Source organism: Bufo gargarizans, chromosome 11 (assembly GCF_014858855.1).
Source record: "Bufo gargarizans isolate SCDJY-AF-19 chromosome 11, ASM1485885v1, whole genome shotgun sequence".
Classification (NCBI taxonomy): Eukaryota; Metazoa; Chordata; class Amphibia; order Anura; family Bufonidae; genus Bufo; species Bufo gargarizans.
Window position 1 is genome coordinate 100,104,377 of NC_058090.1, and position 72,089 is coordinate 100,176,465.

The 72,089-nt window shown below is 46.7% G+C and overlaps 2 protein-coding genes across 2 annotated transcripts; both read left to right on the plus strand.

Moving 5' to 3' along the window:
* The first annotated feature begins 5,478 nt into the window (after nt 1–5,478).
* Nucleotides 5,479–7,751, plus strand: LOC122921985 (protein S100-G-like). Its single transcript, XM_044272362.1, has 3 exons — nt 5,479–5,637; nt 7,314–7,451; nt 7,546–7,751. Exons 2-3 carry the CDS (start codon nt 7,320–7,322, stop codon nt 7,678–7,680), a joined length of 267 nt encoding a protein of 88 aa, XP_044128297.1. The 5' UTR covers nt 5,479–5,637; nt 7,314–7,319; the 3' UTR covers nt 7,681–7,751.
* An 18,652-nt stretch (nt 7,752–26,403) lies between these two features.
* LOC122921456 (trichohyalin-like) lies at nt 26,404–47,540 on the plus strand. The gene is made up of 3 exons (XM_044271434.1): nt 26,404–26,510; nt 44,277–44,429; nt 45,363–47,540. Exons 2-3 carry the CDS (start codon nt 44,292–44,294, stop codon nt 47,538–47,540), a joined length of 2,316 nt encoding a protein of 771 aa, XP_044127369.1. The 5' UTR covers nt 26,404–26,510; nt 44,277–44,291.
* The last annotated feature ends 24,549 nt before the right edge of the window (nt 47,541–72,089 follow it).

Genomic DNA, 72,089 nt, shown 5'->3' on the forward strand with positions numbered 1-72,089 from the left:
TACTCTGAGGGAGCACATATCTGGGTATAACTACTATGAAGGGGGGACATCTGGGCATAACTGCTCTGAGGCGGCACATATCTGGGTATAACTACTATGAAGGGGGGACATCTGAACATAACTACTCTGAGGCGGCACATATCTGGGTCTAGCTACTATGAAGGGGGAACATCTGGGCATAACTACTCTGAGGGAGCACATATCTGGGTATAACTACTATGAAGGGGGGACATCTGGGCATAACTACTCTGAGGGGGCACATATCTGGGTATAACTACTATGAAGGGGGGACATCTGGGCATAACTACTCTGAGGGGGCACATATCTGGGCATAACTACTCTGTGGGGGGCACATATCTGGGTATTACTACTAATAAGGGTGCACATCTGAACATAACTACTCTGTGGGGGTCACATATCTGTGTATTACTACCAAGAATGGGGCACAACTGGGCATAACTACTCTGAGAGGGCACATTTGAGCATAACTACTATGAAGGGGGGACATCTGGGCATAACTACTCTGAGGGAGCACATATCTGGGTATTACTACTATGAAGGGGGGACATCTGGGCATAACTACTCTGAGGGGGCACATATCTGGGTATAACTACTATGAAGGGGGGACATCTGGGCATAACTACTCTGAGGGGGCACATATCTGGGTATAACTACTATGAAGGGGGGGGGACATCTGGGCATAACTACTCTGTGGGGGGCACATATCTGGGTATTACTACTAATAAGGGTGCACATCTGAACATAACTACTCTGTGGGGGGCACATATCTGGGTATTACTACAAATAAGGGGGCACAGCTGGGCATAACTACTCTGAGGGGGCACATTTGAGCATAATGTATATGAAGGGGGCACAACTTGGCATAACTACTCTGAGGGGGCACATCTGGACATAACTACTTATGTATATGCAACTTCCCGTGTTTGCGTGGATTTCCTCCGGTTTCCTCCCATGCTTCAAAGACGTACTGATAGGGACCTTAGACTGTGACCCCATTGGGGACAGCCTGATGCTAATGTCTGTAACGCGCTATGGAATATGTCAGCGCTATATAAGTGCATAAAATAAGATGTTCCCGCCTGTGGGGTTTTCTCTGAGCCTCTAATTTGTAGATTTATTTAAATATGGCAACGTGTTGAGGTGCCTGAGAAGCCGTGTGGGGCTGTGATTTATGTCCAATCTATGGCCTGCATGGAGGGGCGTGCAAGATTGAGCGCGTGAAATAGATCAGTCCTTGACCATCACGCCCGGATCACGCGACAGGGCGGCCCCCATATGTGACAAAATGGCACTAACATACTGCATAGTGGAGCAGAACTGTAGAGTTTGTTGGTATTGCTGGTGGACTCTACAGAGCCCAGAAGATTTCTCAGCTCGTCCTTGTACTTTCATGACTCCATGGTGGAGCTCCGCGTAAAGCTGTAGTACCAGCCTCTGATTATTTGAGATCTGTGTCTTCATGGAGGAGATTACCTTGTGATCACAGCCATTGTCCTGTGTGAATAGAAGCCGATAATAACAGGAACACAGTACGTGTATAATATACGTATAATATGCGTAGTAATAATGTGAGCTCATCCAACTGCTGAAACCTCAGGACAGATGTCCACAACACCTAGAAGAGGATGTTATGTATCTGAGCCCGTGATGTGAGATACTTGTGCTGGGCTCTTATTTCGGGGTAAATGGCTCTTCTATCCTTCTGGTAGGCTCTTATTTTCTGGTTTATGGCTCTTATTTTCTGGTTTATGGCTCTTATTTTCTGGTGGTGGGCTCTCATATCCTGGTTGTGGGATCTTATATCCTAGTGATGGGCTCTTATGTTCTGGTGGCAAGCTCTTATGTCCTGGTGAATGGCTCTTATGTTCTGGTGGCAAGCTATTATGTCCTGGTGGTGGGCTCTCATATCCTGGTTGTGGGATCTTATATCCTGGCTGTGGGCTCTTGCGTCCTGGTGGTGGGCTCTTGTGTCCTGGTGGTGGGCTCCTATGCCCTAGTGGTGGGCTCTTATATCCTAGTGGTGGGATCTTATGTCCTGGTGGTGGGATCTTATATCCTAGTGGTGGGATCTTATGTTCTGGTGGTGGGCTCTTATGTCCTGCAGGTGGGCTCTAATGTCCTGGTGGTGGGCTCTTATGCCCTGGTGGTGGGCTCTAATGTCCTGGCGGTGGGCTCTTGTGGGCTCTTATGCCCTGGTGGTGGGCTCTAATGTCCTGGTGGTGGGCTCTAATGCCCTGGTGGTGGGCTCTAATGTCCTGGTGGTGGGCTCTAATGCCCTGGTGGTGGGCTCTTATGTCCTGGTGGTGGGCTCTAATGTCCTGCAGGTGGGATCTTATGTCCTGCAGGTGGGCTCTTATGCCCTGGTGGTGGGCTCTTATGTCCTGGTGGTGGGCTCTAATGTCCTGCAGGTGGGCTCTTATGCCCTGGTGGTGGGATCTTATGTCCTGGTGGTGGTATCTTATGTCCTGGTGGTGGGATCTTATGTCCTGCAGGTGGGCTCTTATGTCCTGGTGGTGGGCTCTTATGTCCTGGTGGTGGGATCTTATGTCCTGGTGGTGGGATCTTATGTCCTGGTGGTGGGCTCTTATGTCCTGGTGGTGGGCTCTTATGTCCTGGTGGTGGGCTCTAATGTCCTGCAGGTGGGCTCTAATGCCTTGGTGGTGGGCTCTAATGTCCTGGTGGTGGGCTCTTATGCCCTGGTGGTGGGCTCTTATGCCCTGGTGGTGGGCTCTAATGTCCTGGTGGTGGGCTCTTGTGTCCTGGCTGTGGGCTCTTATGGCCTGGTAGTGGGCTTTTATGCCCTGGTGCTGGGCTCTTATGTCCTGGTGAATGGCTCTTATGTCCTGCAGGTGGGATCTTATGTCCTGCAGATGGGCTTTTATGCCCTGGTGGTGGGCTCTTATGCCCTGGTGGTGGGCTCTAATGTCCTGGTGGTGGGCTCTAATGCCCTGGTGGTGGGCTCTAATGTCCTGGTGGTGGGCTCTTATGCCCTGGTGGTGGGCTCTTATGTCCTGGTGCTGGGCTCTTATGTCCTGGTGAATGGCTCTTATGTCCTGCAGGTGGGCTTTTATGCCCTGGTGGTGGGCTCTTATGCCCTGGTGGTGGGCTCTTATGTCCTGGTGGTGGGCTCTTATGCCCTGGTGGTGGGATCTTATGCCCTGATGGTGGGGGGATCTTATGTCCTGGTGAATGGCTCTTATGTCCTGCAGGTGGGCTCTTATGCCCTGGTGGTGGGCTCTTATGTCCTGCAGGTGGGCTCTTATGTCCTGGTGGTGGGCTCTAATGTCCTGCAGGTGGGATCTTATGTCCTGCAGGTGGGATCTTATGTCCTGGTGGTGGGCTCTTATGCCCTGGTGGTGGGATCTTATGTCCTGGTGGTGGGATCTTATGTCCTGGTGAATGGCTCTTATGTCCTGCAGGTGGGATCTTATGTCCTGCAGGTGGGCTCTTATGCCCTGGTGGTGGGCTCTTATGTACTGGTGGTGGGCTCTTATGTCCTGGTGGTGGGCTCTTATGCCCTGGTGGTGGGATCCTATGCCCTGATGGTGGGGGGATCTTATGTCCTGGTGAATGGCTCTTATGTCCTGCAGGTGGGCTCTTATGCCCTGGTGGTGGGCTCTTATGTCCTGGTGGTGGGCTCTTATGCCCTGGTGGTGGGATCTTATGCCCTGATGGTGGGGGGATCTTATGTCCTGGTGAATGGCTCTTATGTCCTGCAGGTGGGCTCTTATGCCCCGGTGGTGGGCTCTTATGTCCTGCAGGTGGGCTCTTATGTCCTGGTGGTGGGCTCTAATGTCCTGCAGGTGGGATCTTATGTCCTGCAGGTGGGATCTTATGTCCTGGTGGTGGGCTCTTATGCCCTGGTGGTGGGATCTTATGTCCTGGTGAATGGCTCTTATGTCCTGCAGGTGGGATCTTATGTCCTGCAGGTGGGCTCTTATGCCCTGGTGGTGGGCTCTTATGTCCTGGTGGTGGGCTCTTATGCCCTGGTGGTGGGATCCTATGCCCTGATGGTGGGGGGATCTTATGTCCTGGTGGTTGGCTCTTATGTCCTGCAGGTGGGCTCTTATGCCCTGGTGGTTGGCTCTTATGTCCTGCAGGTGGGCTCTTATCTCCTGGTGGTGGGCTCTAATGTCCTGCAGGTGGGATCTTATGTCCTGCAGGTGGGCTCTAATGTCCTGCAGGTGGGATCTTATATCCTGCAGGTGGGCTCTTATGTCCTGGTGGTGGGCTCTAATGTCCTGCAGGTGGGATCTTATGTCCTGCAGGTGGGATCTTATGTCCTGGTGGTGGGCTCTTATGCCCTGGTGGTGGGATCTTATGTCCTGGTGGTGGGATCTTATGTCCTGGTGAATGGCTCTTATGTCCTGCAGGTGGGATCTTATGTCCTGCAGGTGGGCTCTTATGCCCTGGTGGTGGGCTCTTATGTACTGGTGGTGGGCTCTTATGTCCTGGTGGTGGGCTCTTATGCCCTGGTGGTGGGATCCTATGCCCTGATGGTGGGGGGATCTTATGTCCTGGTGAATGGCTCTTATGTCCTGCAGGTGGGCTCTTATGCCCTGGTGGTGGGCTCTTATGTCCTGGTGGTGGGCTCTTATGCCCTGGTGGTGGGATCTTATGCCCTGATGGTGGGGGGATCTTATGTCCTGGTGAATGGCTCTTATGTCCTGCAGGTGGGCTCTTATGCCCCGGTGGTGGGCTCTTATGTCCTGCAGGTGGGCTCTTATGTCCTGGTGGTGGGCTCTAATGTCCTGCAGGTGGGATCTTATGTCCTGCAGGTGGGATCTTATGTCCTGGTGGTGGGCTCTTATGCCCTGGTGGTGGGATCTTATGTCCTGGTGAATGGCTCTTATGTCCTGCAGGTGGGATCTTATGTCCTGCAGGTGGGCTCTTATGCCCTGGTGGTGGGCTCTTATGTCCTGGTGGTGGGCTCTTATGCCCTGGTGGTGGGATCCTATGCCCTGATGGTGGGGGGATCTTATGTCCTGGTGGTTGGCTCTTATGTCCTGCAGGTGGGCTCTTATGCCCTGGTGGTTGGCTCTTATGTCCTGCAGGTGGGCTCTTATCTCCTGGTGGTGGGCTCTAATGTCCTGCAGGTGGGATCTTATGTCCTGCAGGTGGGCTCTTATGCCCTGGTGGTGGGCTCTTATATCCTGCAGGTGGGCTCTTATCTCCTGGTGGTGGGCTCTAATGTCCTGCAGGTGGGATCTTATGTTCTGGTGGTGGGCACTTATGTCCTGTCCTGGTAGTGGGATCTTATATCACTGATGACAAGCACTGGCTGTGAAAGTAGCCTACACTTTGGGCGTTGTCTCTGTGGATCTGTCCTCGGGCAGTTTACATGGAGCTGGTACAGGGTGTGGCATCCGGCAGGTCTCTCAGTCAGAAAGGGGTTAAGTAGGCAGTGGTCCCTCGCAGATTTGGAGAGTCTGTGATAGGACATCCCACAGCAATCATGGCCAATGAGGAGTGTGCGGGGGAAGGGCGCCCCCTCTGGGTCAGGGGATGCCCCGGCAGGAGCCGCCTGTCTATATAACAGCGAGGACTCTGCTCTGACTGACGCACTCTGAACACTGCTCTGCGCCCGAGTCTGAACACTGCTCTGCCTCCAAGCTGGTAGGTGCCTCATACCTCCCTCCAGATCTGTTAGATCTGTCTGCTCCCCTCCTGTATACCGTCTGTGCTCTCTGCTCCGCTCCTGTATACCGTCTGTGCTCTCTGCTCCGCTCCTGTATACCGTCTGTGCTCTCTGCTCCGGTCCTGTATACCGTCTGTGCTCTCTGCTCCGGTCCTGTATACCGTCTGTGCTCTCTGCTCCGCTCCTGTGTACCGTCTGTGCTCTCTGCTCCGGTCCTGTATACCGTCTGTACTCTGTGCTCCGGTCCTGTATACCGTCTGTACTCTCTGCTCCGGTCCTGTGTACCGTCTGTGCTCTCTGCTCCGCTCCTGTATATCGTCTGTGCTCTCTGCTCCGCTCCTGTATACCGTCTGTGCTCTCTGCTCCGCTCCTGTATACCGTCTGTACTCTCTGCTCCGCTCCTGTATACCGTCTGTGCTCTCTGCTCCGCTCCTGTATATCGTCTGTGCTCTCTGCTCCGCTCCTGTATACCGTCTGTGCTCTCTGCTCCGCTCCTGTATACCGTCTGTACTCTCTGCTCCGCTCCTGTATACCGTCTGTACTCTCTGCTCCGGTCCTGTATACCGTCTGTACTCTCTGCTCCGCTCCTGTATAGCGTCTGTGCTCTCTGCTCCGCTCCTGTGTACCGTCTGTGCTCTCTGCTCCGCTCCTGTATACCGTCTGTGCTCTCTGCTCCGCTCCTGTATACCGTCTGTGCTCTCTGCTCCGCTCCTGTATACCGTCTGTGCTCTCTGCTCCGCTCCTGTGTACCGGCTGTGCTCTCTGCTCCGCTCCTGTGTACCGGCTGTGCTCTCTGCTCCGCTCCTGTGTACCGGCTGTGCTCTCTGCTCCGCTCCTGTATACCGGCTGTGCTCTCTGCTCCGCTCCTGTATACCGGCTGTGCTCTCTGCTCCGCTCCTGTATACCGGCTGTGCTCTCTGCTCCGCTCCTGTCTACCGGCTGTGCTCTCTGCTCCGCTCCTGTGTACCGTCTGTGCTCTCTGCTCCGCTCCTGTATACCGTCTGTGCGCTCTCTGCTCCGCTCCTGTATACCGTCTGTGCTCTCTCTGCTCCGCTCCTGTGTACCGTCTGTGCTCTCTCTGCTCCGCTCCTGTGTACCGTCTGTGCTCTCTGCTCCGCTCCTGTGTACCGTCTGTGCCCTCTGCTCCGCTCCTGTGTACCGGCTGTGCTCTCGCTTAGCTGGAAGGTTTTATGGGGGCGCACATGCATGCGGTGGCCGTGGTCCAGGTGGGGTGCGCTCTGCAGTTTGTATTACCGATGCTCGTCCCCTATGATTTCTCTGTATAGCCCGGGCGCTGCTTGTATGCCGTCATTAAACCCTCCTTCACGGAGTGTCTGTCCATCGGCTCGGCCTCCCATCACTTGGGGCAAGATTCCATTTGCTGGCCTGGTCCTGTATCTTAACACCCTAGCCAAAGGAGAGGTGCTTGTTGGTGCCCCTGGCACTCAGCAACTGGTACATGCCCCACCCCCCCCCCCCTTCCAATTAAAGCGGTGCCATGTTGATACCTGGTTCCTTCGTTCTTGATAAATGCTTCCTGTTATGTAAGTAGAGACTCGGCATGGAAGATGACCGTTATACCGCCCCCTGCTGCGTGGCACAAGGCGCTGGTTGTGCTGGCGCCATTGACCGCGTGTCTGTGCTTTTTCCTTAGATAACAATGGCTCTCCAAAGTGTGATGGTCACTCTGATGAAAACTTTTGATAGTTATGCAAAGGGCGATGGAGACAGCGGCACCCTGAGCAAGAGCGAGCTCATCAGCCTGGTCCAAAAAGAGTTCCCAGCTCTGTGTGTAAGTATGTCCCTGGGCCCAGCCCCCACACTGGCTGCTCCACATAGTACTGGATACTGTGACACTGAGTAACACTCTACCCGTCTTACCACAGGAAAGTCAAAATAAGGATGAAATTCTCAAAGGAATTTTTGGACAGATGGACATGGACGGTGACAACAAAGTCAATTTCAAGGAATTCATCATCTTTCTGGCCTGTCTGACCATCTCCTTAAAGGAAAGCCTCTAAATGCGGAGGGCAACGAGCGGAGATGTGTTCTATCATTGTAATATCTGTCAATAAAATGTTCAGACTCGTTATCGGCTGATTCATTCTGTTTTATATGGGTCACCCCTCCGCACCCCCCCCCCCCCCAAAGGTCAAATGTAGATACAAGGTAGTCCCACAACCAGCAGTAACACGGCTCATATGTATTACAGAGGAGCGTGGTGGCTCAGGGCATAGGTGGTGGCTTGGGGGATGAATGATGGCTAGTGGTGGTGCAACGGGTGCCTCCCCCTCGGGCCCTCTGTCATGCATCCCAGGTGTAGGAAGTGCCGAGTGGTATAGCCTAATGTTTCTGTGTGTCACGCTGCTCCTACCTGGATATGGCTGAACCCCAGGCTTTGGCTCCGAAGCAATAAATAGGGGGAATAATTGAGGGATAAAAGAATAACTGGAGTCCAGACCTTGAGATGAATTTCAATGGCGGCTTTACTTTGCATTAACGTTATCCAAAACAGTTTACAGGCTTTGTCTTGGTTCCAGCAGGCTTTAGCATGAAACTGGCAGGCAAACTCCACTCTGCTACATCTGTTTCTCTCTGACTCTGCTGTACTGGCTGGCTGTATAACTCTTCTTTATGCTGTGCTTCACTTTTGTAGTCTGACTCTAGGTTCTGCCAGGGAACTTTCCTTTTGGCTCCTGAGGCGTCAAGCTTTGGCGTCCATGGCCAGCAGAGTTTATGGTGCTCTGGCTTGTGTGGGCACGTTCAGCAGAGACGTGCCCCTGCACACCTTCCCTTAGTAGGGGGTGAACTGAACTGGTCCCCACCCTTCCTGCAGGAAGTAGGACAAGCCCACGTCTCTCCAGAGGGGGGTTAGAGAGAATGGAACTTTTCATTTGATTCTAAGTATAGCTCTGCCGTGTTTGCTGCCACCTGCTGGTGAACCAGGCACATTACATGAACAGTTACATATCCTTACAAATGCAGAGTGTGGAGGACCTGGAATAAATGCATAGGTTAGCATGAGGTTAGACCAATAAAGACAGTAGCAAGGTGAAGGAGTGGTAACACCACTCTGGGGTGTTGTGGTGGCTTGGGAGTTGAAGGTGCTCCTGCTCTCCGGCTGCCCTCTCCTGTCTAGCCTAATATTGAATGTAGATTGTTAGCCCCAGTGGGGACAAGATTTATGGTGAGCGTTGATGGCCAACATTCAGGCCAGAGAAGTAATGTTTCTCCTTGTTGAGAACGGCAAGATGGCCATTATAAGCCAGGCAATGCTCCCTGGGGAAAAAAGTAAGCAAAATAAATTTCCAGGAAGACGGCTATTTTGTAGTGCCACCTACAACATTGAGGCTAGCCACTACCAATAGAAGGATCTAGGTAGACCATCTTCCAGGAGATCCTCCGGTTATCAGGACCTGAGGAATATAAGATCTGAGTGATCCCGAGCAGACAGGGACTTATTGTGCTACATGGCAGTAGATATGGAGCTCCTCGGCCCATGCACTGCATGCCATCGCTCCAATACGATAAAAAAGAAACCGAACCAGCGCTTGCCTCTGGTTGTGACCTACAACTAGAGGTACTGAGGAAAACTGCCCAAAAATTACATCATGTCCTACATAAGGATGACTAAACCAATCTTCCCAGATTCTCCCCTTACTAGCTTACCTACAACCTCCAAGTCTAAGGAACATTCTGATCATATCAAGTTCAAGGCCATAAAGGGACCCATCCCTGTAATTTAAGAAGATGCAAAACCTGTTTCCATATAAAGACAACAGATAAGATCCAGGTCCCCAACACACAGCAGGAATATAAGATCCCTGAGACATTCACATGTTCTACATCTAATGCGATTGATCTGATTCTCTAAACTAAATGTCCTGTTGGAGAAACAGGACAGAAACCCAATGCAAGGATGAGGTCCCACCACCGCAGAAGAAGCATTTCTGTAGCCCAGGACACATGAAAGTTCTCATATTAAAAGGTAACTTCAAATCCCAATGAGCTCGAAGAATTTTGGAATACAAATCTATAACACTGCTTGACACTTTGAATACTGGACTGAATTTGTTCCCGGGGTTTAAGACACTACAAGATCTAAAGAGTCTTCTATAGACATAGTTGGGGCACCAGGTCTCTGAGAGAACATCAATTTAGAGACCATAAAACTTTCACACCCCTCATCTGTAAGATAATTAAGGACTCGTTCTCCAGATCTTTGATATTCTGTTGTTTTTCAAATGTCCATTCATTCCCCCAGATCTCTGATCTTATTGTAGATATAGTGCTGTTTCTTCATACATCCTTGTAGTACGCCTGATGAAGGGACTGGTGATGTCTCGAAAGCTTGCTATCATCATTACTTCTTCACAATACTCTTGTCTGTGAAGGTTCTCATTTATCCAGCTCATGGTATATCTGTAAAGAATAAATCAAGGCAACTGGACGTCCTGTAGATTTCTTGAAAACGTTTCACTCGTTCTTCCAACGAGCTTTCTCAATTCTGAGTCACTGTACAAGAATTCTCTGTACAATACTCTTATTTTCTCTAAATGAGAGCACTAAACATCGCTTCCCATCGTACCATAACCCGAGGCCTACAGTGCCCTCTGCTGGAGGATCCTCACAATTACACTCCAGTATGAGACAGTGATTTCTGCCTCCAAATTATAGAAAGTGACTTGCTGATCAGTATGTGACAACCTAAACCCCCCGCTCCCCCCCCCGTTAATTTTTTTTATCTCCAGATGTCTACTGGTCTGCATGGTTCTGACCAACCTGCCAGGAGCAGACTCCATTAGGGTGTCACGAAGGCGGCCCAACATCTAGTAGTGGGACCCGCGCTTACAGCCCTGCACCATCCCGATTGATTGGCATACGCAAGAGAACACTACAACTGTAGGTCCACCATTGGAGCCCATTCTCTTCACAGGTGCACAGGTTTCGGACTGGGGTTTATTGGGTCCTCAAGAGAAACCTAAGAAAAGTCAGAACAAACACTGAACCTAAACTGAGTGGAACAAGGCCAATTACAATGTGCATTGGTTATAGTACAATGCGTAGGTACATTACGAAGTGCAAAAATTGAAGAAAACTCTTCAATGGGGATCAAACAAAGGAACAGGGAGAGCACCCAACAAGGAGAGCCTTAAATCCATAACAAATTAGAATTTCCTGTACATTTTCCAGGCCTCCCATTGTTTTTGAAACCTACTAATAGAGCGGTTTTCCCAGGCTCAAATCTAGAAAGGCTATCAACCTTCTGACGGAAGCTCAGTGGAGAGCCATTAACGTGGGATCAAAACAGAAACCTATTCTTGAGGACAACTCCCTTATCATCAATAAAGTCTAACAGGTTTTGAATCAAAGAAATTCATCTCCAAGGCCCATCATGGTATCAGGGCCTGGGCCCACTGAAGGTTCCTTTGGGACTCTGGTGGACCATCCAAAGATAAGCAATACGTCAAGCATCCAGAAATAAAAATGTCTTCTTTATTAGAAAAAACATAAAACATCCCAGATGTATCCTCACCACCATCGCCATGCTCAACAAACCTCCAACACCTTTCTGAGGCACATTATGGGGTAAGGTGCGCATCACACCCAAAGATTAAATATGTAGAAAGGCCTAATGATTGGGGTTTGGCCGGTTATGTGATATATATGTCATGCTGAGGTGTACTTCCACATACTTCTCAGGGAGATATGCAGCAGGAATATTAAAATTCAGATTAAAAATATTGGAGGAGATTTACTAAACTGGTGTAAAGTAGATCTGGTTTAGTTGCCCATAGCAACCGATCAGATTCCACCTTTCATTTTTGACAGATCCTTTGGAAAATTAAAGGTGGAATCTAATTGGTTGCTATGGGCGGCTAATCCAGTTTTACTTTACACCAGTTTGATAAATGACCCCATAGTATATAATAAACAGTATATAATATCCCCCACCTATTTACAGGTTACTCGGAATGATACCTTCATTTTGTTTTTTTGAGATTGAAACCAAACAGATATTTTATATATAAATTAAAGCTCCCACACGCCTCCCTCCCAGTGCAGTGCCATTATTCTGGCCACTTCTATGTCTGCAGTGCGTAGCTCATGAGGGAAGTCCGTGGGTTATGTAAGGTGTGGTAGGCTGTCTGCACACACATCCCTCACCGCTATCATGGGTAAAAGGGGTGATCTTGTGAGATGGAGAAGCAGTCACCATTGTCTGAATACTGTGTATAAGAATACTGATTCATTAGCACTGTCATTCTGTGTTTTGGCCACTAGATGCCGCTGTTTCTTAACACAGCTAACATTGTGCAAGTATTTGAATATTTAATTCTAGGTGGAGACTCTCTCGGTCTGGAGAGGAAGCAGAGCAGCAGACATCTTAGGAGAGAGTCAGAGGGGCTGGAGAACAGAATCTGGTCGCATCCAGGCGTCAAGGAGTCCTGGAGGGGCCGGTGTTGCAGCTCAAGGAGGCTGATTGCAGTCCAAGTCCCAGAGTCCGTCTGGAGAAAGATGATCTGTCTGCATCCAGGTCTGGAGCGTTCTTCAGCGAGCTGCAGTTGAGTGACCTCACCGTTTGTTCCAGAACCAGATTCTGTTCCGAGGAAAGAGCATCGATTTCAGGAAGCTGATGAGAACTGAGGAGCAAAGTTACAAACCCTGCAGGATCGCATGTTGTGGCAGGGACTTGTTCGTTCCAGAGCCACCAGCGGATACAGTACAGACCCGGGTCAGTAAATTTGTGCACGCACCTCATAGAAGTTTTGGCGCCTAGAGACTGAGTTATGGCCTGTAGTTAGCTAGTTAGGGGCTCTATCTTGTGTCAGGCCGAAAGTGTTGTTATCATTCATCCAAGGAACTCCAGACAGTTTAATGTGTTTGCCCAGGAGTGATTCTTAGGTACATGCTACGTTATCAGTTAAGGGAAAGGGGGGAATTCTGTGTAATGTAAGTTTGTAAGCTCTTGTGTTGCACCGCAGGCTAACCCGTCCTACGCACCCAAACAGTTATTCGCATTTTCTTTAGGGTAATAACAAGTATGGCGAGGCAGAGTTAGCTCTGCTCGCAGTAGGTAAATTGCTCAAGTGTTTTCCGGCTACCATCGGAGGGCGCCGTGCTGTGCGGCACAGGGGTCTCAGCCTCCGGGCTGAGTGTATGTAATCTAAACTTATGTTCACTTCATTTGGGGTTGTGTTTGATAACCTGTTACAGTAAAAAGTCTGTTTTACAAAAGCTGGTGTCAGAGTTGCTTTTCTCGTTCTTCGCTGTATCCTGGGGAGCCCACCCTGGTACACGACTTACAACTTATCAGATATTTCTTGTCTTTCGGGCCCCAAGTGGCGGTATTTCTGAACTTGCGCAGTGTGAACTGTTCTCTGCTGCTGTGGTGAAAGTGAATGGTGAGAGGACAAATTGAGCTATTGTGAATAGGAGACGTGGAGACTGCAGAGACCATGTGCCACTGATGTGAGAGGTGAACTGCAGCTATGAAGGTGCGTAGGACACGTTACAGTGGAGCAGATCACCCCCAAAATAATCCAGGGGGCACCAGACATGTGTATATCCCCACAGTTCAGCTAACCCTACTGTGTATGGGGCTTCGGAGAAGTTGGACAATCACCGCACCTCAAATAGTGAAGCTGCATCGGCAGAAACTACTTCAATGTTCGCGGCAGTATCGGAAGTGGACTGATCGGTAAAGAGTTGTCTTCTCTGATGAATCCCATTTTCTGCTTCATGGATCGGATGGACGTTGGGGTGTCAGGAGAGAAACATCAGAGAGGGAACATCCTGCAACCATTTCTGGAAGAACAGAAGCTGGTGGTGGCAGCATCATGGTCTGGGGAGGTATTTGTGGCATTCTCTGGGCCACTCATTCATGGGGAAGGCTCTCCACCGATTTCGGTCTGACTCCATCCTGGCAGATCATGTACACCCTAAATGCTGATTGTCTCCTCTGGGCAGATGGGATCTTCCAGGGAGATAATGTGAATGTGACATGTCATCCGTCTAGAAATGTCCAATATTGGTTGGAAGAACATGGCCAAGACTTCCAAGTCCTACCTTGTCCCCCAATTCCCCAGACTTAAACCCAATTGAGCATCTGTGGGACCACCTCGATGGCAGTGTTCACTCTATGGATCCTCTAGACCCCCTCTATCAGCTGTGGGACCACCTTTATGATTGTGTTCACTCTATGGAATCCCCCACGTCCCCTCCAGCATCTGTGGGACAACCTCAATGGTCATGTTCGCTGTATGGATCCTCCAGCAGCTGTGGGACCACCTCTATGGTCATGTTCGTTCTATGGATCCTCCCCCACATCCCCTTTAGCAGCTGTGGGATACCCTGCATAGTGCCCTGGAGCAGGCACACTCTGAAGTCTGGACATTTGTGGACATTTTTTCCTGTTTCCCCCATGCAAAGGTATAAACTTCTTACTTTATTTCTTTTTAAAGGGTTAACTTGTACTGTTTAATACTGTGTTACTGCATCCTATATGTATTAATGCTGAGAGACGTTTGGGACTTTAAAGAAGAAACTGGTAATTTTCCACAGCTACCATAGAGTTTAAAGAAGGCTTAACCCAGACTTGTTTACCACTAAAACCAGACAGACTGATCTTCTGACTGTCTGGTTTTAGCTCTGTTATTATGTCTGGAAACTTGCTTTTGTCTGGAAAAACTGTGGTGTCATTGCCATTGAGTATCATTGAAGCTCTAATGTAAGTCTATGACAGGCGGTAAGTGTAACATTGTATCTGTTTGTGCTGAGTTTCTTCACTCCACCCCTCCCACTAGAAGGTTCTAGTTCAGCCAGAATCTGTATATAAGGAGAGCAGTCAGAGCCCCTAGTATTCTGCAGTTAGGGACCAGTGCTTGGAGGGGAAGACTCAACCAGTCGGCATGAGTGACCAGAAGAAGATGCTGAGATGGGGACGCTGAGCCATAGACCATCGGTCACCTGCCCTGTGACTAAGATGCCACCCTGACTACTGAGCTACAGACCATAGGCCTCCAGCCTTTTGGCCTTATGATGCCAGAGAGCGTAGCCAGTTTCTGGATGATGAAAACCCTTCTCGAGACCTAAATCCAATTGAGAACCTCTGGGACATGATGTATCAGTGCATCCAATGCCACCTAGTAGCGTCACCGACTGTCCATGAGCTCACTGATGCCCCGATCCAGGTCTGTAAGACACCCCCCAGGACTCTATCTACCATCTCATCAGAAGCATGCCCTGAGATTGTCACGATTGCATACTAGCACATGGGGGCACATCTTGTCACAACCACCAGGTGGCAGCAGTGGCTCCATTATGGAAGGTTTGTTCACTGGAATATACACCAATCAGCCATAACATATGGCGGGTATTATGTAGCCCTCCTTTCTGACCGTTCATGGGCTCCTTAAGACCTCTGAGGTGTCCTGTGGTGTGATCTGGGCTCTCACCACAGGTCACACATGTATCTTCATCCATTCACCTCATGTCTTCACCTGTAATATTTGACATATTATCATATAGCACTAACATATTCCATAGCGGAGCAGAACTGTGGATTTTGGTGGTATTTCAGGTGGACTGTACAGAGCGAGCCCGGAAGATTTCTCAGCTCGTCCTTGCAATTTATGACTTTTTGGTGGCGCTCCGCATAAAGCCGTAGTACCAGCCCCTGATTATATCAGATCTGCGAGAAAGTTCTGATCTATATGTGTCATCATGGAGGAGATTACCATATGACAGCAGCCATTGTCCTGTGTGAATAGAAGCCGATAATAACAGGACGCAATCGTATAATACTCTGAGTAATAACGTGATCTCATCCCAACCCCCAAAACTGCAAGGCAAACGTCCTCAGCACCTAGAAGAGGATGTTATGGTGGGCTGATCTATCCTGGTGGTTGACTCTTATTTCTGGTAGTGGGCTCCTATATTCTGGTGGTTAGCTTCTATATTATGGTGGGCTGATCTATCCTGGTGGTAGTCTTGTCAATTCTATTGTTAGTTTCTTATTTCCTGGTGGTAGGCTCCTATGTCTTGGTGGTGGGCCCTTGTATCCTGGTGGTGGGGTTATATATCCTAGTGGTGGGCTCTTCGATTCCAGTGGTAGTCTCTTAGTTCCTGGTGGTGGGCTCCTATATCTTAGTAGTGGGCTCTTCTATCCTGGTGCTGGCCTCTTCTATACTGGTGGTGGCTTTTCCTCTCTTGGTGGTTACAAATTATATCCTGGCTCTTTATTTCCTGGTGCTGGAACCTTATTTCCTGGTGGGCTCCTGTATCCTGGTGGTGAGCTCTTCAGATGGTGGTCTCTTTTTTCCTAGTGGTGGGCTCCTATTTTCAAGTGGTGGCCTCATATCCTGGTGGTGGGCTCTTCTATCCTGCTGGTGAGACATAATGTTTATTATGTTTTCATAGATTATTACTACTATATGTGTTGAGGATGCTATGCTGTGCTGCTGCTGTCATTAGATGTTTGTTATATTTAATTGCTATACTGTTGGTTTTGACTCACACACAGACCTGGGAACTGCCTCCAGATACAGAATTTCCCAGAAAATGAGAGTGCAACAGCAAGTGTGAGGCAACCCTCTGCACCAGCTCATCTCCCTGGTGCTGAGTCCTAACTTTTGGGTTGAGCAATGTCTGCATGTCTGTATACCACTCAGGAACAGAGCAGTCATGTGCCATTTCAATAGCAGTGCATTCATGTGATATATCAAGAGCAGTACAGACATATCTAAGGAGCAGCGCAGTCATGTGACATCTCAGAAGCAGCGCAGTCATGTCTCAGGGGCAGTGCAGTCATGTCTCAGGGACAGTGCAGTCATGTCTCAGGGACAGTGCAGTCATGTCTCACTCAGGGGCAGTGCAGTCATGTCTCAGGGACAGTGCAGTCATGTCTCACTCAGGGGCAGTGCAGTCATGTCTCGGGGTCAGTGCAATCACGTCTCGGGAGCAGTGCAGTCATGTCTCGGGAGCAGTGCAGTCATGTCTCGGGAGCAGTGCAGTCATGTGAAATCTCAGAAGCAGCGCAGTCATGTCTCAGGGGCAGTGCAGTCATGTCTCAGGGACAGTGCAGTCATGTCTCACTCAGGGGCAGTGCAGTCATGTCTCGGGGTCAGTGCAATCACGTCTCGGGAGCAGTGCAGTCATGTCTCGGGAGCAGTGCAGTCATGTCTCAGGGACAGTGCAGTCATGTCTCAGGGACAGTACAGTCATGTCTCACTCAGGAACAGAGCAGTCATGTGCCATTTCAATAGCAGTGCATTCATGTGATATATCAAGAGCAGTACAGACATATCTAAGGAGCAGCGCAGTCATGTGACATCTCAGAAGCAGCACAGTCATGTGATATCTCAGGAGCAGCACAGTCGTGATATCTCAGGAGCAGTGCAGTCATGTCTCAGGGACAGTACAGTCTTGTCTCACTCAGGGGCAGTGCAGTCATGTCTCAGGGACAGTACAGTCTTGTCTCACTCAGGGGCAGTGCAGTCATGTCTCAGGGGCAGTGCAGTCATGTCTCAGGAGCAGTGCAGTCATGTCTCAGGGGCAGTGCAGTCATGTCTCAGGGGCAGTGCAGTCATGTCTCAGGAGCAGTGCAGTCATGTCTCAGGAGCAGTGCAGTCATGTCTCAGGGGCAGTGCAGTCATGTCTCAGGAACAGTACAGTCATGTCTCAGGGGCAGGGCAGTGATGTCTTGGGGGCAGCGCAATCATGTCTCAGGAGCAGTGCAGTCATGTCTCAGGGGCAGTGAAGTCATGTCTCAGGAGCAGTGCAGTCATGTCTCAGGGGCAGTGCAGTCATGTCTCAGGGGCAGTGAAGTCATGTCTCAGGAGCAGTGCAGTCATGTCTCAGGGGCAGTGCAGTCATGTCTAAGGGGAAGTGAAGTCATGTCTCAGGGGCAGTGCAGTCATGTCTCAGGGGCAGTGCAGTCATGTCTAAGGGGAAGTGAAGTCATGTCTCAGGGGCAGTGCAGTCATGTCTCAGGGACAGAACAGTCATGTCTCAGGGAAAGAACAGTCATGTCTCAGGGACAGTACAGTCATGTCTCAGAGGCAGTGCAGTCATGTCTCAGGGACAGTACAGTCATGTCTCACTCAGGGGCAGTGCAGTCATGTCTCAGGAGCAGTGCAGTCATGTCTCAGGGGCAGTGCAGTCATGTCTCACTCAGGGGCAGTGCAGTCATGTCTCAGGGACAGTACAGTCATGTCTCAATCAGGGGCAGTACAGTCATGTCTCACTCAGGGGCAGTGCAGTCATGTCTCAGGAGCAGTGCAGTCATGTCTCAGGGGCAGTGCAGTCATGTCTCAGGGACAGTACAGTCATGTCTCAATCAGGGGCAGTGCAGTCATGTCTCAATCAGGGGCAGTGCAGTCATGTCTCAATCAGGGGCAGTGCAGTCATGTCTCAGGGGCAGTGCAGTCATGTCTCAGGAGCAGTGCAGTCATGTCTCAGGGACAGTGCAGTCATGTCTCAGGAGCAGTGCAGTCATGTCTCAGGGGCAGTGCAGTCATGTCTCAGGGGCAGTGCAGTCATGTCTCAGGGGCAGTGCAGTCATGTCTCAGGGGCAGTGCAGTCATGTCTCAGGGCAGCGCAGTCATGTCTCAGGAGCAGCGCAGTCCATGTCTCAGGGGCAGCGCAATCATGTCTCAGGAGCAGTGCAGTCATGTCTCAGGAGCAGTGCAGTCATGTCTCAGGAGCAGTGCAGTCATGTCTCAGGAGCAGTGCAGTCATGTCTCAGGGGACAGTGCAGTCATGTCCTCAGGAGCAGTGCAGTCATGTCTCAGGGACAGTGCAGTCATGTCTCAGGAGCAGTGCAGTCATGTCTCAGGAGCAGTGCAGTCATGTCTCAGGAGCAGTGCAGTCATGTCTCAGGGACAGTGCAGTCATGTCTCAGGAGCAGTGCAGTCATGTCTCAGGAGCAGTGCAGTCATGTCTCAGGGGCAGTGCAGTCATGTCTCAGGGGCAGTGCAGTCATGTCTCAGGGACAGTGCAGTCATGTCTCAGGGACAGTGCAGTCATGTCTCAGGAGCAGTGCAGTCATGTCTCAGGAGCAGTGCAGTCATGTCTCAGGGGCAGTGCAGTCATGTCTCACTCAGGGGCAGTGCAGTCATGTCTCGGGAGCAGTGCAGTCATGTCTCAGGGGCAGTGCAGTCATGTCTCAGGAGCAGCGCAGTCATGTCTCAGGGGCAGCGCAATCATGTCTCAGGAGCAGTGCAGTCATGTCTCAGGAGCAGTGCAGTCATGTCTCAGGGACAGTGCAGTCATGTCTCAGGAGCAGTGCAGTCATGTCTCAGGGACAGTGCAGTCATGTCTCAGGAGCAGTGCAGTCATGTCTCAGGAGCAGTGCAGTCATGTCTCAGGGGCAGTGCAGTCATGTCTCAGGGACAGAACAGTCATGTCTCAGGAGCAGTGCAGTCATGTCTCAGGGGCAGTGCAGTCATGTCTCAGTGCTGCACTGCTCCTGAGACAAAACTGCGCTGCCCCTGAGACATGACTGCGCTTCTCCTGAGACATGACTGCACTGTCCCTGAGACATGACTGCACTGCTCCTGAGACATGACTGCACCTGAGACATGACTGCACTGCCCCTGAGACATGACTGCACCTGAGACATGACTGCACTGCTCCTGAGACATGACTGCACCTGAGACATGACTGCACTGCCCCTGAGACAGCAGGACACTTTTAATGGGGAATTTACTTATTTACTTATATTCTGCATTTCATCTGACCGTTTATTTTCTTCAGTAAATACAGTGGAGAAAATAAATAATTGATAGCTTTGCTTTCTCCTCGTCGCTCTCTGCGACTCCCCCCTCATCACTCTGTAAAGGGCCGACACCTTCAGATTTATACTCTTTACCATTTATATAAATGAAGAACATTTTAGGGTTAGTTTTGCTCTCTTTGGCAATTAATCTCTCGGTCTCTAGTTTGGCTGCTTTTATTTGTTTTTTACATTGTGGTGAAACCAACCCTGCCACTGTGTTGTCACGGAAGGTGGACAGGAAACAAGACAACACCAAATGAATATACGACTCACTGGATCCAAAACTAAGGAACAAAAAGGGAGACCCCTGCATCAGACCTGGCACTCTCCCTGACTGCTCAGCCTATGCAAAAATCCCAATGGTAGATGATCGCATATCCTCGTACCTCAACTGTATAACACCTGAACACCCTATAATAGTGAGGGGACACGACCACCGGCTCCCTACACTAGATACGGAGGGAGTCAGGGTCACCTGGGATCCAGCAAACAGAAAATCACAAATGAATGCACAACACTTATCTTGTAGAAGACTGGGAAGTAGGATCAGCATGCACACACACTCCAGGAAGAACTATAAACCGCACACTGATGCACTCTGGGGAGGAATTTAAAGGGATGCAATCAGTACAACTACATGACAGCTGAGAGAGGCTAACGAGATGCGGAACTGAAAGCAAAACAAAGGAAGCTCAAGGAGGAGGTTCTGAAAGGCTTCTGTCAGAGCTTCTCAGATGTCTGGTGGTGACAGTACCCCTCCTTCTACGAGTGGACTCCGGACACTCAGAGCCCACCTTCTCAGGATGAGACCTATGGAAAGCCCTGATGAGACGAGTGGCCTTAATGTCCGTCACTGGGACCCACATCCTCTCCTCAGGACCATAACCCTCCCAATGAACGAGGTACTGGAGAGAACCGCGGACAACACGAGAATCCACAAACCTAGAGACCTGAAATTCAAGATTACCATCAACCATAATCGGAGGAGGAGGCAAAGACCAGGGTACAATGGGTTGGACATAAGGTTTTAATAAGGACTTATGAAAAACATTATGGATCTTCCAAGTCTGAGGAAGATCAAGACGGTAGGCAACAGGATTGATGACAGACAGGATTTTGTAAGGCCCAATAAACCTAGGACCCAACTTCCAAGAGGGAACCTTCAATTTGATATTCTTAGTAGACAACCACACCAGATCACCAACATTCAGGTCCGGACCAGGCACACGTCTCTTATCCGCCACACGCTTATATCTCTCACTCATGCTCTTTAGATTATCCTGAATATTTTGCCAAATAGATGACAAAGACGAGGAGAATCTGTCCTCATCAGGTAAACCAGAAGACCCCTCTCCCAAGAATGTCCCAAACTGCGGATGAAACCCATGTGCACCAAAAAATGGTGACTTATCAGAGGACTCCTGACGACGGTTATTTAAAGCGAACTCAGCAAGGGACAAAAAAGAACACCAATCCTCCTGATTCTCCGCCACAAAACAGCGCAGATATGTCTCCAGATTCTGATTGACGCGCTCTGTCTGGCCATTCGACTGCGGGTGGAAAGCAGAAGAGAATGACAACCGAACCCCCAAGCGAGAACAGAAAGCCTTCCAGAATCTGGAAACAAACTGCGTGCCCCTATCAGAGACTATGTCTGAAGGAATACCATGCAATTTGACAATGTGATCAATAAATGCCTGCGCCAACGTCTTAGCATTGGGCAAGCCAGGAAAAGGGATGAAATGCACCATTTTGCTAAAACGGTCCACCACCACTAGAATCACAGTCTTCCCCGAGGAACGAGCCAGTTCCGTTATGAAGTCCATGGACAGATGTCTCCAAGGACGGGAAGGAATGGGTAAGGGAAGGAGAGGACCTGATGGCCGTGAATGAGGGACTTTGGCACGAGCTCAGGTCTCGCAGGCTGCCACAAAACCCTCAACCGACTTACGAAGCGCAGGCCACCAGAATCTCCGAGCGATGAGATCCACTGTGGCTCTTGCCCCCGGGTGCCCAGCAAGGACCGTATCGTGGTGTTCCTTAAAAATCTTGTGTCTTAAAGCGAGAGGCACAAACAACCTCCCAGGAGGACAAAGATCAGGAGCCTCTGACTGGGCTACCTGCACCTCTGCCTCCAATTCAGGATAAAGAGCAGAGACCACCACACCTTCAGCCCAAATGGGACCCGGGTCTTCAAAATTCCCACCTCCCGGAAAACAACGTGACAGGGCATCTGCCTTCACATTCTTAACCCCAGGGCGAAACGTGACAACAAAATTAAACCTTGAAAAGAACAAAGACCATCTGGCCTGTCTCGGGTTCAGACGCTTGGCTGACTCCAAGTAGGCCAGATTTTTATGGTCAGTAAACACGGTAATAGGGTGTCTGGCTCCCTCTAGCCAATGGCGCCATTCCTCAAAAGCCAACTTGATGGCCAACAACTCCCTATCTCCCACATCGTAATTTCTCTCTGCGGAGGAGAGTTTCTTCGAGAAAAAGGCACACGGTCGCCATTTGGCAGGAGAGGAACCCTGAGACAATACCGCACCCACACCCACCTCAGAAGCATCAACCTCAACTATGAAGGGTAGAGAAATATCAGGTTGTACCAAGATGGGAGCGGAAGCAAAACTCTCCTTGATATTAGAAAAGGCCTTACGCGCCTCTACCGACCAGGAAGAAAAATCTACCCCCTTTCTGGTCATATCAGTGAGTGGTTTAACAATAGAGGAATAATTCAAAATAAACTTCCTGTAATAATTGGCAAAGCTCAAAAAACGCATCAGCGCCTTCTGATTCTCAGGAAGCTCCCACTCAAGCACAGCGCGGACCTTCTCGGGGTCCATGCGAAAACCAGAAGCGCAGAGAAGAAACCCCAGAAATTGAATTTCTGGAACCGCAAACACACATTTTTCCAGTTTCGCGTACAATTTATTCTCCCGCAGGATGAGCAAGACCTGACGTAAATGTTCCTTATGAGTTTTGAAATCAGGAGAAAAAATCAAAATGTCATCCAAATACACTAAAACAAATTTCCCCAATAAATGATAAAAAATGCTGTTCACAAAATGCTGAAAAACGGCTGGGGCATTCATCAAACCAAAAGGCATAACCAAATTCTCAAAATGGCCCTCAGGGGTATTGAAGGCCGTCTTCCATTCGTCCCCTTCTCTGACCCTGACCAGGTTGTATGCCCCTCTTAGATATAATTTGGAAAAAACTTTAGCCCCAACAACCTGGTTAAACAGGTCCGGGATCAGAGGAGGCGGATAAGGGTCACGAATAGTGATACTGTTCAGCTCCCTGAAATCCAGACAAGGTCTTAAAGAACCATCTTTTTTCTTAACAAAGAAAAAAACAGCGGTAACAGGTGACTTCGAGGGTCGTATGTGTCCCTTTCTCAGACTCTCAGAGATATAAGCACGCATAGCGATCCTCTCAGGTTGGGAAAGATTGTATAAACGAGATTTAGGCAGCTTGGCGTCTGGGATGAGATTAATAGGGCAATCGTACTCCCTGTGCGGGGGCAAATCCTGAACTCCACTCTCAGAGAAGACATCCGAAAATTCAGAGAGGAAAGGTGGTACAGTCTTAGTAGCAACCTCAGAAACAGATCTCGTGAGGCAATTCTCTCTGCAAAAGTCACTCCAACCATTTATTTGCCTCGCTTGCCAATCAATGGTGGGGTTATGTTTAGTGAGCCAGGGTAGCCCCAACACTAGAGGAGTAGGCAATCCGCTAAGGACGAAACATGACACATCCTCAACATGAGCATCACTCACAATTAAACGGATATTGTGAACTATGCCCTTTAATGATTTCTGAGAAAGTGGAGCGGAATCAATAGCAAAAACAGGAATATCCTTTCCCAAAGTGCGCACCTGAAAACCATGAGTTATCGCAAGTTCTTGCATGTTCTTGCTCTCTAGCGCCACCCTGGCAGGCAGGACAAAACAGGAACTACAAGCAAACGGAAAACCTTCAATTTCCGCATCAACCCTGCCAATGGTAACAGACGGAACATTTTTAAAGGATTTTTTCCTTTTTGTTTCTTTATTACTCCCAAAAAAACTGCCTGAATCTCCTAGAGGGACAAACATTTGCCAAATGATTTATACCTCCACAACAAAAACAAACCTTCCCATGCGGGCTGAATCTTCTATTGTCAGAGGCAATCAACCCCAGCTGCATGGGCTCCTGCTCAGAAGGGGCTGACAGCGACTGAGACCCCTGCGCACAGAAAGAGACCGCTGCACTGTCCTGGGATTGAGTATGACAGGAAGGAGTGATCTCTCCTCTCTCTCTAAGACGCCTGTCAATACGAACGGCCCGAGACATAGCAGAGTCCAAGGAAGTAGGCCTCTCATGAAAGGCAAATGCATCTTTCAATCCCTCTGAAAGACCATGGCAAAACTGACTTCGGAGTGCAGCATCATTCCAACCAGTATCAACTGCCCATCTCCGAAATTCTGAGCAGTATATTTCTGCTGATTGTTTACCCTGGCATAATAGATGTAGTCTAGACTCAGCCAAAGCAATACGATCCGGATCATCATATATCTGACCCAGGGCTAAAAAGAATTCATCCACTGAACAGAGGGGCCGTGGCCCTACCGGCAGCGAAAAGGCCCACTACTGAGCGTTACCCCTGAGCAGCGATATAATGATCCCCACCCTCCGTTCCTCATCACCAGACGAATGGGGAAGAAGGCGAAAATGGAGTTTGCAAGCCTCTCTAAAACGCACAAAATTCTCACTACCCCCGGAGAACGTATCCGGGAGCGAGATCTTAGGCTCAGAACAAACTCCATGAACGCAAGCTGAACCGGTCACTTGAAACTGAGAAAGAGTCTTACGGAAATCAGCTACCTCCAATGAAAGACCCTGGAAGCGTTCAGTCAAAAGTGAAACCGGATCCATGCTTGAGATGGTTTTGGCGGTTTATAATGTCACGGAAGGTGTACAGGAAACAAGACAACACCAAATGAATATACGACTGACTGGATCCAAAACTAAGGAACAAAAAGGGAGACCCCTGCATCAGACCTGGCACTCTCCCTGACTGCTCAGCCTATGTGAAAATCCCAATGGTAGATGATCGCATATCCTCGTACCTCAACTGTATAACACCTGAACACCCTATAATAGTGAGGGGACACGACCACCGGCTCCCTACGCTAGATACGGAGGGAGTCAGGGTCACCTGGGATCCAGCAAACAGAAAATCACAAATGAATGCACAACACTTATCTTGTAGAAGACTGGGAAGTAGGATCAGCATGCACACACACTCCAGGAAGAACTATAAACCGCACACTGATGCACTCTGGGGAGGAATTTAAAGGGATGCAATCAGTACAACTACATGACAGCTGAGAGAGGCTAACGAGATGAGGAACTGAAAGCAAAACAAAGGAAGCTCAAGGAGGAGGTTCTGAAAGGCCTCTGTCAGAGCTTCTCAGATGTCTGGTGGTGACATGGGTTTTGGAGAGGCCTGTTTACCGGCCTCTTGCCTCAGGATTATGGCCCATACTAACTTTAAAGGAGAAGACAGACCGGCCGCACAGCTTAAATCTGTCTTTGGAATTGTAGTGTATGTTATGTGAGGGCACCCAGATAGCTAATGTTAGTGTATTCGTGTAGTCTGAGTGCCATTCCCCTAATGATATGCACTCAGACTTGAGCTATCTGGGGATATGTTACATGTCTGTGTTTGCTGTGGGGGTGTGACATGGTGTGTTTGGGTGGTGATTTCTGTTCTGTTGTCTCCACATGTGTATTGGCGATTTCCCTTTGTCCTGAGAGATAATTGAATTGCTCCTCGGGTGTCTCCAGGGCAGAGAGGAGGAAACCCATCATGCATTGTGGGGATGTATTGTGTCTGTGTATCCTGATTGCTGCATATCTGTCCTGTGTCACAGTCTTCCTTCTGGTCCCCTAGGGGATGTCCCACCAGATGGGGACCTTCATAATACGGGTGGGTAGCCCTCAATAAAGTGTTCCTGTTTTATACTTCATGAAGTTTTGGCTCATGTTTGGGGAATGCGATAACTACACTCTTGGGGATTGCTATATCACAATACTCCCCTGAGTATAAGCTCTTGTAAGAGCTTGTTCATGGTTCCTGCTCTCTGGATGTAGGAGAGGTTCACCCACTGGAAGCTGAAGCCCGGTCTTGGGTCCAGCGTGGGTGGAGGACGGTGAGACCCCAACCAAGCTGCGGCGGTTCGTGGGGTCTGCAGTGCGTACGGTGTCAGGTGGAGTGCTTGGAGTCCTCGGAAAGCACTAGGAGCATCTATCGACGGAGGTACCTGGTCGGGGTGCTATGAGATCCGTTACAGACATATTAATTTTTTTTTCCTTATAGTTTTTCAGTGCTTCCTCGCCACCCTCCTGTTTTAGTGATTTTGACACGCCTCTGTCCCTACCTACATGCACTTGCCCGTCCTAGGTAACGGAGCGCAACTGGACGGCGGTCCCTTACCTCGATAAGTGAGACAGAGAGGACAGAGATGGAATAGCGGGCGGAGCAGAGAAACAGTAAAGACCAGGCTAGGTCAAGAGGGCGGCTGGTAAGGCCGGGGTATCAACACAGAGGAAGAGGCTACACAGGGAAAAACAACAAGACGAGTCCGAATACAAGCCAAAGGGAGGTAGCGTCAGTACACAGGAGTGGACAAAGACAGGCGCCGGCGGCGCAGGACAGGCGCATGTGTGCAGCTGTTGCTGAACGTCCCCTCTGCAGTCAGGCCCTATGTCAGGGGCCACAGGGTGTGTTCCCTGTACAGGCCGCCGGTGACTCCTCATGATTCAGGGTGCGGGGATTACTCTGCGGCAGGTGATGGAGTTCTCCATTGTCAGCGAGCAGCAGATTTCTGTAGTCACTGATCCTGATTATCAAGGGAGGGTGTGACGCCAGCACCCTGACGGGGAGGGATAGACGGGGCCTCGGGTGTGGAAATCAGGGTGTCACCAATGTCCTCCAATATCTAGAATATAAATCCACCCTGCCCGCTCTGCTCTCTGTCATCCCTGCTTCTCAGCACAGAGATCTGCAGCTCCTCTGGACAGGTAAGTCACCTCCAGGTGCAGGATGTACCATAAGTGTCCTATAAGTGACCCTGTGTCATGGCTGCTGTGCATGCAGTGCTGTCCGCGCCCCCAGGACTGGGTGTCAGTATATACTGCTATTGCATTCTGTACAAGCTGTGCCTGTGGCTGGCCCTGTGATGGGCGGTAATGTCTTCTAGTTGGGTTTCATTCCTTTGTATTCTGTGCGTTGTGCAAGGCCAATTTCCGACGAGCGATACAAAAGCAGGGCCCAGGACGGGAGGGCACGCCGCACACATGTGACATCTCGCTCATCAGAATCTGGCCTCATGGTGGACAGAATGTGACGCAGTTTTATCTCTTCATCATCCCATGCTCTCCTTTACATCCAGACACAGCGCCACCCTAGTCCATGGCTGTGTCTGGTACTGCACTCACATGACTATCACTTGTGTGGAAATCCCTGCAGGAGCAGTGCCTGTAGATTACAGCTGGGAGTAGTCATCATCCCCTGCAGCTAGAGAAGGGCCTGCACTGTAATTTACCGCCTGGCGGAGGCCTGTTACGCCCTTGATGAATAGGTGTATGGTGCGTTACGCCCCAGGTGGCAGGACAGACGAGAAAAGCACGCTATGGCCTGAAGAGCTTGCAATCCATCATTCCACCAGATGTCAGATCAATAATTTACCATTCAATAATGACCCCACACCCATCACAGTGTTAACCCTTTCAGCAGAGCACTTTCCACCCATGACAGCGTTAACCCTTTCAGCAGAGCACTTTCCACCCATGCACTGCCACAGCTGGCCTGTCTGTAGTGCTGAGAAAAGATCCCATAAGGCCTGATGCACCCGTGTGCCCGCCGCTCCGTACACTAAGGACTGTGATGTGTGGTCCCCAGTACACGGACGCCATCCGTGCAGCTGCCGCAGACAGATCCAGACCCGTTTAACTTGAATTGGTCTGTGATCCGTCCGCACGGCAAGAAAAAAAGGACATGTTCTATTTTGAGGCAGGGACTGAAACAGCACGGTAGCACTCCGCAGCACTTCGGTAGGGTTCTGTGCCTCGACACCGCTCCGTATGGATTGCGGACCCATTCATGTGAATGTGTCCACATAGGTGATACGGTGTGCGAATGGCCTGGGAAGCATTACAGGTACGGGTGATTATATGGACAGTACAGTGGTTATATGGACAGTACGGTGGATATATGGACGGTACACTGGTTATATGGACAGCACGGTGGTTATATGGACAGCACAGTGGTTATATGGACAGTACGGTGGATATATGGACGATACACTGGTTATATGGACAGCACGGTGGTTATATGGACAGCACGGTGGTTATATGGACAGCACAGTGGTTATATGGACAGCACGGTGGTTATATGGACAGCACGGTGGTTATATGGACAGCACAGTGGTTATATGGACGGTACACTGGTTATATGGACAGCAGGTGGTTATATGGACAGCACGGTGGTTATATGGACAGCACGGTGGTTATATGGACAGCACGGTGGTTATATGGACAGCACAGTGGTTATATGGACAGTACAGTGGTTATATGGACGGTACACTGGTTATATGGACAGTACAGAGGTTATATGGACAGCACGGTGGTTATATGGACGGTACACTGGTTATATGGACAGCACGGTGGTTATATGGACAGCACGGTGGTTATATGGACAGCACGGTGGTTATATGGACAGCACAGTGGTTATATGGACAGCACGGTGGTTATATGGACAGCACAGTGGTTATATGGACAGTACAGTGGTTATATGGACGGTACACTGGTTATATGGACAGTACAGAGGTTATATGGACAGCACGGTGGTTATATGGACGGTACACTGGTTATATGGACAGCATAGTGGTTATATGGACAGCACGGTGGTTATATGGACAGTACAGTGGTTATATGGACAGCACAGAGGTTATATGGACCGTACAGTGGTTATATGGACAGCACAGTGGTTATATGGACAGTACAGAGGTTATATGGACAGCACGGTGGTTATATGGACAGTAAAGAGGTTATATGGACAGCACAGTGGTTATATGGACAGTACAGTGGTTATATGGACAGCACAGAGGTTATATGGACCGTACAGTCGTTATATGGACAGCACAGTGGTTATATGGACAGCACAGAGGTTATATGGACAGCATGGTGGTTATATGGACAGTACAGTGGTTATATGGACAGCACAGAGGTTATATGGACAGCACAGTGGTTATATGGACAGCATGGTGGTTATATGGACAGCATGGTGGTTATATGGAGCGTACAGTGGTTATATGGACAGCACAGTGGTTATATGGACAGTACAGTGGTTATATGGACAGTACAGAGGTTATATGGACAGCAGAGTGGTTATATGGACAGCACAGTGGTTATATGGACAGTACAGTGGTTATATGGACAGTACAGAGGTTATATGGACAGCACAGTAGTTAAAGGGACAGTACAGTGGTTATATGGACAGCACGGTGGTTATATGGACAGCACAGTGGTTATATGGACAGCATGGTGGTTAATTGGACGGTACAGTGGTTATATGGACAGTACAGTGGTTATATGGACATCACAGAGGTTATATGGACAGCACAGTGGATATATGGACAGTACGGAGGTTATATGGACAGCACGGTGGTTATATGGACAGCATGGTGGTTATATGGAGCGTACAGTGGTTATATGGACAGCACAGTGGTTATATGGACAGTACAGAGGTTATATGGACAGCACAGAGGTTATATGGACAGCAGAGTGGTTATATGGACAGCACAGAGGTTATATGGACAGCACAGTAGTTAAAGGGACAGTACAGTGGTTATATGGACAGCACATTGGTTATATGGACAGCACAGTGGTTATATGGACAGCACAGAGGTTATATGGACAGCATGGTGGTTATATGGAGTGTACAGTGGTTATATGGACAGCACGGTGGTTATATGGACAGCATGGTGGTTATATGGAGCGTACAGTGGTTATATGGACAGCACAGTGGTTATATGGACAGTACAGTGGTTATATGGACAGTACAGAGGTTATATGGACAGCACAGAGGTTATATGGACAGCACAGAGGTTATATGGACAGCACAGTAGTTAAAGGGACAGTACAGTGGTTATATGGACAGTACAGTGGTTATATGGACAGCACAGTGGTTATATGGACAGCATGGTGGTTAATTGGACGGTACAGTGGTTATATGGACAGTACAGTGGTTATATGGACAGCACAGTGGTTATATGGACAGCATGGTGGTTAATTGGACGGTACAGTGGTTATATGGACATCACAGTGGATATATGGACAGTACGGAGGTTATATGGACAGTACAGAGGTTATATGGACAGCAGAGTGGTTATATGGACAGTACAGTGGTTATATGGACAGTACAGTGGTTATATGGACAGCACAGTAGTTAAAGGGACAGTACAGTGGTTATATGGACAGTACAGTGGTTATATGGACAGCACAGTGGTTATATGGACAGCATGGTGGTTAATTGGACGGTACAGTGGTTATATGGACAGTACAGTGGTTATATGGACAGCACAGTGGTTATATGGACCGAACAGTAGTTATATGAACAGCACGGTAGTTATATGAACAGCACGGTGGTTATATGGACAGCACAGCGGTTATAAGGACAGTACGGTGGTTATATGGACATCACAGTGATTATATGGACAGCACAGTGGTTATATGGACAGCACGGTTGTTAATTGGACAGTACGGTGATTATATGGACGGTACAGTGGTTATATGGACAGTATGGTGGATATATGGACAGTACGGTGGTTATATGGACAGTACGGTGGCAATGTGGTGGCTGGTGTGTGCACTTCCTCTTTAAGTTGTAGCCTTCCCCTGTCTGGTGCTGTAAGGGTTAACCCCCTGATTGGGTGTGGTGGCTTTGGGCTATTTAGCTTCTGCTGGAAGCTGGTGGTTATATTGTTCCTCCAGGCTTGGTGTGTGCTGGTGGTTCACTGTTCCTGGCTTTACCATCTGTCCAGTGAGGGCCACCTTGTGGTCATCAAGGTCTTCCCAGTTCTCCCTTGTATCCTCTATGTACCCAACACTCACTTGTTGTATGTTTGGTGGGGGTTTTATGTTCAGGGTTTTGTGTACGTCTTGATTGTTGTTACATGTCTGGGCTGTTTCTTGGTGTGTTGTCCGTGCATGTGTGCAAGACCGTTTTCCTTGTGTGTGGTTGGAGCTCCGCGAGGGGGCTGGTGTCCTGGAGGGGTGAACCATAAGCCTGTATGCAGCGCTGTGTGAGCATGGGGGGCTCTGGCAGAGTTTGTATGCTGGTTGGTTGTTTGTACTGTGACCTGCTGTGTGTTCGGGCTCCTGTACTTATGCACGGGTTCCAGTTGTGGAGGCTTCGGCAGGTAGTGAGTTGTCTTGTTGTTGTTACCTGCCGATCCTCTTGCTTGTACAGTCTCTCCCTTTCCCTGCTTCTAGGCCTTTAGAGACTCCTGTTCCTCCGTGTCGTGGATGAACAGGTCGTCTCTCCTCTGCTCCTATGTGAGGGATTATCAGGGCGACTCAAGGCCATAGGTATCCTGGGTATGAGCCGTCTACCATCCAGGTCCGCTCATACGGTGAGGAGTTAGGGCGAGGATTAGGGAAGCTATAGGAGGTGACCTGCTCCCTGATTCCAGAGTCCTGGCCTAGCTGCTTCCCCTTCTATCCCTTTACATTGTACGGTGGGGGGGTTTTCCCCACTCCCCACTGTGACAATGGACAGTAGAGTGGTTATATGGGCAGCACGGTGATTATATGGACGGTACAGTGGTTATATGGACAGTACAGTGGTTATATGGGCAGCACGGTGATTATATGGACGGTACAGTGGTGATATGGATGGTACAGTGGTGATATGGACGGTACAGTGGTTATATGGACGGTACAGTGGTTATATGGACAGTACAGTGGTTATATGGACAGCACAGTGGTTATATGGACGGTACAGTGGTGATATGGATGGTACAGTGGTGATATGGACGGTACAGTGGTTATATGGACGGTACAGTGGTTATATGGACAGTACAGTGGTTATATGGACAGCACAGTGGTTATATGGACGGTACAGTGGTGATATGGACGGTACAGTGGTTATATGGACAGTACAGTGGTTATATGGACGGTACAGTGGTTATATGGACAGTACAGTGGGTTATATGGGCGCACGGTGATTATATGGACGGTACAGTGGTTATATGGACAGTACAGTGGTTATATGGACAGTTCAGTGGTTATATGGACAGTACACTGGTTATATGGACAGCACAGTGGTTATATGGACAGTACGGTGGATATATGAACAGCACAGTGGTTATATGGACAGTACAGTGGTTATATGGACAGTACGGTGTATATATGGACAGCACGGTGGTTATATGGACAGCACAGTAGTTATATGGACAGCACAGTGGATATATGGACAGTACAGTGGTTATATGGACAGTACAGTGGTTATATGGACAGTACGGTGGTTATATGGACAGCACAGTAGTTATATGGACAGTACAGTGGTTATATGGATAGTACAGTGGTTATATGGACAGTACAGTAGTTATATGGACAGTACGGTGGTTATATGGACAGCACGGTGTTTATATGGACAGTACGTGGTTATATGGACAGTACGGTGGATATATGAACAGCACAGTGATTATATGGACAGCACAGTGATTATATGGACAGCACAGTGGTTATATGGACAGTACAATGGTTATATGGACAGTACGGTGGATATATGGACAGCAGAGCGGTTATATGGACAGTACAATGGTTATATGGACAGCACGGTGGTTATATGGACAGTACGGTGGTTATATGGACAGCACAGTGGTTATATGGACAGTGTAGTGGTTATATGGACAGCACAGTGGATATATGGACAGCAGAGAGGTTATATGGACAGCACAGTGGTTATATGGACAGCACAGTGGATATATGGACAGCACAGAGGTTATATGGACAGTACGGTGGTTATATGGACAGTACAGAGGTTATATGGACAGCACAGTGGATATATGGACAGCACAGTGGTTATATGGACAGTACAGAGGTTATATGGACAGTACGGTGGTTATATGGACAGCACAGTGGTTATATGGACAGTACAGTGGATATATGGACAGCACGGTGGATATATGGACAGCACAGTGGTTATATGGACAGCCAAGTGGTTATATGGACAGCACAGCGGTTATATGGACAGTACAGAGGTTATATGGACAGCACGGTGGTTATATGGACAGCACAGAGGTTATATGGACAGTACAGTGGTTATATGGACAGTACGGTGGTTATATGGACAGTACGGTGGTTATATGGACAGTACGGTGGTTATATGGACAGTACGGTGGTTATATGGACAGTACAGTGGTTATATGGACAGTACAGTTATTATATGGACAGTACAGTGGTTATATGGACAGCACAGTGGTTATATGGACAGTACAGAGGTTATATGGACAGCACAGTGGTTATATGGACAGTACGGTGGTTATATGGACAGCACAGAGGTTATATGGACAGTATGGTGGATATATGGACAGCACAGAGGTTATATGGACAGTACACTGGTTATATGGACAGCACAGTGGTTATATGGACAGCACAGTGGTTATATGGACAGCACGGTGGTTATATGGACAGCACAGTGGTTATATGGACGGTACACTGGTTATATGGACAGCACAGTGGTTATATGGACAGCACAGAGGTTATATGGACAGTACACTGGTTATATGGACAGCACAGTGGTTATATGGACAGCACAGTGGTTATATGGACAGCACGGTGGTTATATGGACAGCACAGTGGTTATATGGACAGTACAGTGGTTATATGGACAGCACAGAGGTTATATGTACAGCACAGCGGTTATAAGGACAGTACGGTGGTTATATGGACATCACAGTGATTATATGGACAGTACAGTGGTTATATGGACAGCACAGTGGTTATATGAACAGTACAGTGGTTATATGGACAGCACAGAGGTTATATGGACAGTACAGTGGTTATAAGGACAGTACGGTGGTTATATGGACAGCACAGTGGTTATATGGACAGCACGGTGGTTAATTGGACAGTACGGTGGTTATATGGACAGTACGGTGGTTATATGGACAGTACAGAGGTTATATGGACAGTACACTGGTTATATGGACAGCACAGTGGTTATATGGACAGCACGGTGGTTAATTGGACAGTACGGTGATTATATGGACGGTACAGTGGTTATATGGACAGTATGGTGGATATATGGACAGTACGGTGGATATATGGACAGTACGGTGGTTATATGGACAGTACGGTGGTTATATGGATGTCACCGCCTCTGTTTTGTGCGCCTTGACACTTGTGCCATGCTTGTGGTTGCCGGTGGCAACATGTTGCTGTTGTGGCATGTGGTGGCAGTGTCTAGGCTTTGGCTGTGTGTGCCGTGACATGGTTGCCATGCATACTGTTGCCGGTGGCAATGTGGTGGCTGGTGTGTGCACTTCCCCTTTAAGTTGTAGCCTTCCCCTGTCTGGTGCTGTAAGGGTTAACCCCCTGATTGGGTGTGGTGGCTTTGGGCTATTTAGCTTCTGCTGGAAGCTGGTGGTTATATTGTTCCTCCAGGCTTGGTGTGTGCTGGTGGTTCACTGTTCCTGGCTTTACCATCTGTCCAGTGAGGGCCACCCTTGTGGTCATCAAGGTCTTCCCAGTTCTCTCTTGTATCCTCTATGTACCCAACCTCACTTGTTGTATGTTTGGTGTGGGTTTATGTTCAGGGTTTGTCGTGCGTCTTGATTGTTGTTACATGTCTGGGCTGTTGTTGGTGTTTGTCCTTGCATGTGTGCAAGACGTTTTCCTTGTGTGTGTTGGAGCTCCGCGAGGGGGCTGGTGTCCTGGAGGGGTGAACCATAAGCCTGTATGCAGCGCTGTGTGAGCATGGGGGGCTCTGGCAGAGTTTGTATGGTGGATTCCTGTGTGGTTGTTTGTACTGTGACCTGCTGTGTGTTCGGGCTCCTGTACTTATGCACGGGTTCCAGTTGTGGAGGCTTCGGCAGGTAAGTGAGTTGTCTTGTTGTTGTTACCTGCCGATCCTCTTGCTCTGTACAGTCTCTCCCTTTCCCTGCTTCTAGGCCTTTAGAGACTCCTGTTCCTCCGTGTCGTGGATGAACAGGTCGTCTCTCCTCTGCTCCTATGTGAGGGATTATCAGGGCGACTCAAGGCCATAGGTATCCTGGGTATGAGCCGTCCTACCATCCAGGTCCGCTCATACGGTGAGGAGTTAGGGCGAGGATTAGGGAAGCTATAGGAGGTGACCTGCTCCCTGATTCCAGAGTCCTGGCCTAGCTGCTTCCCCTTCTATCCCTTTACATTGTACGGTGGGGGGGTTTTCCCCACTCCCCACTGTGACAATGGACAGTAGAGTGGTTATATGGGCAGCACGGTGATTATATGGACGGTACAGTGATTATATGGACAGCAGAGTGGTTATATGGACAGTACAGTGGTTATATGGACGGTACAGTGGTTATATGGACAGTACAGTGGTTATATGGGCAGCACGGTGATTATATGGACGGTACAGTGGTTATATGGACAGTACAGTGGTTATATGGACAGTTCAGTGGTTATATGGACAGTACAGTGGTTATATGGACAGCACAGTGGTTATATGGACAGCACAGTGGTTATATGGACAGTACAGTGGTTATATGGACAGCACAGTGGTTATATGGACGGTACAGTGGTTATATGAACAGTACAGTGGTTATATGGACAGTAGAGTAGTTATATGGACAGTACAGTGGTTATATGGACAGTACACTGGTTATATGGACAGTACACTGGTATATGGACAGTACAGTGGTTATATGGACAGTAGAGTAGTTATATGGACAATACAGTGGTTATATGGACAGCAGAGAGGTCATATGGACAGCACAGTGGTTATATGGACAGAACAGTGGTTATATGGACAGCAGAGAGGTTATATGGACAGTACAGTGGTTATATGGACAGCACAGTGGTTATATGGACAGCAGAGAGGTTATATGGACAGTACAGTGGTTATATGGACAGTACAGTGGTTATATGGACAGTACAGTGGTTATATGGACAGCACAGTGGTTATATGGACAGCAGAGAGGTTATATGGACAGTACAGTGGTTATATGGAGCGTACAGTGGTTATATGGACAGAACAGTGGTTATATGGACAGCACAGTGGTTATATGGACAGTACGGTGGTTATATGGACAGTACGGTGGTTATATGGATGTCACAGCCTTTGTTTTGCGCGCCTTGACACTTGTGCCATGCTTGTGGTTGCCGGTGGCAACATGTTGCTGTTGTGGCATGTGGTGGCAGTGTCTAGGCTTTGGCTGTGTGTGCCGTGACATGGTTGCCATGCATACTGTTGCCGGTGGCAATGTGGTGGCTGGTGTGTGCACTTCCCCTTTAAGTTTTAGCCTTCCCCTGTCTGGTGCTGTAAGGGTTAACCCCCTGATTGTGTGTGGTGGCTTTGGGTTATTTAGCTTCTGCTGGAAGCTGGTGGTTATATTGTTCCTCCAGGCTTGGTGTGTGCTGGTGGTTCACTGTTCCTGGCTTTACCATCTGTTCAGTGAGGGCCACCCTTGTGGTCATCAAGGTCTTCCCAGTTCTCCCTTGTACCCTCTATGTACCCAACCTCACTTGTTGTATGTTTGGTGTGGGTTTATGTTCAGGGTTTGTTGTACGTCTTGATTGTTGTTATGTCACGGCTGTTTAAGGGTAACCAGAGCATACACAGTAAGAAGAGCTACTGACCGGACCCAAACTAGGGAAGAGAAAGGGTGACCCCTGTCAGACCCTCAACACTCTCCCTATGCTGCTAAAGCACATGCCCGGATCCAAATGGTGGAACGAGGCATGCCCGCGTACCTTAGACTGATGAGCCCTGTACAATAGTGGAAGGGGCACGGCCACCGATGCCCTGCTCAGAATATGGAGGGAACCGTGGCCACCTCAGATCCAGTCAGGAAATCATCAGGTACACAACAAAGTCTGCACACTTAGCTGATGGAGCTGCAGCCGCAGAGAAGACGGATCCAAGGGCCGCTGGCAATATCCGGAGTGCTTGCAGCAGCAGAACACAGGTCCAGAGAACTAGTAGCTTAAGAAGTGAAGATACTCAAGGCAGAGCTACAACTGAAAAGAGAAATATAATCCACGCCCTGCAATAGGAGGAGGGGTGATTTAAAGGCAGAGAAATCAAACGCAGGAGAGACAGCTGAGAGTAAGACCTCATCACAGGGGCGGAGAAACAGAACAGTGAGAACACCTCCAAACTCTAAGTGACATCATCACAGGGGTGGAGACACAGAGCTGTGAGAACGTCTCAAAGCTCTGGTAGTGACATGTTACATGTCTGGGCTGTTCTTGGTGTTTGTCCTTGCATGTGTGCAAGACGTTTTCCTTGTGTGTGTTGGAGCTCCGCGAGGGGGCTGGTTTCCTGGAGGGGTGAAACATAAGCCTGTATGCAGCACTGTGTGAGCATGGGGGGCTCTGGCAGAGTTTGTATGGTGGATTCCTGTGTGGTTGTTTGTACTGTGACCTGCTGTGTGGTCGGGCTCCTGTACTTATGCACGGGTTCCAGTTGTGGAGGCTTCGGCAGGTAAGGGAGTTGTCTTGTTGTTGTTACCTGCCGATCCTCTTGCTGTGTACAATCTCTTATCAGGGCGACTCAAGGCCACAGGTATCCTGGGTATGAGCCGACCAACCATCCAGGTCCGCTCATACGGTGAGGAGTTAGGGTGAGGATTAGGGAAGCTATAGGAGGTGACCTGCTCCCTGATTCCAGAGTCCTGGCCTAGCTGCTTCCCCTTCTATCCCTTTACATTGTACAGTGGGGGGTTTTTCCCACTCCCCACTGTTACAATGGACAGTAGAGTGGTTATATGGGCAGTACAGTGATAATATGGACAGCATAGTGGTTATATGGACAGTACAGTGGTTATATGGACAGTACACTGGTTATATGTACAATACACTGGTTATATGGACAGCACAGTGGTTATATGGATAGCACAGTGGTAATATGGACAGCACAGTGGTTATATGGACAGCACCGTGGTAATATGGACAGCACAGTCGTTATATGTACAGTACAGTGGTTATATGGACAGCCAAGTCGTTATATGGACAGTACAGTGGTTATATGGACAGCACCGTGGATATATGGACAGTACAGTGGTTATATGGACAGCAGAGTAGTTATATGGACAGTACAGTGGTTATATGGACAGTGTAGTGGATATATGGACAGTGTAGTGGATATATGGACAGTGTAGTGGATATATGGACAGTGTAGTGGATATATGGACAGTACAGTGGTTATATGAACGGTGCAGTGGTTATATGGACAGCACAGAGGTTATATGGACAGCACAGTGGTAATATGGACAGTACGGTGGTTATATGGACAGTACAGTGGTTATATGGACAGCACCGTGGATATATGGACAGTACAGTGGTTATATGGACAGCAGAGTAGTTATATGGACAGTACAGTGGTTATATGGACAGTACAGTGGTTATATGGACCGCACGGTGGTTATATGGACAGCACAGTGGTTATATGGGCAGTACAGTGGTTATATGGACATTAGAGTAGTTATATGGGCAGTACAGTGGTTATATGGACATTAGAGTAGTTATATGGACAGCACAGTGGTTATATGGAAAGTACGGTGTTTATATGGACAGTACGGTGGTTATATGGACAGCACGGTGGTTATATGGACAGCACAGTGGTTATATGGACAGCACGGTGTTTATATGGAAAGTACGGTGTTTATATGGACAGTACGGTGGTTATATGGACAGTACAGAGGTTATATGGACAGCACAGTGGTTATATGGACAGCACAGAGGTTATATGGACAGTACGGTGGATATATGGACAGTACAGAGGTTATATGGACAGTACAGTGGTTATATGGACAGCACAGAGGTTATATGGACAGCACAGTGGTTATATGGACAGCACGGTGGTTATATGGACAGTACAGTGGTTATATGGACAGCACGGTGGATATATGGACAGTACAGAGGTTATATGGACAGTACAGTGGTTATATGGACAGCACAGTGGTTATATGGACAGTACAGAGGTTATATGGACAGTACAGAGGTTATATGGACAGCAGAGTGGTTATATGGACAGCACGGTGGATATATGGACAGCACAGTCGTTATATGGACAGCACAGTGGTTATATGGACAGTACAGTGGTTATATGGACAACCAAATGGTTATATGGACAGTACGGTGGTTATATGGACAGCACAGTGGATATATGGACAGCACAGTGGTTATATGGACAGCACAGTGGTTATATGGACAGTACAGTGGTTATATGGACAGTACAGTGGATATATGGACAGCACAGTGGTTATATGGACAGCACAGTGGTTATATGGACAGCACAGTGGTTATATGGACAGCACGGTGGTTATATGGACAGCACGGTGGTTATATGGACAGTACAGTGTATATATGGACAGCACAGTGGTTATATGGACAGCACGGTGGTTATATGGACATTACAGTGGATATATGGACAGTACAGTGGATATATGGACAGTACAGAGGTTATATGGACAGTACAGTGGTTATATGGACAGTAGAGTAGTTATATGTACAGCACAGTGGTTATATGGACAGTACAGTGGTTATATGGACAGCACAGTGGTTATATGGACAGTACAGAGGTTATATGGACAGCACAGTGGTTATATGGACAGTAGAGTAGTTATATGTACAGCACAGTGGTTATATGGACAGCACAGTGGATATATGGACAGTACAGTGGTTATATGGACAGTACAGTGGTTATATGGACAGTACAGTGGTTATATGGACAGTACAGAGGTTATATGGACAGTACGGTGGATATATGGACAGTACAGTGGATATATGGACAGCACAGTGGTTATATGGACAGTACAGTGATTATATGGACAGTACAGTGGTTATATGGACAGTACAGTGGTTATATGGACAGTACAGAGGTTATATGGACAGTACAGTGGTTATATGGACAGCACAGTGGTTATATGGACAGCACGGTGGTTATATGGACAGTACGGTGGATATATGGACAGTACAGAGGTTATATGGACAGCACAGTGGTTATATGGACAGTACAGAGGTTATATGGACAGCACAGTGGTTATATGGACAGTACAGTGTTTATATGGACAGTACGGTGGTTATATGGACAGTACGGTGGATATATGGACAGTACAGAGGTTATATGGACAGCACAGTGGTTATATGGACAGTACGGTGGATATATGGACAGCACAGTGGTTATATGGACAGCACAGTGGTTATATGGACAGTACAGAGGTTATATGGACAGCACAGTGGTTATATGGACAGTACAGTTGTTATATGGACAGCACGGTGGTTATATGGACAGTACAGTGGTTATATGGACAGCACAGTGGTTATATGGACGGTGCAGTGGTTATATGGACAGCACAGTGGATATATGGACAGTACAGAGGTTATATGGACATTACAGTGGTTATATGGACAGCACAGAGGTTATATGGACAGCACAGTGGTTATATGGACAGTACAGTGGTTATATGGACCGAACAGTAGTTAAAGGGACAGTACAGTGGTTATATGGACAGTACAGTGGTTATATGGACATCACAGTGGTTATATGGACAGTACAGAGGTTATATGGACAGCACAGTGGTTATATGGACAGCACAGTGGTTTTACGGAGAGTACAGTGGTTATATGGACAGTACAGTGGTTATATGGACATCACAGTGGTTTTACGGAGAGTACAGTGGTTATATGGACAGTACGGTGGTTATATGGACAGTACAGTGGTTATATGGACATCACAGTGGTTATATGGACAGCACAGAGGTTATATGGACAGCAGAGTAGTTATATGGACAGTACGGTGGTTATATGGACAGCACAGTGGATATATGGACAGTACAGTGGTTATATGGACAGCACAGAGGTTATATGGACAGCACAGTGGTTATATGGACAGTACAGTGGTTATATGGACATCACAGTGGTTATATGGACATCACAGTGGTTTTACGGAGAGTACAGTGGTTATATGGACAGTACGGTGGTTATATGGACAGTACAATGGTTATATGGACATCACAGTGGTTATATGGACAGCACAGAGGTTATATGGACAGCAGAGTAGTTATATGGACAGTACAGTGGTTATATGGACAGCACAGTGGATATATGGACAGTACAGAGGTTATATGGACAGCACAGAGGTTATATGGACAGCACAGAGGTTATATGGACATCACAGTGGTTTTACGGAGAGTACAGTGGTTATATGGACAGTACGGTGGTTATATGGACAGTACAGTGGTTATATGGACATCACAGTGGTTATATGGACAGCACAGAGGTTATATGGACAGTACAGAGGTTATATGGACAGCACAGTGGTTATATGGACAGCACAGAGGTTATATGGACATCACAGAGGTTATATGGACAGTACAGTGGTTATATGGACAGCACAGAGGTTATATGGACAGCACAGTGGTTTTACGGAGAGTACAGTGGTTATATGGACATCACAGTGGTTATATGGACAGTACAGAGGTTATATGGACAGCACAGTGGTTATATGGACAGTACACTGGTTATATGGACAGTACAGAGGTTATATGGACAGTACACTGGTTATATGGACAGCACAGAGGTTATATGGACAGCACAGTGGTTATATGGACAGTACAGTGGTTATATGGACAGTACAGAGGTTATATGGACAGCACAATGGTTATATGGACAGTACAGAGGTTATATGGACAGCACAGTGGTTATATGGACAGCACAGCGGTTATATGGACAGCACAGTGGTTATATGGACAGCACAGTGGTTATATGGACGGTACAGTGGTTATATGGACAGTACAGAGGTTATATGGACAGTACAGAGGTTATATGGACAGTACAGTGGTTATATGGACAGCACAATGGTTATATGGACAGTACAGAGGTTATATGGACAGCACAGTGGTTATATGGACAGCACAGCGGTTATATGGACAGTACAGAGGTTATATGGACAGCACAATGGTTATATGGACAGTACAGAGGTTATATGGACAGCACAGTGGTTATATGGACAGCACAGAGGTTATATGGACAGCACAGTGGTTATATGGACGGTACAGTGGTGATATGGACAGCACAGTGGTTTTACGGAGAGTACAGTGGTTATATGGACAGTACAGTGGTTATATGGACATCACAGTGGTTTTACGGAGAGTACAGTGGTTATATGGACAGCACAGTGGTTATATGGACGGCACAGAGGTTATATGGACAGCAGAGTAGTTATATGGACAGTACGGTGGTTATATGGACAGCACAGTGGATATATGGACAGTACAGTGGTTATATGGACAGCACAGAGGTTATATGGACAGCACAGTGGTTATATGGACAGTACAGTGGTTATATGGACATCACAGTGGTTTTACGGAGAGTACAGTGGTTATATGGACAGTACGGTGGTTATATGGACAGTACAGTGGTTATATGGACATCACAGTGGTTATATGGACAGTACAGTGGTTTTACGGAGAGTACAGTGGTTATATGGACAGTACAGTGGTTATATGGACAGTACAGTGGTTATATGGACATCACAGTGGTTATATGGACAGCACAGAGGTTATATGGACAGCACAGTGGTTATATGGACATCACAGAGGTTATATGGACAGTACAGTGGTTATATGGACAGCACAGAGGTTATATGGACAGCACAGTGGTTTTACAGAGAGTACAGTGGTTATATGGACATCACAGTGGTTTTACGGAGAGTACAGTGGTTATATGGACAGTACAGTGGTTATATGGACAGTACAGTGGTTATATGGACATCACAGTGGTTATATGGACAGCACAGAGGTTATATGGACAGCACAGTGGTTATATGGACATCACAGAGGTTATATGGACAGTACAGTGGTTTTACAGAGAGTACAGTGGTTATATGGACATCACAGTGGTTATATGGACAGTACAGTGGTTATATGGACAGTAGAGTAGTTATATGTACAGCACAGTGGTTATATGGACAGTACAGTGGTTATATGGACAGCACAGTGGTTATATGGACAGCACAGAGGTTATATGGACAGCACAGTGGTTATATGGACAGTACAGTGGTTATATGGACAGCACAGTGATTATATGGACAGTACAGAGGTTATATGGACAGCACAGTGGTTATATGGACAGCACAGAGGTTATATGGACAGCACAGTGGTTATATGGACAGTACGGTGGTTATATGGACAGTACAGTGGTTATATGGACATCACAGTGGTTATATGGACAGTACAGTGGTTATATGGACAGTACAGAGGTTATATGGACAGCATGGTGGTTATATGGAGCGTACAGTGGTTATATGGACAGTACAGAGGTTATATGGACAGCACAGTGGTTATATGGACAGCACAGAGGTTATATGGACAGCACAGTGGTTATATGGACAGTACAGTGGTTATATGGACAGTACAGAGGTTATATGGACAGCACAATGGTTATATGGACAGTACAGAGGTTATATGGACAGCACAGTGGTTATATGGACAGTACAGTGGTTATATGGACAGTACAGAGGTTATATGGACAGCACAGTGGTTATATGGACAGCACAGAGGTTATATGGACAGCACAGTGGTTATATGGACAGTACAGTGGTTATATGGACAGTACAGAGGTTATATGGACAGTACAGAGGTTATATGGACAGCACAGAGGTTATATGGACAGCACAGTGATTATATGGACAGTACAGTGGTTATATGGACAGTCAGTGGTTATATGGACAGTACAGAGGTTATATGGACAGTACAGTGATTATATGGACAGTACAGAGGTTATATGGACAGTACAGAGGTTATATGGACAGCACAGAGGTTATATGGACAGCACAGAGGTTATATGGACAGCACAGTGGTTATATGGACAGTACAGTGGTTATATGGACAGTACAGAGGTTATATGGACATCACAGTGGTTATATGGACAGTACAGTGGTTATATGGACAGTACAGAGGTTATATGGACAGCATGGTGGTTATATGGAGCGTACAGTGGTTATATGGACAGTACAGAGGTTATATGGACAGCACAGTGGTTATATGGACAGCACAGAGGTTATATGGACAGCACAGTGGTTATATGGACAGTACAGTGGTTATATGGACAGTACAGAGGTTATATGGACAGCACAATGGTTATATGGACAGTACGGTGGTTATATGGACAGCACAGTGGTTTTACGGAGAGTACGGTGGTTATATGGACAGCACAGTGATTATATGGACAGTACAGTGGTTATATGGACAGTACAGTGGTTATATGGACAGCACAATGGTTATATGGACAGTACGGTGGTTATATGGACAGCACAGTGGTTTTACGGAGAGTACGGTGGTTATATGGACAGCACAGTGATTATATGGACAGCACAGTGGTTTTACGGAGAGTACGGTGGTTATAAAGCCATCACGTTGACTATTAGTGTAGAACAGTGATCTTGGCAGATGATGACTATCCAGTCCATTGTCGCTCTAATCATCCTTACCATGTGCGGCGCACTCTAAAGAGAGGTCAGTTCCTGGCTGTGATCTTATCTGTCCTAACAGCTTTCTCACCTTTTTCTTCTAGTGTCTTCCAGCAGCCATGGCAAATCTCCTGACCGCTATTCGCAGGATCATCGACACCTTTCACTGTTACAGCAGCCGCACAGCTCCCTGTGACAAGCTGGACATCACCGCATTTCAGAGCCTCATTGAGACACAGTTTGCAGATGTAATTGAGGTGAGATCCTACCTGATGCATGCAAGTTACTTAATAAAGTAATGTCCAAAACGTTAGTATTTTACTTTCTGCAGTTTGTGCTCCAGAGCTGCTCTTCTTAATAGTTCTAAAAAAGTTTATTGAGTTGAGTGATTTGGTTATAATACACATGGTTTCTTTCCTGTACCTTCATCCATTCATCAGCTGGCAGACACTCGTCCCAGTGCCTCCCCCCATACTCATGCATACTCAGCTTGGCAGAGAGTGTTCTGAAAGAGTATAGTTACTAACACATTCCTCTACCAGTGGAGGAGAGATTGTGATGATGATTAGAAGGGCTGGGGATTAGCATCTCCTATCACATTGCCTGGAACATGGGTCATTATGATAGAAGTGGGACAGTCACACAAAAACGTTATCTCTTTTTTGGCCACAAATGATTATCTGTGGGGTCACATTGTGACATGCAACGTAATCTATGACTTTTGTGAAAATATCCAACACTTTAGTTACACAAGGTTTTATAGTCATAAACCACAATGCAAGTTGCATGTGTCTTTGATTTACCTGACCTTTCTGCAATTTATTTGCCATATCCTATTGTAGGTCTGAAACAGTCATGAGACCTGCTGTTCTTAGTGTAGCCCTAGCCTAAAAATGATACTTACCTCAGGATGTCAGCCAAAGCAGTATGGAGTTATATTCTATGTAGGTTACAAGAAACAATGCGAACGTCAGACTTCAACATATTCATCTACCAGATGGAAATGTACACAAGTTAATGATGGTGTCCATGTGAGGAGTCAACATCCGCCTCGTAAATTAATGAACTTGTTGCATGTTTCCAAAAGTAACATACACTCATTAGGGTTAATAAAACAATCAGTGGTACATAGTTTACGTTACTCTCTACTGGTGTTTTCCATAATTTAGTCATTATTTGTGTCTTTTTAGGATTCTGGAGACCCACACACAATTGAAGCAATACTACATGCCCTTGATCAAAACAATGACGGTGAAGTGGACTTTAAAGAATTTCTGGAGCTTGTAGCAAAAGTTGCTGTTGCTTATTTTGAAGCACTGAGGCCCCAAAAAGGTTGTCGGATATGTGCAGCCCAAAAAGGGTTGTTGCTGCAATCATCAACATCATCAAAAACGTCTGAATCAAACCAGAAACAAAACATAACCCAGACACAAGACTCAGTCCAAAAAGAAGATCCAAACCAAAAACAAGATGAAACTCAGAAACCAGACTCCTTAACTCGGAAACAAGAACCCTTAACCCAGAAGAAAGATCCAAACCAAAAAGGAGATCCAACTGAGAAAAAAGATCTAACCAAAAAGCAAGACTCAACCCATAAACAAGACACAACACAGAAACAGGGTCCAAACCAGAAACAAGACTCAACCCAGAAACTAGAATCAACCCAAAATCAAGTTCCAACTCAGAAACATAATCTAACTCAGAAACAAGACTCAACCCAAAAACAGGAACCAACCAGAAAACAAGAATCAAACCAGAAACAGGACCTAAATGAAAAGCAAGATACAACCCAGAAACAAGACTGCTCAACTCAAAAACAAGATCCACCCCAGAAACAAGACTCAACCCATAAACATGACTCGACCCAAAAACAAGATCCAACAAAGAAACAAGACTTACCCCTGAAGCAAGATGCAACCCAGAAGCAAGACTCAACCCAGAAACGAGACTCAACCCAGAAACGAGACTCAACCCAGAAACGAGACTCAACCCAGAAACAAGACTCAACCCAGCAACGAGACTCAACCCAGCAACGAGACTCAACCCAGAAACGAGACTCAACCCAGAAACGAGACTCAACCCAGAAACGAGACTCAACCCAGAAACAAGACTCAACCCAGAAACAAGACTCAACCCAGAAACAAGACTCAACCCAGAAACAAGACCCAAACCAAAAACAAGGCTCAACAGAGAAACAAGACCCAACCAAGAAACAAGAATCAACCCAGAAACAAGACTCAACCCAAAAACAAGACTTAAACCTAAAACAAGAATCAACACAGAAACAAGAACCAACTAAGGAACAAGATCCAACTAAAAAACAAGAACCAACCCAGAAACAAGACCCAACCCAAAAACAAGACTCAACTCAGAAAGAAGAATTAACCCAGAAACAAGACCCAACTCAGAAACAAGACCCAACCCAGAAACAAGAACCAACCCAAAAACAAGACTCCACCCCAAAACAAGACTCAAAGCAGAAACCAGAATCAACTCAGAAACAAGACTTAACCCAAAAACAAGACCCAACCCAAAAACAAGACTCAACCCAAAAACAAGACTCAACGCAGAAACAAGACCCAACTCAGAAACAAGAACCAACTGAAAAACAAGAATCAACCCAGAAACAAGACCCAACTCAGAAACAAGACCCAACCCAGAAACAAGAACCAACCCAAAAACAAGACTCCACCCCAAAACAAGACTCAAAGCAGAAACCAGAATCAACTCAGAAACAAGACTTAACCCAAAAACAAGACCCAACCCAAAAACAAGACTCAACCCAAAAACAAGACTCAACGCAGAAACAAGACCCAACTCAGAAACAAGAACCAACTGAAAAACAAGAATCAACCCAGAAACAAGACCCAACTCCAAAACAAGACCCAACTCCAAAACAAGACCCAACTCCAAAACAAGACCCAACTCCAAAACAAGACCCAACTCCAAAACAAGACCCAACTCCAAAACAAGACCCAACTCCGAAACAAGACCAACTCCAAAACAAGACCCAACTCCAAACAAGACCCAACTCCAAAACAAGACCCAACTCCAAAACAAGACCCAACTCCAAAACAAGACCCAACTCCAAAACAAGACCCAACTCCGAAACAAGACCCAACTCAGAAACAAGACCTAACCCAAAAACAAGACTCAACCCAAAAACAAGACTCAACCAAGAAACAAGACTTAACCAAGAAACAAGACTCTACACAAAAACAAGACTCACCCCAAAAACAAGACCCAACCAAAAAACAAGACTCAACCCAAAAGCAAGACTCAACCCAAAAGCAAGACTCAACCCAAAAGCAAGACTCAACTCAGAAACAAGACCCAACCCAAAAACAAGACTCAACACAGAAACATGACCCAACTCAGAAACAAGACCCAACCCAAAAACAAGACTCAACACAGAAACAAGATCCAACTCAGAAACATGAACCAACCCATAAACAAGAACCAACCCAGAAACAAGTCCCAACCCAAAAACAGGACTCAACTGAAAAACAAGACTCAACCCAAAAACAGGACTCAACGCAGAAACAAGAACCAACTGAAAAACAAGAACCAACCCAGAAACAAGACCTAACCCAAAAACAGGACTCAACCCAGAAACAAGACCCAACTCAGAAACAAGAACCACCTCAGAAACAAGAATCAACCCAGAAAAAAGAATCAACCCAAAAACAAGACCCAACCCAAAAACAAGACCCAACCCAAAAACAAGACCCAACCCAGAAACAAGATCCAACCCAGAAAAAAGATCCAACCCAAAAACAAGACTCAACGCATAAACAAGACCCAACCCAGAAACAAGCACCAACCCAGAAAAAAGACCTGACCCAAAAACAAGACTCAAACCAGAAACAAGACCCAACCCAAAAACAAGACTCAACTCAAAAACAAGACTCAACGCAGAAACAAGAACCAACTGAAAAACAAGAACCAACCCAGAAACAACACTCAACCCAAAAACAAGACCCAGCCAAAAAGCAAGACTCAGCGCAGAAACAAGACCCAACCCAAAAACAGGACTCAACCCAGAAACAAGACCCAACTCAGAAACAAGAACCACCTCAGAAACAAGAATCAACCCAGAAACAAGAATCAACCCAGAAGCAAGACCTAACCCAAAAACAAGACCCAACCCCAAAACAAGATCCAACCCAGAAAAAAGATCCAACCCAAAAACAAGACTCAACACATAAACAAGACCCAACTCAGAAACATGAACCAACCCAGAAACAAGACCCAACCCAAAAACAGGACTCAACGCAGAAACAAGACCCAACCCAGAAACAAGCACCAACCCAGAAACAAGACCTAACCCAAAAACAAGACTCTACGCAGAAACAAGACCCAACTAAGAAACAAGAATCAACCTGCAAACAAGAATCAACACAAAAACAAGACCCAACCCAAAAACAAGACCCAACCCAAAAACAAGACCCAACCCAAAAACAAGACTCAACCCAAAAACAAGACTCAACCCAAAAACAAGACCCAACCCAAAAACAAGACCCAACCCAAAAACAAGACCCAACCCAAAAACAAGACCCAACCCAAAAACAAGACCCAACCCAAAAACAAGACTCAACCCAAAAACAAGACTCAACCCAAAAACAAGACTCAACGCAGAAACAAGATCCAACTCAGAAACAAGAACCAACCCAGAAACAAGACCCAACCCAAAAACAATTCCCAACCCAAAAACAAGACTCAACGCAGAAACAAGACCCAACTAAGAAACAAGAATCAACCTGTAAACAAGAATTAATGCAGAAACAAGACCCATCCCAAAAACAAGATCCGACCCAAAAACAAGACCCAACCCAAAACAAAGACTCAACCCAAAAACAAGACTCAACCCAAAAACACGACTCAACGCAGAAACATGAACCAACCCAGAAACAAGAACTAACCCAGAAACAAGACCTAACCCTAAAGCAAGACTTAACGCAGAAACAAGACCTAACCCAAAAACAGGACTCAACCCAGAAACAAGACCCAACTCAGAAACAAGAACCACCTCAGAAACAAGAATCAACCCAGAAACAAGACCTAACCCAGAAACAAGACCTAACCCAAAAACAAGACCCAACCCAAAAACAAGACCCAACCCAAAAACAAGACTCAACCCAAAAACAAGACCCAACACAAAAACAAGACTCAACCCAGAAACAAGACCCAACCCAGAAACATGAACCAACCCAGAAACAAGAACCAACTCAGAAACAAGAACTAACCCAAAAACAAGACCCAATCAAAAAACAAGACCCAACTAAGAAACAAGAATCAACCTGTAAACAAGAATCAACGCAGAAACAAGACCCAACCCAAAAACAAGACCCAACCCAAAAACAAGACTCAACCCAAAAACAAGACGCAAACCAGAAACAAGACCCAACCTCAAAACAGGACTCATCGCAGAAACAAGATCCAACTCAGAAACATGAACCAACCCAGAAACAAGAACTAACCCAGAAACAAGAACTAACCCAGAAACAAGACACAACCCAAAAGCAAGACTCAACACAGAAACAAGACCCAACCCAAAAACAGGACTCAACGCAGAAACAAGACCCAACTAAGAAACAAGAATCAACCTGTAAACAAGAATCAATGCAGAAACAAGATCCAACCCAAAAACAAGACGCAAACCAGAAACAAGACCCAACTAAGAAACAAGAATCAACCTGTAAACAAGAATCAACTCAGAAACAAGACCCAACCCAAAAACAAGACGCAAACCAGAAACAAGACCCAACTAAGAAACAAGAATCAACCTGTAAACAAGAATCAACTCAGAAACAAGACCCAACCCAAAAACAAGACGCAAACCAGAAACAAGACCCAACCCAAAAACAGGACTCATCGCAGAAACATGACCCAACTCAGAAACATGAACCAATGCAGAAACAAGACCCAACCCAAAAACAAGACTCAATGCAGAAACAAGATCCAACTAAGAAACAAGAATCAACGCAGAAACAAGAATCAACGCAGAAAAAAGACCCATCCCAAAAACAAGACCCATCCCAAAAACAAGACCCATCCCAAAAACAAGACCCAACCCAAAAACAAGACTCAACCCAAAAACAAGAACCAACCCAAAAACAGGACTCAACCCAGAAACAGGACTCAACCCAGAAACAAGACCCAACTCAGAAACAAGAACCACCTCAGAAACAAGAATCAACCCAGAAACAAGAATTAACCCAGAAACAAGACCCAATCCAAAAACAAGACCCAACCCAAAAACAAGACCCAACCCAGAAACAAGACCCAACTCAAAAACAAGACCCAACCCAGAAACAAGACCCAACCCAAAAACAAGACCCAACCCAAAAACAGGACTCAACCCAGAAACAAGACCCAACTCAGAAACAAGAACCACCTCAGAAACAAGAATCAACCCAGAAACAAGAATTAACCCAGAAACAAGACCTAATCCAAAAACAAGACCCAACCCAAAAACAAGACCCAACCCAAAAACAAGACCCAACCCAGAAACAAGACCCAACCCAGAAACAAGACCCAACCCAGAAACAAGACCCAACCCAGAAACAAGACCCAACTCAAAAACAAGACCCAACCCAAAAACAAGAACCAACCCAAAAACAAGACCCAACTCAAAAACAAGACCCAACCCAAAAACAAGAACCAACCCAGAAACAGGACTCAACCCAGAAACAAGACCCAACTCAGAAACAAGAACCACCTCAGAAACAAGAATCAGCCCAGAAACAAGAATTAACCCAGAAACAAGACCTAATCCAAAAACAAGACCCAACCCAAAAACAAGACCCAACCCAGAAACAAGACCCAACTCAAAAACAAGACCCAACTCAAAAACAAGACCCAACCCATAAACAAGACCCAACCCATAAACAAGACCCAACTCAAAAACAAGACCCAACCCAAAAACAAGAACCAACCCAAAAACAAGACCCAACTCAAAAACAAGACCCAACCCAAAACAAGACCCAACCCAAAAACAAGACCCAACCCAAAAACAAGACCCAACCCAAAAACAAGACCCAACCCAAAAACAAGACCCAACTCAAAAAACAAGACCCAACCCAAAAACAAGACCAACCAAACAAGACCAACTCAAAAACAAGACCCAACCAGAAACAAGACCCAACCCAGAAACAAGACCCAACCCAAAAACAAGACCCAACCCAAAAACAAGACCCAACTCAAAAACAAGACCCAACTCAAAAACAAGACCCAACCCAAAAACAAGACCCAACCCAAAAACAAGACCCAACCCAGAAACAAGACCCAACTCAGAAACAAGAACCACCTCAGAAACAAGAATCAACCCAGAAACAAGAATTAACCCAGAAACAAGACCTAATCCAAAAACAAGACCCAACCCAGAAACAAGACCCAACCCAGAAACAAGACCCAACTCAAAAACAAGAACCAACCCAAAAACAAGACCCAACTCAAAAACAAGACCCAACCCAAAAACAGAACCAACCCAGAAACACGACTCAACCCAGAAACAAGACCCAACTCAGAAACAAGAACCACCTCAGAAACAAGAATCAGCCCAGAAACAAGAATTAACCCAGAAACAAGACCTAATCCAAAAACAAGACCCAACCCAAAAACAAGACCCAACCCAGAAACAAGACCCAACTCAAAAACAAGACCCAACTCAAAAACAAGACCCAACCCATAAACAAGACCAAACCCATAAACAGACCCACTCAAAAACAAGACCCAAACCAAAAACAAGAACCAACCCCAAAAACAAGACCCAACTCAAAACAAGGACCCAACCCAAAAACAAGACCCAACCCAAAAACAAGACCCAACCCAAAAACAGACCCAACCCAAAAACAAGACCCAACTCCAAAAACAACACCCAACCCAAAAACAGACCCAACTCAAAAACAAGACCCAACTCAAAAACAAGGACCCAACCCAGAAACAAGACCCACCCAAAAACAGACCCAACCCAAAAACAGACCCAACTCAAAACAAGAACCCAACTCAAAAACAAGACCCAACCCAAAAACAATACCAACCCAAAAACAAGACCCAACCCAGAAAACAAGACCCAACTCAGAAACATGAACCACCCAGAAACAGAACTAACCCAGAAACAAGACCCCACCCAAAACACAGGACTCAACACAGAAACAAGACCCAACCCAGAAACAAGAACCAACCCAGAACAAGCCAACCCAGAAACAAGAACCAACCCAGAAACAAGACCCAACCCAAAAACAAGACTCAACGCAGAAACAAGACCCAACTTGTAAACAAGAATCAACTTGTAAACAAGAATCAACGCAGAAACAAGACCCATCCCAAAAACAAGACCCATCCCAAAAACAAGACCCAACCAAAAAACAAGACCCAACCCAAAAACAAGATCCAACCAAAAAACAAGACCCAACCCAAAAACAAGACTCAACCCAAAAACAAGACTCAACTCAGAAACATGAACCAACCCAGAAACAAGAACTAACCCAGAAACAAGACCTAACCCAAAAACAAGAACCAACCCAGAAACAAGACCCAACCCAGAAACAAGACCCAATCCAAAAACAAGACCCAACCCAGAAACAAGACCCAACCCAGAAACAAGACCCAACCCAGAAAACAAGACCCAACCCAAAAAACAAGACCAACCCAAAAACAGACCAACCCAGAAACAAGACCCAACTCAAAAACAAGACCCAACCCATAAACAAGACCCAACTCAAAAACAAGACCCAACCCAAAAACAAGAACCAACCCAAAAACAAGACCCAACTCAAAAACAAGACCCAACCCAAAAACAAGACCCAACTCAAAAACAAGACCCAACCCAAAAACAAGACCCAACCCAAAAACAAGACCCAACTCAAAACAAGACCCAACTCAAAAACAAGACCCAACCCAAAACCAAGACCCAACCCAAAAACAAGACCAAACCCAGAAACAAGACCCAACTCAAAAACAAGACCCAACCCAAAAACAAGAACCAACCCAAAAACAAGACCCAACTAAGAAACAAGACCCAATCCAAAAACAAGACCCAACCCAGAAACAAGACCCAATCCAGAAACAAGACCCAACCCAAAAACAAGACCGAACCCAAAAACAAGACCCAACCCAAAAACAAGACCCAACCCAAAAACAAAACCCAACCCAAAAACAAGACTCAACGCAGACACAAGACCCAACTCAGAAACATGAACCAACCCAAGATCAGGACTCATCGCAGAAACAAGACCCAACTCAGAAACATGAACCAACCCAGAAACAAGAACTAACCCAGAAACAAGACCCAACCCAAAAGCAAGACTCAACACAGAAACAAGACCCAACCCAAAAACAGGACTCAACACAGAAACAAGACCCAACCCAGAAACAAGAACCAACCCAGAAACAAGACCCAACCCAGAAACAAGAACCAACCCAGAAACAAGACCCAACCCAAAAACAAGACCCAACCAAAAAACAAGACCCAACCCAAAAACAAGACTCAACGCAGAAACAAGACCCAACTAAGAAACAAGAATCAACCTGTAAACAAGAATCAACGCAGAAACAAGACCCATTCCAAAAACAAGACCTATCCCAAAAACAAGACCCATCCCAAAAACAAGACCCATCCCAAAAACAAGACCCATCCCAAAAACAAGACCCATCCCAAAAACAAGACCCAACCAAAAAACAAGACCCAACCCAAAAACAAGACTCAACCCAAAAACAAGACTCAACTCAGAAACATGAACCAACCCAGAAACAAGAACTAACCCAGAAACAAGAATCAACCCAGAAACAAGACCTAACCCAAAAACAAGACCTAACCCAAAAACAAGACCCAACCCAGAAACAAGACCCAACCCAGAAACAAGACCCAATCCAAAAACAAGACCCAACCCAGAAACAAGACCCAACCCAGAAACAAGACCCAACCCAGAAACAAGACCCAACCCAGAAACAAGACCCAACCCAAAAACAAGACCCAACCCAAAAACAAGACCCAACTGAAAAACAAGACTTAACACAGAAACAAGACCCAACTCAGAAACATGAACCAACCCAGAAACAAGAACTAACCCAGAAACAAGACTCAACCCAAAAGCAAGACACAACGCAGATACAAGACCCAACCCAAAAACAGGACTCAACGCAGAAACAAGACCCAACTAAGAAACAAGAATCAACCCAGAAACAAGACCCAACCCAGAAACAAGACCCAACCCAAAAACAAGACCCAACCCAAAAACAAGACCCAACTGAAAAACAAGACTTAACACAGAAACAAGACCCAACTCAGAAACATGAACCAACCCAGAAACAAGAACTAACCCAGAAACAAGACTCAACCCAAAAGCAAGACACAACGCAGATACAAGACCCAACCCAAAAACAGGACTCAACGCAGAAACAAGACCCAACTAAGAAACAAGAATCAACCCAGAAACAAGACCCAACCCAGAAACAAGACCCAACCCAGAAACAAGACCCAACCCGAAAACAAGACTCAACTCAGAAACAAGACCCAACACAAAAACAAGACTCATCCCAAAAACAAGACCCATCCCAAAAACAAGACTTAACCCAAAAACAAGACTCGACGCAGAAACAAGACCCAACTAAGAAACAAGACTCAACTCAGAAGCAGGAAGCAACCCAGAAACAAAACTTAATCCAAAAACAAGACTCAACACAGAAACAAGACCCAACCCAAAAACAAGTCTCAACCCAAAAACAAGTCTCAACCCAAAAACAAGACCCAACTCAGAAACAAGACCCAACTCAGAAACAAGACCCAACCCAAAAACAAGACTCGACCCAAAAACAAGACTCAGCCCAGAAACAAGACCCAACCCAAAAACAAGACTCAACTCAGAAACAAGACCCAACACAAAAACAAGACTCATCCCAAAAACAAGACCCATCCCAAAAACAAGACTTAACCCAAAAACAAGACTCGACGCAGAAACAAGACCCAACTCAGAAACAAGACTCAACTCAGAAGCAGGAAGCAACCCAGAAACAAGACTCAACCCAGAAACAAGAACCAACCCAGAAACAAGAACCAACCCAGAAACAAGAATCAACTCAGAAACAAGACCCAACCCAAAAACAAGTCTCAACCCAAAAACAAGACTCAACTCAGAAACAAGACCCAACTCAGAAACAAGACCCAACTCAGAAACAAGACCCAACTCAGAAACAAGACCCAACTCAGAAACAAGACCCAACTCAGAAACAAGACCCGACCCAAAAACAAGATTCGACCCAAAAACAAGACTCGACCCAAAAACAAGACTCGACCCAAAAACAAGACTCGACCCAAAAACAAGACTCGACCCAAAAACAAGACTCAATGCAGAAACAAGACCCTACTCAGAAACAAGGCCCAACCCAAAAAGAGGACCAAACACAAAAAGATTTATCTAAAAAGCAAGAGCTAACGCAGATACTACAAACCACAAGAAAAGAGACTGCTCAACAGCAAAGTGAACTTCAGACACTAGGCCTTGAACAGAAAGTGAGCCATCACAAGATGCAGCACTTGATGGACAAACAGGAGACAACACAGAAAACCCACGAGACTGTATACAGGCCATCTCAAGCTTCAGACCACCAGCACCCTCAGAAATACTATTCATACTTTGAACAAACAGCAAGTCAAGAGTTTGAGTTACCCCATGATGTGCCCCAAAGTCAAACTACACACAGTAAGACACACTATTCTTACCATACACCAGGTAGTCAGCCTCCTCATCATGTCTGGGCTTCCAATCTCTTCAAAGAACAAGACTTAAAAGAAGACCTATACAATCAACTGTATCAAAAGGCTGAGAAACATGCTGATCACTGGCAATGGCATGAATCAACTACATCCTCCAGCTCTTACCAGATGCCTCCAGACACACAATACACACTGCAGCACATGCATGTGACCTCGTCAGGGTTGATGCATACAGAACAGCATTCAGCTCCCCAGGGTTCTGCAGCTGCTGTTGGACCTCAAGTGGAACAACAAAACATACATGTGCACACATCCCAGAATCCGCTGTACATGCTCTCTCAGCAGTCTCCAAAACTAATTGGAAATCGCAGCATTGGCCAAAATACCTCAACAGAGTCAAAGCAGTCAGATCTTCACCCAGAACCTCCATTAAAACCAGAGGATCTCCACCACCAACCTCAAACTTCTGGAGTAAGCTCATCAGCACAAAGGAGCTCCACACAGAAGGATGAAAAACAGAAATCTTCCCAGAAAGGCTTTAAGTGGCCCTGGCAGTAACCTGCCAAGGAGGTGAAGGCAAAATCTAAGCATGATGTTCTTGCTTCTGAGCCCTGCTTCCCCCATCCACTCATGAATAAGCCTGTGAGCCCTGCTTTGCCCCGCCCACTAACAGAGAAAGCCTGTGAGTCCTGTTTGCCCCGCCCACTAACAGAGAAAGCCTGTGAGTCCTGTTTGCCCCGCCCACTAACAGAGAAAGCCTGTGAGTCCTGTTTGCCCGCCCACTAACAGAGAAAGCCTGTGAGTCCTGTTTGCCCCGCCCACTAACAGAGAAAGCCTGTGAGTCCTGTTTGCCCCGCCCACTAACAGAGAAAGCCTGTGAGTCCTGTTTGCCCCGCCCACTAACAGAGAAAGCCTGTGAGTCCTGTTTGCCCCGCCCACTAACAGAGAAAGCCTGTGAGTCCTGTTTGCCCTGACCACTCATAAGGAAAATCTGTGGATCCAGCGGGAGTAAAAACATAGCGGTGGTGAACCCGTCTAACCTGTAATACTATGATAGGACTGGATATTGGTAATGTTATAGCGGAATCATGTGATTGTCATGTGGGATGGCGCTGAAATACAATAAAAAATAATTAACCCTTCCCTGGACTCCGATACTGTGTTCTTATATCTATAGTCAATGTGTAATTATCCCCAGGGGTGACCCTCATGTTCTGGGTGAAGGAGGGGAAACAAAATCCGGGTACAAGCAGTGGCGGGGGGGGAGGGGCACTTCCCAGCTGGCGGAATGGGGAAGTAGGGCGATCGCAGTGGCGACTCTATGAAAAATATATAGGTGGGGGGCACATAAGATACCACAGTCAAAAATGGGGGGACACTAATAATTTTTACCACTTAATCACACTACAAAAAAAAGGAAATAAGTATATAAATAAGATTACAAAATACGAGAGTATCGCGCTCTGCGGGGGACCTTTATATTGTACTGGCCTAATAATAAAAGACAAAAACAGACATTAAACTGCCTTTCTAATAAAACTGTTTACTTACAAAAGAAGCTATTCAGTCGTCTGCTGTGCCGTCCTCTGCTTGCTTCCGCGGATTCTTTCCCCTCCTTCTGTCTCTCCTGGCGCACTGTTATGGGGGATCTGTGGAGGACAGTGTAAGGGGGATCTGTGGAGGACACTGTTATGGGGGATCTATGGAGGACACTGTTATGGGGGATCTGTGGAGGACACTGTTATGGGGGATCTGTGGAGGACACTGTTATGGGGGATCTGTGGAGGACAGTGTAAGGGGGATCTGTGGAGGACACTGTTATGGGGGATCTATGGAGGACACTGTTATGGGGGATCTGTGGAGGACACTGTTATGGGGGATCTGTGGAGGACACTGTTATGGGGGATCTGTGGAGGACAGTGTAAGGGGGATCTGTGGAGGACACTGTTATGGGGGATCTGTGGATGACACTGTTATGGGGGATCTGTGGAGGACACTGTTATGGGGGATCTGTGGATGACACTGTTATGGGGGATCTGTGGAGGACACTGTTAGGGGGATCTGTGGATGACACTGTTAGGGGGATCTGTGGATGACACTGTTATGGGGGATCTGTGGATGACACTGTTATGGGGGATCTGTGGATGACACACTGTTATGGGAGATCTGTGGAGGACACTGTTAGGGGGATCTGTGGATGACACACTGTTATGGGGGATCTGTGGAGGACCACTGTTATGGGGGATCTGTGGATGACACTGTTATGGGGGATCTGTGGATGACACACTGTTATGGGGGATCTGTGGAGGACACTGTTATGGGGGATCTGTGGATGACACTGTTATGGGGGATCTGTGGATGACACACTGTTATGGGGGATCTGTGGAGGACACTGTTATGGGGGATCTGTGGATGACACACTGTTATGGGAGATCTGTGGAGGACACTGTTAGGGGGATCTGTGGATGACACACTGTTATGGGGGATCTGTGGAGGACACTGTTATGGGGGATCTGTGGATGACACTGTTATGGGGGATCTGTGGATGACACACTGTTATGGGAGATCTGTGGAGGACACTGTTATGGGTGATCTGTAGATGACACTGTTATGGGGGATCTGTGGATGACACTGTTAAGGGGGATCTGTGGATGACACTGTTATGGGGGATCTGTGGATGACACTGTTATGGGGGATCTGTGGATGACACACTGTTATGGGGGATCTGTGGATGACACACTGTTATGGGAGATCTGTGGAGGACACTGTTAGGGGGATCTGTGGATGACACACTGTTATGGGGGATCTGTGGAGGACACTGTTAGGGGGATCTGTGGATGACACTGTTATGGGGGATCTGTGGATGACACTGTTATGGGGATCTGTGGAGGACACTGTTATGGGGGATCTGTGGATGACACTGTTATGGGGGATCTGTGGATGACACTGTTATGGGGGATCTGGGGATGACACTGTTATGGGGGAACTGTGATTGACACACTGTTATGGGGGATCTGTTGATGACACTGTTATGGGGGATCTGTAGATGACACTGATATGGGGGATCTGTGGATGACACTGTTATGGGAGATCTGTGGAGGACAGTGTTAGGGGGATCTGTGGATGACACTGTTATGGGGGATCTGTGGATGACACTGTTATGGGGGATCAGTGGATGACACACTGTTATAGGAGATCTGTGGAGGACACTGTTAGGGGGATCTGTGGATGACACACTGTTATGGGAGATCTGTGGAGGACACTGTTATGGGAGATCTGTGGATGACACACTGTTATGGGAGATCTGTGGAGGACACTGTTATGGGAGATCTGTGGATGACACACTGTTATGGGGATCTGTGGAGGACACTGTTATGGGGGAACTGTGATTGACACTTTGTTATGGGGGATCTGTTGATGACACTGTTATGGGGGATCTGTAGATGACACTGATATGGGGGATCTGTGGATGACACTGATATGGGGGATCTGTGGATGACACATTGTTATGGGGGATCTGTTGATGACACTGTTATGGGGGATCTGTAGATGACACTGATATGGGGGATCTGTGGATGACACTGATATGGGGGATCTGTGGATGATACACTGTTATAGGGGATCTGTGGATGAGACACTGTTATGGGGGATCTGAAGATGGCACTGTTATGGGCATCAGTGGATGACTCTGTTATTGGGGAAGGGGGGGGGGGGGAGAGAAGATCTTGTGGAGGGGCCAGGGGTGTCCTAGGAGGGCCAGAGGGTGTACTGGAGGGAGCCAGCTAGTCCCCCCCTTCACACAGTATTTATTAACCCCCCTCAGCAGTCCCCCATTCACAGTATTTATTAACCCCCCTCAGCAGTCCCCCATTTACAGTATTTATTAACCCCTTTCAGCAGTCCCCCATTCACAGTATTTATTAACCCCTCTCAGCAGTCCCCCATTCACAGTATTTATTAACCCCTCTCAGCAGTCCCCCATTCACAGTATTATTAACCCCCCTCAGCAGTCCCCCATTCACAGTATTTATTAACCCCTCTCAGCATCCCCCCATTCACAGTATTTATTAACCCCTCTCAGCAGTCCTCCATTCACAGTATTTATTAACCCCTCTCAGCAGTCCTCCATTCACAGTATTTATTAACCCCTCTCAATCAGATCCCCCCATTCACAGTATTTATTAACCCCTCTCAGCAGTCCTCCATTCACAGTATTTATTAACCCCTTTCAGCAGTCCCCCATTTCACAGTATTTATTAACCCCTCTCAGCAGTCCCCCATTCACAGTATTATTACCCCTCTCAGCAGTCCCCCCAGTCACAGTATTTATTAACCCCTCTCAGCAGTCCCCCATTCACAGTATTTATTAACCCCTCTCAGCAGTCCCCCATGCACAGTATTTATTAACCCTCTCAGCAGTCCCCCATTCACAGTATTTATTAACCCCTCTCAGCAGTCCCCATTCACAGTATTTATTAACCCCTCTCAGCAGTCCCCCATTCACAGTATTTATTAACCCCTCTCAGCAGTCCCCCATTCACAGTATTTATTAACCCTCTCAGCAGTCCCCCATTCACAGTATTTAGTAACCCCTCTCAGCAGTCCCCCATTCACAGTATTTATTAACCCCTCTCAGCAGTCCCCCATTCACAGTATTTACTAACCCCTCTCAGCAGTCCCCCATTCACAGTATTATTAACCCCTCTCAGCAGTCCCCCATTCACAGTATTTATTAACCCCTCTCAGCAGTCCCCCATTCACAGGATTTATTAACCCCTTTCAGCAGTCCCCCATTCACAGTATTTATTAACCCCCCTCAGCAGTCCCCCATGCACAGTATTTATTAACCCCTCTCAGCAGTCCCCCCATGCACAGTATTTATTAACCCCTCTCAGCAGTCCCCCATGCACAGTATTTATTAACCCCTCTCAGCAGTCCCCCATTCACAGTATTTATTAACCCCTCTTAGCAGTCCCCCATTCACAGTATTTATTAACCCCTCTCAGCAGTCCCCATGCACAGTATTTATTAACCCCTCTCAGCAGTCCCCCATTCACAGTATTTATTAACCCCTCTCAGCAGTCCCCCATTCACAGTATTTATTAACCCCTCTCAGCAGTCCCCCATTCACAGTATTTATTAACCCCTCTCAGCAGTCCCCCATTCACAGTATTTATTAACCCCTCTCAGCAGTCCCCCATTCACAGTATTTATTAACCCCTCTCAGCAGTCCCCATGCACAGTATTTATTAACCCCTCTCAGCAGTCCCCCATTCACAGTATTTATTAACCCCTCTCAGCAGTCCCCCATTCACAGTATTTATTAACCCCTCTCAGCAGTCCCCCATTCACAGTATTTATTAACCCCTCTCAGCAGTCCCCCATTCACAGTATTTATTAACCCCTCTCAGCAGTCCCCCATTCACAGTATTTATTAACCCCTCTCAGCAGTCCCCCATTCACAGTATTTATTAACCCCTCTCAGCAGTCCCCCCATGCACAGTATTTATAACCCCTCTCAGCAGTCCCCCATTCACAGTATTTATTAACCCTCTCAGCAGTCCCCCATTCACAGTATTTATTAACCCCTCTCAGCAGTCCCCCATTCACAGTATTTATTAACCCCTCTCAGCAGTCCCCCATTCACAGTATTTATTAACCCCTCTCAGCAGTCCCCCATTCACAGTATTTATTAACCCCTCTCAGCAGTCCCCCATTCACAGTATTTATTAACCCCTCTCAGCAGTCCCCCATTCACAGTATTATTAACCCCTCTCAGCAGTCCCCCCATTCACAGTATTTATTAACCCCTCTCAGCAGTCCCCCATTCACAGTGTTTATTAACCCCTCTCAGCAGTCCCCCATGCACAGTATTTATTAACCCCTCTCAGCAGTCCCCCATTCACAGTATTTATTAACCCCTCTCAGCAGTCCCCCATTCACAGTATTTATTAACCCCTCTCAGCAGTCCCCCATTCACAGTATTTATTAACCCCCCTCAGCAGTCCCCCATGCACAGTATTTATTAACCTCTCTCAGCAGTCCCCCATGCACAGTATTTATTAACCCCTCTCAGCAGTCCCCCATTCACAGTATTTATTAACCCCTCTCAGCAGTCCCCCATTCACAGTATTTATTAACCCCCCTCAGCAGTCCCCCATGCACAGTATTTATTAACCCCTCTCAGCAGTCCCCCATGCACAGTATTTATTAACCCCTCTCAGCAGTCCCCCATTCACAGTATTTATTAACCCCTCTCAGCAGTCCCCCATTCACAGTATTTATTAACCCCTCTCAGCAGTCCCCCATTCACAGTATTTATTAACCCCCCTCAGCAGTCCCCCATGCACAGTATTTATTAACCCCTCTCAGCAGTCCCCCATGCACAGTATTTATTAACCCCTCTCAGCAGTCCCCCATGCACAGTATTTATTAACCCCTCTCAGCAGTCCCCCATTCACAGTATTTATTAACCCCCCTCAGCAGTCCCCCATTCCCAGTATTTATTAACCCCTCTCAGCAGTCCCCCATTCCCAGTATTTATTAACCCCTCTCAGCAGTCCCCCATTCACAGTATTTATTAACCCCCCTCAGCAGTCCCCCATTCCCTGTATTTATTAACCCCTCTCAGCAGTCCTCCATTCCCAGTATTTATTAACCCCTCTCAGCAGTCCCCCATTCACAGTATTTATTAACCCCTCTCAGCAGTCCCCCATTCACAGTATTTATTAACCCCTCTCAGCAGTCCCCCATTCACAGTATTTATTAACCCCTCTCAGCAGTCCCCCATTCACAGTATTTATTAACCCCTCTCAGCAGTCCCCCATTCACAGTATTTTTTAACCCCTCTCAGCAGTCCCCCATTCACAGTATTTATTAACCCTTTTCAGCAGTCCCCCATTCACAGTATTTATTAACCCCCCTCAGCAGTCCCCCATGCACAGTATTTATTAACCCCTCTCAGCAGTCCCCCATGCACAGTATTTATTAACCCCTCTCAGCAGTCCCCCATGCACAGTATTATTAACCCCTCTCAGCAATCCCCCATTCACAGTATTTATTAACCCCTCTCAGCAGTCCCCCATTCACAGTATTTATTAACCCCTCTCAGCAGTCCTCCATTCCCAGTATTTATTAACCCCTCTCAGCAGTCCCCCATTCACAGTGTTTATTAACCCCTCAGCAGTCCCCCATTCACAGTATTTATTAACCCCTCTCAGCAGTCCCCCATTCCCAGTATTTATTAACCCCTCTCAGCAGTCCCCCATTCACAGTGTTTATTAACCCCTCAGCAGTCCCCCATTCACAGTATTTATTAACCCCTCTCAGCAGTCCCCCATGCACAGTATTTATTAACCCCTCTCAGCAGTCCCCCATGCACAGTATTTATTAACCCCTCTCAGCAATCCCCCATTCACAGTATTTATTAACCCCTCTCAGCAGTCCCCCATTCACAGTATTTATTAACCCTCTCAGCAGTCCTCCATTCCCAGTATTTATTAACCCCTCTCAGCAGTCCCCCATTCACAGTGTTTATTAACCCCTCAGCAGTCCCCCATTCACAGTATTTATTAAACCCTCTCAGCAGTCCCCCATTCCCAGTATTTATTAACCCCTCTCATCAGTCCCCTATGCACAGTATTTATTAACCCCTCTCAGCAGTCCCCCATTCACAGTATTTATTAACCCCTCTCAGCAGTCCCCCATTCACAGTATTTATTAACCCCTCTCAGCAGTCCCCCATTCACAGTATTTATTAACACCTCTCAGCAGTCCCCCATGCACAGTATTTATTAACCCCTCTCAGCAGTCCCCCATGCACAGTATTTATTAACCCCCTCAGCAGTCCCCCATTCACAGTATTTATTAACCCCTCTCAGCAGTCCCCCATTCACAGTATTATTAACCCCCCTCAGCAGTCCCCCATTCACAGTATTTATTAACCCTCTCAGCAGTCCCCCATCACAGTATTTATTAACCCCTCTCAGCAGTCCCCCATGCACAGTATTTATTAACCCCTCTCAGCAGTCCCCCATTCACAGTATTTATTAACCCCTCTCAGCAGTCCCCCCATTCACAGTATTTATTAACCCCTCTCAGCAGTCCCCCATTCACAGTATTTATTAACCCCCTCTCAGCAGTCCCCCATGCACAGTATTTATTAACCCCTCTCAGCAGTCCCCCATGCACATTATTTATAACCCCTCTCAGCTGTCCCCCATTCACAGTATTATTAACCCCTCTCAGCAGTCCCCCCATTCACAGTATTTATTAACCCCTCTCAGCAGTCCCCATTCACGTATTATTAACCCCTCTCAGCAGTCCCCCATGCACAGTATTTATTAACCCCTCTTCAGCTGTCCCCCAATTCACAGTATTTATTAACCCCTCTCAGCAGTCCCCCATGCACAGTATTTATTAACCCCTCTCAGCAGTCCCCCATGCACAGTATTTATTAACCCACTCTCAGCAGTCCCCCATTCACAGTATTTATTACCCCCTCTCAGCAGTCCCCCATTCACAGTATTTATTAACCCTCTCATGTCCCCCAGCACGTATTTATAACCCCCCTCAGGCAGTCCCACATGCACGTATTTATGTAACCCCTCTCAGCAGTCCCCCATGCACAGGATTTATTAACCCCTCTCAGCAGTCCCCCATTCCCAGTATTTATTAACCCCTCTCAGCAGTCCCCCATTCACAGTATTTATTAACCCCTCTCAGCAGTCCCCCATTCCCAGTATTTATTAACCCCTCTCAGCAGTCTCCCCCATGCCACAGTATTTATTAAACCATCTCAGCAGTCCCCCATTCACAGTGTTTATTAACCCCTTCAGCAGTCCCCCATGCACAGTATTTATACCCCCCTCAGCAGTCCCCCATTCACAGTATTTATTAACCCCCTTTCAGCAGTCCCCCATTCACAGTATTTATTAACCCCTCTCAGCAGTCCCTATGCACAGTATTTATTAACCCTCTCCAGCAGTCCCCCCTTCACAGTATTTATTAACCCCCTCTTCATCAGTCCCCTATGCACAGTATTTATTAACCCCTCTCCAGCAGTCCCCATTCACAGTATTTATTAACCCCTCTCAGCAGTCCCCCATGCACAGTATTTATTAACCCCTCTCAGCAGTCCCCCATGCACAGTATTTATTAACCCCTCTCAGCAGTCCCCCATGCACAGTATTTATTAACCCCTCTCAGCAGTCCCCCATTCACAGTATTTATTAACCCCTCTCAGCAGTCCCCCATGCACAGTATTTATTAACCCCCCTCAGCAGTCCCCCATGCACAGTATTTATTAACCCCTCTCAGCAGTCCCCCATTCACAGTATTTATTAACCCCTTTCAGCAGTCCCCCATTCACAGTATTATTAACCCCTCTCAGCAGTCCCCCATTCACAGTATTTATTAACCCATCTCAGCAGTCCCCCATGCACAGTATTTATTAACCCCCCTCAGCAGTCCCCCATGCACAGTATTTATTAACCCCTCTCAGCAGTCCCCCATGCACAGTATTTATTAACCCCTCTCAGCAGTCCCCCATTCACAGTATTTATTAACCCCTCTCAGCAGTCCCCCATTCACAGTATTTATTAACCCCTCTCAGCAGTCCCCCATGCACAGTATTTATTAACCCCTCTCAGCAGTCCCCCATGCACAGTATTTATTAACCCCTCTCAGTAGTCCCCCATGCACAGTATTTATTAACCCCTCTCAGCAGTCCCCCATTCACAGTATTTATTAACCCCTCTCAGCAGTCCCCCATTCACAGTATTTATTAACCCCCTCTCAGCAGTCCCCCATGCACAGTATTTATTAACCCCTCTCAGCAGTCCCCCATGCACAGTATTTATTAACCCCCTCTCAGCAGTCCCCCATTCACAGTATTTATTAACCCCTCTCAGCAGTCCCCCATCACAGTATTTATTAACCCCCTCTCAGCAGTCCCCCATGCACAGTATTTATTAACCCCTCTCAGCAGTCCCCATGCACAGTATTTATTAACCCTCTCAGCAGTCCCCCATTCACAGTATTTATTAACCCCTCTCAGCAGTCCCCCATTCACAGTATTTATTAACCCCTCTCAGCAGTCCCCCATGCACAGTATTTATTAACCCCTCTCAGCAGTCCCCCATTCACAGTATTTATTAACCCCTCTCAGCAGTCCCCCATGCACAGTATTTATTAACCCCCCTCAGCAGTCCCCCATTCACAGTATTTATTAACCCCTCTCAGCAGTCCCCCATGCACAGTATTTATTAACCCCTCTCAGCAGTCCCCGGCAGCACAGACCAGTTAGTAGACACCACTGAGACTCCACTCCTACTCCTGAGACGTACTGAGTGTGTTCCTCCTGGCACTCCTGCTCCTTCCTTCTACTTCCCGCCGCGCCTGCAAACCAGAATTACCTGGCCTGGCGCGAATCTGCAGGCAGCGGCAGCGTGTGGCGTCAGACGGTCAGTGCGCTCTGCGCTGGGTACAAGTGAGACTTGGTGCAATGCCACCTGGTAGATAACCCCAGAGAGGTGAAAGGTACTTCTGCCAAACAACAGTGTCAGATGTATATTAGTGTCCACACAATAGTGTATAATAGTATATATACAGTATACAGCAGTGCCCATACACATACAATATACAGCAGTGCCCATACACATACAGTATACAGCAGTGCCCATACACATACAGTATACAGCAGTGCCCATACACATACAGTATACAGCAGTGCCCATACACATACAGTATACAGCAGTGCCCATACACATACAGTATACAGCAGTGCCCATACACATACAGTATACAGCAGTGCCCATACACATACAGTATACAGCAGTGCCCATACACATACAATATACAGCAGTGCCCATACACATACAGTATACAGCAGTGCCCATACACATACAATATACAGCAGTGCCCATACACATACAATATACAGCAGTGCCCATACATATACAATATACAGCAGTGCCCATACACATACAGTATACAGCAGTGCCCATACACATACAGTATACAGCAGTGCCCATACACATACAATATACAGCAGTGCCCATACACATACAGTATACAGCAGTGCCCATACACATACAGTATACAGCAGTGCCCATACATATACAATATACAGCAGTGCCCATACACATACAATATACAGCAGTGCCCATACACATACAATATACAGCAGTGCCCATACATATACAATGTACAGCAGTGCCCATACATATACAATGTACAGCAGTGCCCATACACATACAATATACAGCAGTGCCCATACATATACAGTATACAGCATTGCCCATACACATACAGTATACAGCAGTGCCCATACACATACAATATACAGCAGTGCCCATACACATACAGTATACAGCAGTGCCCATACACATACAATATACAGCAGTGCCCATACACATACAATGTACAGCAGTGCCCATACATATACAATATACAGCAGTGCCCATACACATACAATATACAGCAGCGCCCATACATATACAATATACAGCAGTGCCCATACACATACAGTATACAGCAGTGCCCATACACATACAGTATACAGCAGTGCCCATACACATACAGTATACAGCAGTGCCCATACACATACAATATACAGCAGTGCCCATACACATACAATATACAGCAGTGCCCATACACATACAAGTATACAGCAGTGCCCATACACATACAGTATACAGCAGTGCCCATACACATACAGTATACAGCAGTGCCCATACACATACAATATACAGCAGTGCCCATACACATACAATATACAGCAGTGCCCATACATATACAATATACAGCAGTGCCCATACATATACAATATACAGCAGTGCCATACAATACAATATACAGCAGTGCCCATACACATACAATGATACAGCAGTGCCCATACACATACAATATACAGCAGTGCCCATACACATACAATATACAGCAGTGCCCATACACATACAGTATACAGCAGTGCCCATACACATACAATATACAGCAGTGCCCATACATATACAATATACAGCAGTGCCCATAACATATACAATATACAGCAGTGCCCATACATATACAATATACAGCAGTGCCCATACACATACAATATACAGCAGTGCCCATACACATACAATATACAGCAGTGCCCATACACATACAGTATACAGCAGTGCCCATACACATACAGTATACAGCAGTGCCCATACACATACAATGTACAGCAGTGCCCATACACATACAATATACAGCAGTGCCCATACACATACAATATACAGCAGTGCCCATACACATACAGTATACAGCAGTGCCCATACACATACAGTATACAGCAGTGCCCATACACATACAATATACAGCAGTGCCCATACACATACAGTATACAGCAGTGCCCATACACATACAGTATACAGCAGTGCCCATACACATACAGTATACAGCAGTGCCCATACATATACAATATACAGCAGTGCCCATACACATACAATATACAGCAGTGCCCATACATATACAATATACAGCAGTGCCCATACACATACAATCTACAGCAGTGCCCATACACATACAGTATACAGCAGTGCCCATACATATACAGTATACAGCAGTGCCCATACACATACAATATACAGCAGTGCCCATACATATACAATATACAGCAGTGCCCATACACATACAATATACAGCAGTGCCCATACATATACAGTATACAGCAGTGCCCATACACATACAATATACAGCAGTGCCCATACATATACAATATACAGCAGTGCCCATACACATACAATATACAGCAGTGCCCATACACATACAATATACAGCAGTGCCCATACACATACAATATACAGCAGTGCCCATACACATACAGTATACAGCAGTGCCCATACACATACAGTATACAGCAGTGCCCATACACATACAATGTACAGCAGTGCCCATACATATACAGTATACAGCAGTGCCCATACACATACAATATACAGCAGTGCCCATACACATACAATATACAGCAGTGCCCATACACATACAATATACAGCAGTGCCATACACATCCAATATACAGCAGTGCCCATACACATACAGTATACAGCAGTGCCCATACACATACAGTATACAGCAGTGCCCATACACATACAATGTACAGCAGTGCCCATACACATACAATATACAGCAGTGCCCATACACATACAGTATACAGCAGTGCCCATACACATACAGTATACAGCAGTGCCCATACATATACAATATACAGCAGTGCCCATACACATACAATATACAGTAGTGCCCATACATATACAATATACAGCAGTGCCCATACACATACAATCTACAGCAGTGCCCATACACATACAGTATACAGCAGTGCCCATACACATACAGTATACAGCAGTGCCCATACACATACAGTATACAGCAGTGCCCATACACATACAATATACAGCAGTGCCCATACATATACAATATACAGCAGTGCCCATACACATACAATCTACAGCAGTGCCCATACATATACAGTATACAGCAGTGCCCATACACATACAGTATACAGCAGTGCCCATACACATACAGTATACAGCAGTGCCCATACATATACAATATACAGCAGTGCCCATACACATACAATATACAGCAGTGCCCATACATATACAATATACAGCAGTGCCCATACATATACAATATACAGCAGTGCCCATACACATACAATCTACAGCAGTGCCCATACATATACAGTATACAGCAGTGCCCATACACATACAGTATACAGCAGTGCCCATACACATACAGTATACAGCAGTGCCCATACATATACAATATACAGCAGTGCCCATACACATACAATATACAGCAGTGCCCATACACATACAATATACAGCAGTGCCCATACACATACAATATACAGCAGTGCCCATACACATACAGTATACAGCAGTGCCCATACACATACAATATACAGCAGTGCCCATACATATACAATATACAGCAGTGCCCATACACATACAGTATACAGCAGTGCCCATACACATACAGTATACAGCAGTGCCCATACATATACAATGTACAGCAGTGCCCATACACATACAATATACAGCAGTGCCCATACACATACAATATACAGCAGTGCCCATACATATACAATATACAGCAGTGCCCATACATATACAATATACAGCAGTGCCCATACACATACAGTATACAGCAGTGCCCATACACATACAGTATACAGCAGTGCCCATACACATACAATATACAGCAGTGCCCATACATATACAATATACAGCAGTGCCCATACACATACAGTATACAGCAGTGCCCATACACATACAATATACAGCAGTGCCCATACACATACAATATACAGCAGTGCCCATACACATACAGTATACAGCAGTGCCCATACATATACAATATACAGCAGTGCCCATACACATACAATATACAGCAGTGCCCATACACATACAGTATACAGCAGTGCCCATACACATACAATATACAGCAGTGCCCATACACATACAATATACAGCAGTGCCCATACACATACAGTATACAGCAGTGCCCATACACATACAATATACAGCAGTGCCCATACATATACAATATACAGCAGTGCCCATACACATACAATATACAGCAGTGCCCATACACATACAATATACAGCAGTGCCCATACACATACAATATACAGCAGTGCCCATACACATACAGTATACAGCAGTGCCCATACACATACAGTATACAGCAGTGCCCATACACATACAATATACAGCAGTGCCCATACACATACAGTATACAGCAGTGCCCATACACATACAATATACAGCAGTGCCCATACATATACAATATACAGCAGTGCCCATACACATACAATATACAGCAGTGCCCATACACATACAGTATACAGCAGTGCCCATACACATACAGTATACAGCAGTGCCCATACACATACAGTATACAGCAGTGGCCCATACACATACAATATACAGCAGTGCCCATACATATACAATATACAGCAGTGCCCATACACATACAATATACAGCAGTGCCCATACACATACAGTATACAGCAGTGCCCATACACATACAGTATACAGCAGTGCCCATACACATACAATATACAGCAGTGCCCATACATATACAATGTACAGCAGTGCCCATAAACATACAATGTACAGCAGTGCCCATACACATACAATATACAGCAGTGCCCATACACATACAATATACAGCAGTGCCCATACATATACAATATACAGCAGTGCCCATACACATACAATATACAGCAGTGCCCATACACATACAGTATACAGCAGTGCCCATACACATACAATATACAGCAGTGCCCATACACATACAATCTACAGCAGTGCCCATACACATACAGTATACAGCAGTGCCCATACACATACAGTATACAGCAGTGCCCATACACATACAGTATACAGCAGTGCCCATACACATACAATATACAGCAGTGCCCATACATATACAATATACAGCAGTGCCCATACAATCTACAGCAGTGCCCATACATATACAGTATACAGCAGTGCCCATACACATACAGTATACAGCAGTGCCCATACACATACAGTATACAGCAGTGCCCATACATATACAATATACAGCAGTGCCCATACACATACAATATACAGCAGTGCCCATACATATACAATATACAGCAGTGCCCATACACATACAATATACAGCAGTGCCCATACACATACAATCTACAGCAGTGCCCATACAATACAGTATACAGCAGTGCCCATACACATACAGTATACAGCAGTGCCCATACACATACAGTATACAGCAGTGCCCATACATATACAATATACAGCAGTGCCCATACACATACAATATACAGCAGTGCCCATACACATACAATATACAGCAGTGCCCATACACATACAATATACAGCAGTGCCCATACACATACAATATACAGCAGTGCCCATACACATACAGTATACAGCAGTGCCCATACACTACAATATACAGCAGTGCCCATACATATACAATATACAGCAGTGCCCATACACATACAGTATACAGCAGTGCCCATACACATACAGTATACAGCAGTGCCCATACATATACAATGTACAGCAGTGCCCATACACATACAATATACAGCAGTGCCCATACCATACAATATACAGCAGTGCCCATACATATACAATATACAGCAGTGCCCATACACATACAGTATACAGCA

What these genes read in the sequence shown, in the direction of transcription:
- LOC122921985 (XM_044272362.1), top strand. Translation starts at nt 7,320, where the DNA reads ATGGCTCTCCAAAGTGTGATGGTCACTCTGATGAAAACTTTTGATAGT. An exon ending in AAGAGTTCCCAGCTCTGTGT is followed by an intron (nt 7,452 to 7,545) that starts GTAAGTATGTCC and finishes GTCTTACCACAG; the next exon opens with GAAAGTCAAAATAAGGATGA.
- LOC122921456 (XM_044271434.1), top strand. Translation starts at nt 44,292, where the DNA reads ATGGCAAATCTCCTGACCGCTATTCGCAGGATCATCGACACCTTTCAC. An exon ending in AGTTTGCAGATGTAATTGAG is followed by an intron (nt 44,430 to 45,362) that starts GTGAGATCCTAC and finishes GTGTCTTTTTAG; the next exon opens with GATTCTGGAGACCCACACAC.